This window comes from Solanum dulcamara, chromosome 12 (genome assembly GCF_947179165.1).
Source record: "Solanum dulcamara chromosome 12, daSolDulc1.2, whole genome shotgun sequence".
In the NCBI taxonomy this organism is placed as follows: Eukaryota; Viridiplantae; Streptophyta; class Magnoliopsida; order Solanales; family Solanaceae; genus Solanum; species Solanum dulcamara.
In genome coordinates this window covers 10,010,212-10,080,281 of record NC_077248.1, presented here as the reverse complement: position 1 = coordinate 10,080,281, position 70,070 = coordinate 10,010,212, and the positions used below count along the sequence as shown (strand labels likewise).

Sequence of the window (70,070 nt, the reverse complement as noted above, 5' to 3'; positions counted from 1 at the left end):
TGAGGGCATAGTGCTCACAAAATAGTCATTCCCCTAACTATACCATTCTCAATTGTAGAACCACTTCAAACATCGGGTAGGCCAAACAAGCCATCGTTCTCGATGCTTAACCATTATCCTGAAATATAAGACGTTCATATAATCCTCCAAACCATTGTTTCTCTTCCTATACCCTATCCTCAAAGTACCTTATTGAACCATAACCTTACTCACTCTTTTAAAATCACCGTGCATTACAAGTCTAACCATACACCTTTTCTATAAGTTTATTACTTCCACCTATAAATTAGATCTAGACCACGTGATGACATTTCAACTATATGAACGATACAAAGTGAAAGAACAAAAGGAAAATTTCCTAAAAGTCCTCATAACCTCTCAAAGATAAGTACAGACGTCTTCATACCGATCCTCAAGACTCTACTTAGACTCGGCTTGTATACATGTGAGATCTATGAACCTGGGGCTCTGATACCATTTTGTCACGGCCCAAATTCGGGTGTGATGACACTCATCTGAACTCACCGAGACAAGTCAGTCTCAAACTCAACAAAAATTAAATGCGGAAGTAATTGAGATAAAACAAGGTTTAACTTAGTCAAAAATAAATAAATAATCTCCAAAATCCCCCAAGACTGGTTGTCACGTATACAAGCCACTAATATATTACCGAAGTACGAAAGAAAATATAGTCACAATGTCTTTGTCTCTAGAGTAGGACTAAAACATAATAAAAGAGTAAGAGGTGTCCGCTAGATGGATGTAACAGCTACCTCAACACTCGAAATTGATAACCTCAGCTGTAGTGGAAAATAGTATAAGATCAAGCAGGTCCGAGCTCACAACCTACACAAGTGTGGAAGCAAGGGGTGAGTACCAAATAACACGGTACTCAGCAAGTGGATAGCTAAAACTAAGCAAAGCTTAATAGATACAAGTACTCCTGTCCTCACAACCAAACCTCCTTAACTACAACCTGCATAAAATCAACTCAACTCTACACTTGTATAATAACAACAGTAATACAGTCCACAAATACTCATCAATAGTCTCGTCAATGAATCATACCAAGTCAAGTTCAGCACACAAAGCAATATGGGGGTAAACACAAAGTCACAAATATCAAAAAGGTGCAATGCAGTGCAATGAAATGATGCATGTCTGTCCTATCGGTACACATCTGCTGAATCACAGTCCAGAACCCATAGAGAACATTTCTGTCCATGTAACCTGCCACGGAGCGTGTGGCCCGTCCCCTCAATACATATATCCTGCCACGAAGCGTGTGGCCCAACCCCTTTATTGCATAATACCTGCCACGGAGCGTGTGGCCTGACCCCTTTATTTCATAATACATGCCACGGAGCGTGTGACCCGACCCCTTTTGTTTCATATCATTTTTAATCTCAACACAATATGTCAGAACCAATGCAATCAATTCATGTTCATATAATTCACGATAATAATATGACAACTGTTGACACCCAATTTTTACCCTCAACAACGTAATTTTTACAAAAAAAAATAATAATAATAAATAATAATAATACAATAATAATAAAATATATATATAAAATTAAATAATAATAATAATAATAATAAAACAAAATATACATATATGGTATCATCATTTTAAATTAATTTCTCTCTCTCTCTCTCTATATATATATATATATATATATTATATTTTATAAAATAATTCTTGAATATAATATATTTTATTATTTATTCAAAAAAAAAATTGTTGTCTCAAAAGATTTTTATTTTTAAAATAAATAGCTCTGTTAATTAGTTTGATTTAATTAATAGACTCATATTTCAAGTTAATTTATTTAAACTGAAGTTAATTATTTACTTTGTCAAAAATGAGAGGTTTTTTAATTAATTAATGCATACTCATCTTATTTTAATTTTAGACTTCTTCAATTTTAATTAAATTAAAATAATTGGCTTTTATAAAACCATGCATATTTTCAAGTGTATTTTAAATAATTTGTCATCTTCATAACATATGCATTTTTTTGTTATATAGTCATTATCTCTTAGTAATATTTAAATTTGACTTATAAAAAGAAAAATATTATTTACCATAATTAATTATTTCGTAAATTAATAATTAGTTACAATGAGGTTAATCATTTTACTTTTGTTAAAATTAAGAAAATCGTAAATTAATTCGTCTAATTTGATAACCAATTTCACTAATTAATTTTACGTTTTTATTACTTCTCCTAAATAACAAATAATTAATATTGAATTAACAATTTTTTTATTTTTTATTCTTCCATTAATACTACAACACGCAAATAATATATATGTCATCTCCTCGTCAAAAAAAATAAAAATAAATAAATAAATAAATAAATAATAATAATAATAATAAATAAAGAAATTAAAAAATATATATATATTATTTATTCATCCGAAAATAAAAATAATTAAAAATAAAATAATAATATTCTGCACACCTTTTTGTCCCTCTTTTAAAATAATAATAAATAAATAAATAATTAAATAATTTAATCTTCCGTAAAATAAAAAATAAATAAAAGATAATAATAAATAATAATAATAAAAAATAATTTACTACCCACACTTTGTCCCCTCCCCGTTTCCCTATACTAATAAAAAACTAACGCGTGCCCCCGCCCATACCCCTTTGTCTCTAAACTATATATATATTTATATTCATCCGAAATAAATAAATAAACAAATAATTTTGCCTATCCAAATATATATATACCCTATATATATTTTATATTCATCCGAAATAAATAAAATAAACAAATAATTTTGCCTATCCAAATATATATATATATATATATATATATATATATTATATTCATCCGATTTTCATTATTTTTTTTTATTTTTTTATTTATTATTATTTTTTTTTTTATTTTATCTCTTTAATAAAAATTAAAAAAAAAATAATATTTATTTTAATCCACGCGTGCCCTACCCATACCTATATTAATACTATATTAATAATACCCATCATCCGTTGTCCCCTGTTTAAAAAAAAAAAAAAATAATAATAAATATTAAATAATATTAAAATATATAATTATTTTCTTTTCATCCGAATAATTTAAAAAAATGAATATAATAATATACATATATATATATATATATATATATATATATATATATATTCACCCGAATTCCTATTTAAAAAATAAAAAAATATGTATAAAAAAAATAAAAAATATGTATTCTTTCATCCGAATTTTTTTTTTAAAAAAATTATATATATAATAAAAATTCATCCGATTTTTTATATATATATTATTATTATATGTTTTGTCCCCCTTCCCATATCCCTATACCATTTTTAATTTCATGTTTGTCCCCTGCACATATACCCATATTAATATTATATCTCTTTTCCAAAATATATATATTCACATCCGATTTTATTTTTAAAATAAATAATTAATGAAAAAAAATAAATAATATTAATTTATACCACGGATCCCCATATATATTCTTCCAAAAATATATATATGTAATAAACAAATCCAAGCGTGCACCCCCTTCCCCATATATATTCTTCCGAAAAAATATATATATATATATATATTTTCGGAAGAAATATTAATTAAAAAAAAAAACTGACTGACACGCGTGCCCCCTCCACATACCCTATATTAATATTATATTAATTAACCCATAATCTTTTGTCCCCTCTTCAATATATATATATTAATCCGAATTTCTTTTTTTTTTAAAAAAAAAAATTAAAAAAAAATAATTTTATTCTTCATCCGAAAAATAAATAAATAATAAATATATTAATTTCCCATCAATATACACATATATATATAAATTTTTTTTCTCTTTCAGCTATTTTTTTTCTCTTCTATTCATCCCGCATTATTTTAATATTTTGCCCATTCCGCATTATTTTAATATTTTTCCACATTCCGCATTATTTTATTATTTTCCCGTCGTTCCGTATTATTTTAATAATCCGCCCATTCCGCATTATTTAAATATTCTGCCCATTTCGTATTAATTATTATTTTTCCGCCGTTCCGCATTATTTTATATTTTCGCCCACTCCGCATTATTTTAATCATCCGTTATTATTTTTATTTTTATTTAATTTCTATCTCCCTATAAATAGAGGGATTAGACAGAACAAGGGGGCGGACACGAATACAGAGAATAGGGAAGAATTTTTGAATTTTCTCTCAATTTGAACTCGATTTTACTTGAAAAACAAGGGTATATTCGTGACCAAAGCATTTCCGTTCACTGTCCAGCAACAGGTAATATTTATTCCGTTCTTCTTTTATTTCTCATTGTTATTATCATAAAAGGTTATCCTAAATTATTATCTTGCTAATTTCGTCATTATTTTCTTGTTTTGCATGAACACCCCTGGAGCAAAAATGGAGTCTTGATCTGAGACTCGATATAATCATCCTACCCTCACATGGAGTCGATATCCTAGATCTTTTAAAAATAGCAAACGAATAAGATCGCCATATTCAGTGTCAATCCAGGCTGTTTATATTTTTCAGCATTTATTATTATTGTTATTATTATTCTTATTATCAGTGTCTGTTTATTTGATGTCGTTATTATTGTTATTTTAATTATTATTGCTATTATTATTATTAGTATATTTTATTTTCTGTTATTACTATTATTATTATTATTTTCGCTGTCAATATTATTAATAGAAGTAGTAGTATGTTTATCTTTCCGTTAGTATTACTATTATTATTATTATTATTATTATCATTATTATTATTATTATTATTATTATTTTCGTTATTCATATTAATATTATTATTTTCATTATTAATATTATTAAGAGAAGCAGTAGAATGTTTATTTTTCTGTTAGTATTACTATTATTATTATTAATATTATTATTGTTATTATTATTTTCGTTATTATTATTATTATTATTAGTAGTATATATTTTATTATTACCGTTTTTATTATTATTATTAGTAGTAGTAGTATTTTATTTACTGTTAGCATTATTATTATTATTATTATTAGTTTATTAATATTTTCGTAATTATTATTATCATTATTATTAGTACATTTTGTTTACTGCTATTATTATTCATGTTACCATCATTATTATTATGTTATTATATGTATTATTATTTTCGTTATTAATATTATTAGTAGTACTATTATTATCATTTTCGTTATTATTATTATTATTATTATTATTATTATTTGCATTATTATTATTATCATTTTCGTCATTATTATTAATAGCTATTTTTTACTATTATTATTACTTCGTTAATATTACTATCATCATTTCATTACTATTATTATTATTATTATTATTTTCGTCATTATTATTATTAATAGTAGCAATTTTTTTTTTTATTCACTATTATTACTATCATTGTTAGTATTTTTGTTATTATTATTGTTATTACTATTATCATTACTAGTATAGTTATCATTATTAATATCATCATCATTATCATTATTATTATTATCATTATTTATTGTTATTATCATTATTATTATTATCATTATTATATTTATCGATATTTTATTTATTATTATTATTATTATTATTATTATTATTATTATTATTATACTATTATTGTTATTATTTTATTATTATTATATGTTATTGTTATTTGTTATTAACGTTATTATTTATTATGCTTATTGTTATTATTCTTATTCTTATTATTATTATTGCTATTGTTATTATTATCTATTTATTATTATTCGTATTATTGCTATTATGTTTACCATTATCATATTATTATTATTATTATTATTATTATTATTATTATTATTATTGCTATTATTATTATTGTTGTTGTTATCACTATTTATCATTATTATTATTATTTACTTATTATTATTATTATTATTATTATTATTATTTTTGTTATTATTATTTTTGTTATTATTATTATCATTATTATACTAGTATAGTTTATTTACTATTATTATTATTACTATTATTGTTGTTGTTGTTATGAGTTGTAGTTGTATTTTATTTTACTGTTAGTATTATTATTATTATTATTATTATTATCATTAGTATTAGTAGTATTTCTATCTACTATTATTATTATTATTATTATTATTATTTTCTTCATCATTATTATTATTATTAGTAGTACTAATAGTAGTAGTAGTATTTTCATTTATTGTTATTATTATTATTATTATCGTTACTATTATTATTCGTAGTATTTTATTTTACTATTATTATTATTAATATTATTATCGTTATCTTTATTAGTATTATTAGTATTAAATTCGTTATCATTATTATCATTAGTAGTTTTATTATTATTATTATTATTATTATCGTTATTAATATTATTTAGTGTTACTATCATTATTATTATTATTATTACCATTATTATTATTATTATTATTATTATTATTATTTACTGCCGTTATTAATATTATTATTTCTATTATTATTATTGTTATTATTATTTTGTTGTTATTATTATTATTATTATTATTATTATTATTATTATTATTATTTATCATATTATTATTATTATTATTATTGTCGTTGTGTTTTCATTAATGCAATAGCTAACATTATATGGATATTTAGATTTGTGAAACTTTAATTAAAATGGTTCATCATGATAAAAGAAATCAATATTTTTCTTTAAGGCTTAGTTATTAAAATATATATATATCGCATTTAAACACTCACTTAGTTACTAAGCTTTGTTTCCAAAACTTTTGAGCAACCTTTTTATAATTTTAATCATTTAACCTAAGTTTGGCCGGTAATCATTTTTAACGAATCTTGAAGGATGCCTAACCCCTTCCCTTTAGGATAACTAGAACCCTTATCTAGAATCTCATAAGCTAAGTAGACCACTAATCGGAGATCATTTTTTTTAGCATTGAATAAGTTAATTATTTAGGTATCCTAATTTACCTTAAAAATAATTAGGTGGCGACTCCTTAAAATTAAATAATTTAGGAATCATCAATATGTTGTACACCGTTTGACCTCGAGTTAAAATGGGGTATAACAGCTTGGCGACTCCGCTGGGGAACATAAAGGTTCTAAACCATAACAGACTTAGGTTAATAATTTAGATTTCTTTATATTTTTTTTTAGTTTTTCTTTTTTTTTTGATGATTTATGTTATGATTATTTATTTGCTATTGCTTGATATTAATGTATGTTTGCAATTATTTTGTTGCTTTATATATTTGAATATTTGTTACTGCTTTATATAAACTGTCATTCCGTTCATACTTCCTCCAATTCTGGAAAATTGACACTATCACACGTACACGTGAGGTGTGTTTTGCGCACCCACAAAGTTTTTTTCAAAAATCCCAAAATTTAGGAGAGTTGGCGTATGCGCGGGGTGTCCGGATCTTTTTCCGTGTGGCCGCGTAGCCTTCTCACTCGAGTTGTCCACTCGGGAACCTTTTGTCTAGTAAGCCAAATCTTAGAAAAAACATAAGATAGAGTTGTGCTTCCCTTCGAACTAAGTCATGCATGCATACGCCTTAGGTGGATTGACCCAAGGTGTCAATTCCACATTTAAGAAACCACCCATACGTCAACGGGTTTCATAACCCAACGACCAATAAGCATATTTTATGGAACGTGATAATGATAGACTGATCCAAGCCAATTTTGACATAATGAGTTTGGAAAATGTGTCCTCATTTTATTAATTTGTATTGTAGGATGGATTCAACTCCCCAAATACCCAAAATTAGAATGGTCGAGGGTGTCCCGTACAAATTGAAGAGATGGTGGGAAAATTTTAGCCCCATCGAGAAATCAGCAATTACGAAAAAATTGGGCTTCCTCCCTATGCTATTCAAGGTCTCCCCGGATAATCATGTAGTTAGCGCATTACTTCCATTTTGGGATCCAGATCGTGTTGTGTTTGCATTCAAAGACTTTGAGTTAACACCCACATTGGAGGAAATCTACTATTTCACTAGTTTGAAGTATCGAGGAAGAAGTCAAATTATCCCACACGGTCAATCAGGGAAGAAATTTCTTCGATACTTAGGATTGAAAAACACTAGGAAACTAGGGTGTTTCAAACACAATTGGGTTTCCTTGGATTACTTATATGGGCGGTATGGATGTTCGGACAGTTACAAGTTATTCAGAAAAGAATTCTCTTGCACCTCTACCCATTGGCAAGCTAACCGTCCTATTGCATTTGTTGTGGCTTTACTAGGAACCTTGGTATTTTCACAAGAACATGGGAAGATTAGCACTTGTATATGTTATGTGGCTAAAGCACTTTTCAAAGGAGTCGACGGAAAGGAAATCACTTTGGTTCCTATGATTTTGGCTGAAATACTTCGAGCCCTTGGAAAGTGTAAAAGAGGAGAAACAAGTTTCTTTGAAGGTTGCAATCTTCTTTTGCAAATGTGGGCGATGGAACATTTTTACCAACGTGATGACATGGTAGACATATGTTTTAGTAATACAAGTCATATTAACAGTTTTTATGATAGGATGAAAAAGTTTGTGTCTCCAGTTGGTACTAATGATTGGTACAAATTCTTGATTTCTCGCACTAGTGACCAAATTCAATGGAAATACCCACTACTCTCATGTCCTATTGCATTCATAAGGTGTAGAGGATTTTACTACATCGAGCTCATTGGATTGGAAGGTCTCCAACCATATGCCCCAATATGCGTGCTTCAACAGTTCGGTCAAGCACAAATGATTCCTCTACAAGCAAATATGAAATCTTCTGAAATTTCCTTCGAATCAGACTTTAAAGTCCCTAGAGTTGATAAGATTCTTCATGAATGGGATAATATCATCACGCTAGAGATAGGAGATGGACCAGCAAGAAGAACTCCAGAATATCAGGCATGGCTTCGAGAAGATCGCAATAGCATAAGCCCGGAAGGTGAACAGGGCTTTGAGGATATTAGGACGACGATTTGGATACGACACTGTCATCTTGGAACCAAAATAGTTACACCAGAAATGTGGGCTCAAATGGTGAATATAATACAGATTCTGGATAATGCGAGAGCAGGATCTAACAGTGTTGGAGCATCATCTTCGTCCACTTCACCATTTTGATTAAGAGCAAGAATTAGGCTAAGTCTTTGTTTCCATTTTTTGTCATCTTTCCATGTATTTTGTTGATTATTGTACCCTTCTATTGTTGTTTAATGAAAATTGGATTTTTTTTTTTGTCTTCCAAACTCAAATTATCTCAAGTTAATGGCTTGGATCAACCTATCATAAATCTCGATATTTGGCATTTAGGCCCACCTTTGGCATAAAAGAGGTCCCGTGCATATTAGGTCGCATTTGTACTATTAATTTCTCTTCTTACTATGTAATTTATTTTCTATGTGGTACATGTTCCCTTATTTGCCAACATTATTTGCCTAATTGATTATTCGATTTATACTAATATATTTCTTTTCTTTTTGTTTTACAGAGGTTTCTTTTTCCTTTCTAATTTATTTCCCCAAAGGTTGATTCGTGTTGACTGCGAACTGGCGGATCATCCATACTTCACTAGATCAAAAGGCCGATCACCCGCCGATATGACTGGTTCAAGTGCATCCGATCAAGATGGTTTAGGACTTGTCACTATCCCAAGAGATGAACCTGAGGCTTCAGAAGGAAGGGATCCTATTTCTTATAATGAACATATTGCTAACCTGATGCAACAAATGGCCAATATGCAAAGAGAGATCGATCGACTTCGAAACCTTACCAATTTGTCCATTAGCCTAAATACACCACTTCCCAAACATGGGGCAGATGCAACTATTCCACCTGTTGACTCTCTCTCGCCTCAAGATTTCCTTCCAAATCCTTCCCCTTTCAAAACCAATATGACTGCTCCTAAACAACCCGTCAACCAACCACAAGTCAATTTCACAAACATCAACTCACAACAAACCAATCCACTACCTTTCACTACCCCTTATGTTTCCCAAACTCCAGTCCTCCAAACTACACTTACCCAAGCTCCACTCACTGAAACCAACCCACTTACCCAAAAAGCCCCACTCACCCAAACCAACCCGCTCATCCAAAAATACCAAACGATCCAACATATACCTGTGACACATACTACAACTCCTAACATGCAATATATGCCACAAGTATACGTAACAGAAGCTCAACCTTTCATTACTCCAATACCAACCATGCCAGAAGTCGATCCATATGAGGAGATGGAGAGAAAGGCCAGATCAAAAATAGATGAAAGTGTAGCTAGGGAGATTCGTAATTTGAAAGAAGCGTTCAAAAGTATCCAACTTCACAAGGAGTGCAAAGGGTTTGAGTATGAGGATTTATGTGTTCATCCTGATGTCGAGTTGCCTGTAGGATATAAAGTACCAAAATTTGATGTGTTTGATGGGAAAGGAAATCCACGAGCTCATTTAAGATCGTATTGTGACAAACTAGTTGGAGTGGGGAAAGATGAGGCCATTAGAATGAAATTATTCATAAGGAGTTTGACAGGAGAAGCACTGGATTGGTATACAAGTCAAGATCCGAAGAAATGGTATAGTTGAAGTATCATGGCACAGGATTTCATGGATAGGTTCAAGTTCAACACTGAGGCCATACCAGATAGATTCTATTTGATGAAATTAGAAAAAAATTCGACGGAGTCTTTTAGAGAATATGCCATGAGAAGGAGAGCAGATGCTGCAAAGGTTCAACCTCCGATGACAGAAAGTGAGATGACCTCCCTTTTTATACAATCTCAAAAAGATGCAACGTATTATGAAAAGATGATAAGCGTGGTAGGACAAAAGTTCTTTGAAGTTGTAAGGATGGGAGAATTCATTGAAGAAGGTATTAAAACTGGGAGAATCACTAATTTGGCAGCCTTACAAGCAACAAGTAAAGCAATTCAGTCAGATTCAATTGGAGGAGCCTTTAAGAAGAAGAAGGACGGAGTGTCCGCTGTCATGACCATCCAGGAACGTAGGCCAAACCAAATGTTAACATACCAAAACCCTTTACCCCAACCTTCATACCATAGTCAGTATACCCAAGTCCCTCAACCATATTACCAGCCTTCTGTCGCCCCTTATCCAGTTTACACTACTCAGCCAATATATTATCCATCCAGAGCGCCCACTTATCCAAATCCCTCACAATACCGACCTACATACCCACCTCAATCCCATTATCAAACACAAATTCGCCCATCAAATCCACCAAGGCCCCGCCCAAACTTTGAAAGAAGACCACCCAAAACCTATACACCTTTAGCCGAACCTTTATCCCAACTATATGAAAGGTTGAGAACCGCAGGGATACTCCAACCAATCCAAGCACGAATTCCCAACCCCCTTCCTGGATGGTATGATGACACTAAGCATTGCGTCTATCACTCTGGAGCTGCTGGACATGACACCGAGAACTGTCTTACTCTCAAGGACAAGATTGAGGCATTAATCAAAAAAGGAGTTATTCAACTCAGAGGTGCTGCCCCCAATGTAAATAACAATCCTCTTCCAAATCATGAGAATGTGAACATGATCACCTTTGATGAAGAATGCAATTTGGAAGGGACTATTTTGCCAATCAAAGAAGAGAAGAATGTTATGGCATCTGCCTTTATTGCTCCCATTATCACAATCTAGGCGCGAGCGCCATTTGAAGTGGAAGTTTTGGTTCCTAAACCTAAAATTACGGTTTTGGTTGCTCAATCAACTCATTTTGATACTAAAGCAGTTCCCTAGAGTTACTCAACTGACACAAAGGACAAAGGGAAAGGAAAGGTAGTTGTAGAAGTTGCTGCTGCCGGAATGACAAGATCGGGGCGATGTTATGCCCCTGAAGGTGTTGCACGAATCGTACCGAATAAGGAAGTTAACCAAAAGAAAGTTGTGACAGAAGCTGAAATAGAGGATTTTTGGAGGAAAATGCCAACAAAAGAATATTCTGTTGTTGAACAGTTGAAGAAGACTCCCGCCTAAATTTCCTTGATGTCATTATTGATGAGTTCTGAAACTCACAGGAGCGCTTTGGTGAAAGTTCTAAGTGAAGCTTATGTTCCGGCCAATATCACAAGTGAGAATCTTTCAGCCATGGTAGGGCAGGTTTTAGAAGCAAACAAAGTCTGTTTTCATGAAGAGGAATTACCATCTGAAGGTTTGGGACATAACAAAGCATTGAACATCACTGTCAGGTGTAGGGATAAGTTTGTTTCTAGAGTTCTGATTGACAATGGTTCAGCTGTTAACATATGTCCTTTCAATACCCTTCGAGCTTTGGGAATTAATATCGGGAAAATTCGTGAAAGCCATGTGAGGGTTAGAGGTTTTGATGGAACACAAAGGGGAGTCATTGGCGAAATTGATTTGCCACTGCAAATTGGACCCGAGGAGTTCGTGGTAGAATTCCAAGTATTGGACATACCTGCTAGTTACAATTTATTGCTTGGGAGACCTTGGATCCATATGGCTGGTGCGGTCCCTTCTACCCTGCACCAAAATTTGAAATTTGTTTGGAACCACCACGAGATTATTGTTCATGGAGAAGGTAGTAATTCCATGTATCCTGAGAATTCAATCCCTGTTGTTGAAAGTATGGAAGAACTGGATGGGTCTGTGTTCTATACTAAAGAGATTATGTGTGTTCATCAAACCGAAAGGGTAAAGTTACCACGTGTGCTTGTGATGGTGGCTTGGGAAATGTTGAATAATGGTTTCATGCCTGGTAGAGGTCTTAGAGTGAACTTAGGTGGAATAGTGGAACCAATTCAATTGTCGGGCCAGAAATACACCTTTGGTTTGGGATACAAGCCTACTCCTGAAGAAGTCTCATTGGCCGATCTCAAAAGGAAAAGTGACATTTCATTGCCCCATCCTATTCCGCACTTGAATCAGTCATTTTCCAAGGCATATATTATAAAGGAATCAGAGGAAGACGCTGAAAACACCCTCGTGGAAGGACTCAAAAACTTATTTATAGAAGAAGTGGAATGCAACATGATCTTGGAGGATTGTACCGAGATTCCGACCATATGGGATGTGGAGCCTGGAGATGCTTTGAACAATTGGACTTATAACCCATCCCCGTTTCCTCAAAAATCTTGGTAGATGTTTGTACTAGAATTAATGAAATAACATGATTCAAAATTGAGGCCTGAATCATGTTTAAGAATCTTTAAATGTTTTGCCTCCACTTTTGAAATCTTAAATGCCACATCTAAGCCATATTTTCTGCTTTAAAATTCAAAATTTTGTACTTAATTATAAATTTTATTTATTTATTTTTTACTCCCTTTCAGCGAGCAAATTAATGAATCTGCCAATACCGAGAATGTGACATGTAATGAAATGAGCAAACAAATCTCAAATACCGAGCAATCTTTTGCGGAATATGAAAAAGAGGTGCAACCTGAAAAGTTGACTGAAGATTTTGAACATTTTGAGAATAAAATAAAGCCAAATTTGGATGAAACTGAGACGGTAAATTTGGGAGATTCAGAACTAATGAAAGAAACAAGAATTAGCATCCATTTGACTCCGTCTCAAAGAAAGGAACTTATTGATCTTTTGGGACAATATATGGATGTATTTGCATGGTCTTATGATGATATGCCGGGTCTAAGCACAAACATTGTTTCACATAAGTTGCCAACTGATCCATCTTGTCCCCCAGTCAAGCAAAAGCCAAGGAAGATCAAGCCTGATCTGAGTTTAAAAGTTAAGGAAGAAGTTTCTAAGCAAATCGACGCCAACGTCATTCGAGTCACAAAGTATCCTACATGGTTAGCTAATATAGTGCCAGTGCCAAAGAAAGATGGAAAAATCAGAGTATGTGTAGACTATCGAGACCTCAACAAGGCCAGTCCGAAAGATGATTTTCCACTTCCAAACATTCACATACTTATTGATAATTGTGCAAAGCATGAGTTGCAGTTGTTATGCCCTATTTTTAACCGAGGTTAGATAAAGCACAACATATTGACTCTAAAAGGATTGATTATTGTATAGAGTCGCCACCTAATTTATTAAGGAAAATAAGGAAAACCTATTTGATGCATGACCTGTATGATTCACGTTTCGATCTACGAAAAACCAGTTTAGATTCTAGGTAAGGGTTTACATTATTCCAAAGGGAAGGTGTTAGGCATCCTTTGAAATCCACAAAATGTAGTACCCGGCTAGACTTAATTTATCAATGAGGGAGGGATAATATTACTATTTTGCAAGTATAACACATATATATGTAAAAAATATTTATTAAAATTATATAAAACATATGTATAAAAAGAATATGAATCAAATAAATAATGTATGTTATTGTCAATTATATGTATAAAAATATGAGAAAATAATATAAATGTATAGAAAAAAACTCTTTTACCATATGAAAAGAAGAACACTATTGAATATTATTTTTTGTAAAATATCTCTGAATACAAACGCTTGACAAAATATTAGTAGAGAATAATTAAAATAATTTTTAAATATATGTATCTTTATATACACTATAAAAAATAGAATTCTATTATATGGTGGGTTCAGATGCGTAACTATAATAACTGTTACATCCCTATATTTTATTTTTTTGCAAATAAGGAGCAATGTCATGGTGATTCGTAAAAAAATCAATTCGATTGTTCAAAAATAGTTTAATTTAATGAGTCACCATAATTTTAGGATAATTAAAAAAACCAATTAATTATTTTAAAATGCCTGCAAAACCAATGGATTTATTCCGAAGAGAAGGTATTAGCATCCTTCAAAAATCCACAACTGTGAATCCCAACTGAACTCATTTTTTAAATTGAGGAGATAAAAAATATTGCACAAATATATAATGAAATATACATAAGAGTAAATTAAAGCAATAATATAAGGAACGGCCTAATATTTGTCTAACGTCAATAATATACACAATAATAAATTTAAAATATTATTCGAACTTAATTCGAATAGCTTCCTCGGAAAGCAGTTCTGAATACCTGTAAAATACTTGATAAAGTGTTAGTGAGGGATAAATATTAATAATGATGATGATTATGATAATAATAATAATAATAATAATAATAATAATAACTAAAAATAGCATTCGTCTTATAAACATGGAAGGCCTTGGAAATCGACGGTAATTTCTTCATCGACCGTTTTAACTTGTAAAAATCTAATACATAATGTAAACTTAAACTAAAATTTCCGTCTTTAAATGGGGAGGCCTCAAAAACCGACGGAGAGATCTTTTCATTGGCCATGGCACCCAAATAAAGTATGTATTGGAACATTAATTAAATTCTATAGATGTAGTTTCTATATGAGTCAATATGATAAAAATATTTGTAATTTTGTAAGCTTAAATTAACTCTTATAAAATACTAAAAATATTCATTAAGTACTAAAGACGTGATTTTATGTATATTTTTTACGGTGAAAATCTTGATTTTATATGCTTGCAATATTATTTAATTCTATAAACATAGTTTTATATGACATAATATTATAAAAATATTTATTAGCAAATATATAGGTATTGTATCTATTAAAGTAGCCTATTAAACTTATTAAATCTTAAACATGATTTCTATAAAAATTAACATGCTAAAGTCATGTAGGTATAGTTTCAATTAATATGCTGAAAATATTAAGCTTAAACCGTGACATATGATTTAATTAACATGTTGGAAATTATCTATCGAAAGCATATGTACATGATATGTAATAATAGAATGATTGATAGTTTGAATAAAATATACAAGAGTTGGGCATGTTGTTTAATATATATAAATATTATGAAAATATTAAAATTGATAAACTAATTAAAGTATAGGGTTTATCAATATTTATTTGTGTGGTAAACGTATTTCATTTAAAATTAAAATCTGAAAGTCAACAAAAATAATTAAAATAACCACATAAAATTTGTGTTAAAGTAAAAAAAAAAAATTGCAAGTAGCACGTAGATTTCCCCTACCCCTTTAGACAGTCCCCAAATGTATATTATTTATACAGAGTAGAGTTTACAAGATTATTACAAACTAAAATAAAAGGTAAGTGGATAAATAATACAAAAAAATATAAACGAAATAATGACATTTTAAACTTTCGCACTCCTCGTGTCTTGAACTTTGAAGTTCAAGCCCTGCTAAATCATAAAGAAAACACAACCAATATACAAATATATAGAGAGGTATATCATGATTATATAATTTTGCTACAACAAAGCAAGCAAATAGAACAAGAACACATTTCAAAAATAATAAACCAATATATCAAAGAAAATGGGAACTAACCTGGATACTTCATGTATTTATTTTGACAAGATATAATATGTAAGAACCTAAAGTAAAGACAGTACAATAAAATAGGAAAAGAAAGTACTAACCGGTTAATATGAGTTTTATGTCAATGAAAAGCGGTAACAATATTCGAGATCCAAACAAATTGAATTAGCAAAGAGGCAAAAGAAAGAGCTTAAAAGCAATTAAGTATTTTGTTAAAAGCTTCTCTAAGTTCTAGTGTTCTTTTCTTTTCTTTTTGTTTTTGTGTTCTTGTATTTTCTCTCTGTGTGTTCTTCCTTTTTTTCTTTGTGTTTTTCTTCCATTTTTTTTTTTGTCTTTCTCTGTTTTTGTCTCCCTCCTATACTTGTGTGTGTATGTCTCTTTATATTGATACACACGTGAATAAAAAATCATGAAATCAACAAAATCTACTGGCTAGATTTTGAATTTCAAACCTTTGACAAATAAGTCAGTGATGGTGTATTTCATTTCAAAAATATGACAATATTTTCAAAATTCTCTCCACAAAAATCAAAACCACATCTTCTTTTAGATTTGATCCAAACTTTATTCAAAAGATGTTTCATAAGTCAAAAAGGTCATGCCAATGGGACCCACCGATAATAATTGCAATGAAATTATTCAACCACATATTCAAATAAAAAAATAAAAAAATCCAACTTTCATCTAATCCAGATTTTCCAAGCAGATAAATTCAATTGTATGAATCCAAACAAAACATAAAATATTAAATGCAAAATTATTGAACTCAAGTTAAGGTAAAATTATCAATTTCATGATTCTCACATAACAAGCAGCATCATAAAGCTCATATTAAATCCATAGGCAAATTAAACTTCAACAAATAAAGTTTAAACCACTAATGGTTAGAACGATAATACCTGAGAGAATTTGTAAAGATCTATCTTAAATAGAACGATCTAAACTTTTGCATAATTAAAATGTAGTAACATGAACATGAACATGAATATGAACATGGACAAAAATAACATAAACATATTCTGTGATCTCAATCGATTAGGAATGAACAAAAATCTTTGAATCTTGAGTTTATCAAATTATTTGGAGCAAAAATAAATAACTAAAGTGATGTAGTAACATGTGAATAATATGGATCTTACAAGCAAGAGAATAAGAATAATAGATAAAGTAATCAATTAGCCCAATATTTGTTATGAAAAAATAAAAATCTGTAAATGGAGTTTAGTATGAGAAGATCAAAATATTCCAAGCAAGGAACTTATTAAGAACTTTTTCATTTAAAATCAAAAAATGAAATTTTTACACCATATAATATATAATCATCAATATATAACTCAATCAAAATTTCTGCAACTGTACTCTTATGAATCATATTTACTATACCCACATTTTTTCATATGAACATTTAACTATAACATCAATCATAATAATAATCACACATTCATCAATATTGAACAATTCAATAATAACATAAACTTACCTAACATATACACAATAATCATAAAGGAGTATGAAATTTTTAGATCTACTTATAAACAAACAATAATATGTAGTAAATAAGATCTAGATGAAACCTTACCAAGACGGATCTGTGGAGATCCGTCTTTGACCTCTCGTCTTGTTAATCTAATGAAGGCGCTGAAAATCGGAGCTGCTGTGCGTGATGGCTGCCGATGATGTTCGTCGAAGGTTGTTGCTGCTGGAGTTGCAGGCGCGGCTGCTGCGTGTTGTCTCTACTGCTGCGCGTCGTCGCCGGAGGTGCTGGACGTCGCTGTCGCTGCCGCTGCTTCTCCTGGTGGCTTCGCCGGCGGAGAGGTGACGGAGCATAGCCATGGCTGCTGCGTCGAGCAGCTGGCGGCGCAAAGGGGCTGCTGTCGGAGAGGGAGCTGCTCGTTGTTGTTTGTTGCAGCTGTCCATTATGGTTGCAGCGTGCTGCTGGACAGCAGCTCGCTGGGGATGGAGGAGGTGCGGCGGTGGCGACGTGAGGGAGAGAAGAAGAGAGTGGCGGAGGGAGAGAGTAGAAGAGGCGGCGGTTCTTTTTCTTCTCCTTTGGAGAAGATGACCCCAAAAATCTAAAACGAAAAGGAAAAAATTAGTTTAGGTTTAGGATTTGGGTAATAATAATAAAAAATGATAGAATTAATTATGGCCATGGATCAAAAATGTAATGTACGGTTGAGATTAAAATTGAGTATAAAAATAGACTATATTAACATTGATTAGGACATAATTATAAATAGTTGTAAAAAAATGTCATCTAATTAATTGTCAAATACATGTTGAATAAGTAAAATTTTAAATTTATCAAGTATTAATATTATATATATAAAATAAATATGCATGTACATACAATATAAATATATGCATATATATACATATATACATAAAACGCCCATATATAATACATACCAAAAATAGATGTGTAATATTTATATATATACATATATATATATATATATATATATATATATATATATATATAAACAAGTAGAAATATATGATAAACTTAAGTAATAACCCCTTTTATATACATATGCACATAAAATATATTAAAATAGATATGTAATACGTATATACCAATGTGAATAAGTAAAATTATAAAAAGGACTCGGTTAAGTGACATATATATATATACGTGATGCAACATATGTATATAATGCATACTAAAATAGATGTATGACATATATATTAATTAAAATACATAATAAACTTAGTTAAATAACAACTTTATATGGATGTGCATATAAGTCGTATTAAAATAGGTATGCAATATGCACAAATTAATATGAATAAGTAAATTGGTAAAATATACTTAGTTAAGTAATATATTACAAAGAAAACACACACGCGCGTATAATATATACTAAATAATGTGAAAAAATATTTGAATGTACAAAGCTTGTTATTTTCACAAACGATAAGAAATGATGTTAATAATATTAAAAAAATAAAAAAAAAATATTATAAGCTATGAAAATCCAAAATATATGATTTTTATTATTATTATTATTTTTTTGGTACAAACTAAAAAAAAATTAACTTTATAAATATATATATAATACAAGAACATAATTTTTAAAAATGCCTATCTATTAAGATAGTGATTCAAAAAATAATTATAGGTCGGTCAAAATTGGGTGTCAACAGCTTGCCCCTTCTTTGCTTGGGAATGAGGGATGAATTGACGAGCAAAGAAATTTGACGGAGTAGCCGATTTTGTCCGATCGATGGAATAACCTCGGAGGGACCCAATGAAATGAGAGGGAATTGTGAAGATATTGGACCAAAACTTCAGTTTCAAGTTGCCTACATATCTCTGGTTATACGAGAATCAGGCCGTGTGTAGTTCTGGATGGTACAATCACAACAAATTTTGATCGAATTCAAAATTTGCCCCAGTGTTGAGTAGTGATGAAACTGTTTTCTTTTGTGACAATGGTAGAAAACATTTAGGACTAATAGAGGAAAAATGTAATGTAAAGGGCATTCGACTGGCGGGGAAAGCATGTGACGTAAATGATCTTTGATTGGCAGGACAACAAAATGTAAACGCTAGAGTGTAGATACATGCATTAAAAGGTGGGTGCATGTAAAAAGTGTATTGAAAAACCCGTATTAGAAGGTGGGTGCATGTAAAATGTATTGAAATACCCGTATTAAAAGGTGGGCGCCTATAAAATGTAATGAATACCCGTATTAGAAGGTGGGCGCCTGTAAAATGTACTGAAATACCCGTATTAGAAGGTGGGCGCCTGTAAAATGTAATGCAATGCCCGTATTAGAAGGTGGGCGCCTGTAAAATATAATGCAATGCCCGTATTAGAAGGTGGGCGCCTGTAAAAATGTATTGAAATGCCCGCATTAGAAGGTGGGCGCCTGTAAAATGTAATGCAATGCCCGTATTAGAAGGTGGGCGCCTGTAAAATGTAATGTAATGCCCGTATTAGAAGGTGGGCGCCTGTAAAATGTATTGAAATGCCCGCATTAGAAGGTGGGCGCCTGTAAAATGTAATGCAATGCCCGTATTAGAAGGTGGGCGCCTGTAAAATGTAATGTAATGCCCGTATTAGAAGGTGGGCGCCTGTAAAATGTATTGAAATGCCCGCATTAGAAGGTGGGCGCCTGTAAAATGTAATGCAATGCCCGTATTAGAAGGTGGGCGCCTGTATTTGAATTTAAAATGCTTGTATCTTGAGGCAAAAATATGAGGTTTTTTTTTTTTTTTTTTTTTTTGTTGTTGTTGTTTTTTTTTTTTTTTTTTTTTTGTAAGAAATGTTGAAAAGTAAACAAGACAGAATCACATCTTGACTTCAGACCAACAATTAGTATTGTGCATAAGAATTTCATCGTCTTTTCTCAGCTAACCGAGATCAACATCAAAGTAATTCCTATAGTTTCAAGTAGTACCTCAAATATTACCTAAGTGTAAACACAATTTGTTCGTCTTGTTTCCAATCAAAATTTCGAACTATATCTGTCCCTCATGTTTCAAGTGCTCTTACCACAAAGAAAGTCCTAATTTTCACATATTTGAATATTATAATTTAGGACATTTTGGGAAGTACGCTCTCGCTCGAAATGATATTCATGCATGCAATTATGATACCATAGGCTTGGCCTTCATGTAAATCTCCACTAATGTGAGAATATTTGAAATAAAATCATGTAGGACTTGTTATTGGCTTGTAATGTAGGCTTAAGGACGGGTAGGATAGTCATTTGGGATAAAAGTGACTTAATTCCTTCTTGAGCATTGCACTGAATTTGTGTTTTCAACGTTTTGTCATGCTTTTACCGCTTAATCCTCATTATTGTACCTTTCCAGTTTGCTTTTGGACTTCTTTTGAAGATTAACTTTTCTGAGTTTTTTTTTTTTTTTTCATCTTTTGAAGTTTCTCCTATTTGTTTGGAGTATTTTTCTTCTTTTGTTGCAATTTTGCTTCTCTGGACTTTTTGAGAAATTTTCAACTTTCTTTTCTTTTGAAGTCATTCTTGCATTCTAAACTTTGAAGGACTTCTCAATTTATTTTTTATTTTTTTTTGACAACTGTGAACCTTGAATATTCCTTTGTAATTCACACAACTTCAGTGCGCTCAAAAAGGTTAGGCCAAGAGAGATAGTGCATATAAGCACTCAGAAAGGATATAGGCTAAATGTGGTTGTCCAAAGAAAATACTTAGGCTCAAAGTGGGGCATGCTAAGGATTAATATCATTTGGTAGGCTTTGAAAGGCACAAACGGGTCAAAGAAGGCCTACAATCATTTTTCAAATCAAACATTACTCATGATTTCGCCTCAATAAACAATTAGGCCAAGTTCTAGATCAACATTGCAATGCAATGAATTAATCTAAGGCTCACCACACAAATGCACATGAAACAATGAGGTAGATGTCGTTCTTGTTTTAGATGTATGCAAGAGAATTTTCTCAAATGTCACTAAGGTGCAATTAAGAGGTACCAAAAGAATCTATGGTTTACCATGAAGTTGATCTTCTCCATTATAACAAATATTTCTTCCTTATGCACACTCCTAACTATGTTGGTACCAATCAAGTTCAGACTTTGATTCATTTTGTATATTTTTTTTTTTTTGGAAACAAATAAAAAAATAAAAAATGAGACCGAACCCAAATGAGGGTTGCCTACGTATCTTGAAGAAAACAAGAATCAGGTCTGCGTAGTTCAAGCATACATGGTATAAGACATATGTTTTGAACAACAATATACATTTTGAATGAATAATAAATAAAAATGAAAATCCAATGAGTCATTAAAGGGCGGACTAGCCAAACTAAAATGAGTCACATTAAAGAGCAAACTACCCAAATTTTGAAAAATATCAAATAATTTTTTTTTAAAAAAAATGTAAGAAAAGAAAATCAAAGATATTTACAAAACATAACATTATATACAAAAGTTAATATGAAGAGATAGACAAACTCGGAGCGATGCCTTGCTAGTCAGGTGTCTGAGTGCAGCCTTAGTTGAAATTTTTGAGGATTTTCCTCCAAAATTTTGTCCCTGTTCCAGCTTCAACAAACTCTGGTATTCAATCTTGTGGAAAATGTCTTCTCGTGATTTTTTTTTTTAACTTTTCAAAAATTTTGCCCCAGTTTTCGTTGTAAAATATTAGAAAGCTCATGGGGAACATGACCGAGCTGTGGTGGCGCCTACGTATCCCGTTGAAGCAAGAATCAGGTCAAACGTAGTTCCAACATAAACATACCTATGTATATTTTTTATGGCTATTATGAATTAATGATTATATTTCAAAAAGGTGAGGCTATGAGTTAGAGCTCACCTCTGAACCAATGTATTTTTAGAATGTACAAGGCAATGCGAGAACATGCATTGTAATCTAAACACACTGTCTCTAAAATTAAAGAGTTTTGAAAAGATTACGAAGAAGCGCAAGACACTTCAATCGCATGCTCAGTGTGTGATAGTGTACAATTATGACTCGATAGAAATAAAATAACCAATAGAGTGTTAATAAATATACAACTACGGTCTATAAATAAATATTAAAGTAAAAGATTGATAATAATATGAAGAATTTATGTATGACATACACAATTCACAGGATGCGAAAAGAATCAAAGAGAGAAAAAAAAATATATTAACATGTGAAAAATATGAACAACAATACCTCCCTCAATTGAAAAATTGAGCCTATTATGGTTGAAACCTGGATTTTCCCCAGTGGAGTCGCCAAACTGTTATGCCCTATTTTTAACCGAGGTTAGATAAAGCACAACATATTGACTCTAAAAGGATTGATTATTGAATAGAGTCGCCACCTAATTTATTAAGGAAAATAAGGAAAACCTATTTGATGCATGACCTGTATGATTCACGTTTCGATCTACGAAAAACCAGTTTAGATTCTAGGTAAGGGTTTACATTATTCCAAAGGGAAGGTGTTAGGCATCCTTTGAAATCCACAAAATGTAGTACCCGGCTAGACTTAATTTATCAATGAGGGAGGGATAATATTACTATTTTGCAAGTATAACACATATATATGTAAAAAATATTTATTAAAATTATATAAAACATATGTATAAAAAGAATATGAATCAAATAAATAATGTATGTTATTGTCAATTATATGTATAAAAATATGAGAAAATAATATAAATGTATAGAAAAAAACTCTTTTACCATATGAAAAGAAGAACACTATTGAATATTATTTTTTGTAAAATATCTCTGAATACAAACGCTTGACAAAATATTAGTAGAGAATAATTAAAATAATTTTTAAATATATGTATCTTTATATACACTATAAAAAATAGAATTCTATTATATGGTGGGTTCAGATGCGTAACTATAATAACTGTTACATCCCTATATTTTATTTTTTTGCAAATAAGGAGCAATGTCATGGTGATTCGTAAAAAAATCAATTCGATTGTTCAAAAATAGTTTAATTTAATGAGTCAGCATAATTTTAGGATAATTAAAAAAACCAATTAATTATTTTAAAATGCCTGCAAAACCAATGGATTTATTCCGAAGAGAAGGTATTAGCATCCTTCAAAAATCCACAACTGTGAATCCCAACTGAACTCATTTTTTAAATTGAGGAGATAAAAAATATTGCACAAATATATAATGAAATATACATAAGAGTAAATTAAAGCAATAATATAAGGAACGGCCTAATATTTGTCTAACGTCAATAATATACACAATAATAAATTTAAAATATTATTCGAACTTAATTCGAATAGCTTCCTCGGAAAGCAGTTCTGAATACCTGTAAAAGACTTGATAAAGTGTTAGTGAGGGATAAATATTAATAATGATGATGATTATGATAATAATAATAATAATAATAATAATAATAACTAAAAATAGCATTCGTCTTATAAACATGGAAGGCCTTGGAAATCGACGGTAATTTCTTCATCGACCGTTTTAACTTGTAAAAATCTAATACATAATGTAAACTTAAACTAAAATTTCCGTCTTTAAATGGGGAGGCCTCAAAAACCGACGGAGAGATCTTTTCATTGGCCATGGCACCCAAATAAAGTATGTATTGGAACATTAATTAAATTCTATAGATGTAGTTTCTATATGAGTCAATATGATAAAAATATTTGTAATTTTGTAAGCTTAAATTAACTCTTATAAAATACTAAAAATATTCATTAAGTACTAAAGACGTGATTTTATGTATATTTTTTACGGTGAAAATCTTGATTTTATATGCTTGCAATATTATTTAATTCTATAAACATAGTTTTATATGACATAATATTATAAAAATATTTATTAGCAAATATATAGGTATTGTATCTATTAAAGTAGCCTATTAAACTTATTAAATCTTAAACATGATTTCTATAAAAATTAACATGCTAAAGTCATGTAGGTATAGTTTCAATTAATATGCTGAAAATATTAAGCTTAAACCGTGACATATGATTTAATTAACATGTTGGAAATTATCTATCGAAAGCATATGTACATGATATGTAATAATAGAATGATTGATAGTTTGAATAAAATATACAAGAGTTGGGCATGTTGTTTAATATATATAAATATTATGAAAATATTAAAATTGATAAACTAATTAAAGTATAGGGTTTATCAATATTTATTTGTGTGGTAAACGTATTTCATTTAAAATTAAAATCTGAAAGTCAACAAAAATAATTAAAATAACCACATAAAATTTGTGTTAAAGTAAAAAAAAAAAATTGCAAGTAGCACGTAGATTTCCCCTACCCCTTTAGACAGTCCCCAAATGTATATTATTTATACAGAGTAGAGTTTACAAGATTATTACAAACTAAAATAAAAGGTAAGTGGATAAATAATACAAAAAAATATAAACGAAATAATGACATTTTAAACTTTCGCACTCCTCGTGTCTTGAACTTTGAAGTTCAAGCCCTGCTAAATCATAAAGAAAACACAACCAATATACAAATATATAGAGAGGTATATCATGATTATATAATTTTGCTACAACAAAGCAAGCAAATAGAACAAGAACACATTTCAAAAATAATAAACCAATATATCAAAGAAAATGGGAACTAACCTGGATACTTCATGTATTTATTTTGACAAGATATAATATGTAAGAACCTAAAGTAAAGACAGTACAATAAAATAGGAAAAGAAAGTACTAACCGGTTAATATGAGTTTTATGTCAATGAAAAGCGGTAACAATATTCGAGATCCAAACAAATTGAATTAGCAAAGAGGCAAAAGAAAGAGCTTAAAAGCAATTAAGTATTTTGTTAAAAGCTTCTCTAAGTTCTAGTGTTCTTTTCTTTTCTTTTTGTTTTTGTGTTCTTGTATTTTCTCTCTGTGTGTTCTTCCTTTTTTTCTTTGTGTTTTTCTTCCATTTTTTTTTTTGTCTTTCTCTGTTTTTGTCTCCCTCCTATACTTGTGTGTGTATGTCTCTTTATATTGATACACACGTGAATAAAAAATCATGAAATCAACAAAATCTACTGGCTAGATTTTGAATTTCAAACCTTTGACAAATAAGTCAGTGATGGTGTATTTCATTTCAAAAATATGACAATATTTTCAAAATTCTCTCCACAAAAATCAAAACCACATCTTCTTTTAGATTTGATCCAAACTTTATTCAAAAGATGTTTCATAAGTCAAAAAGGTCATGCCAATGGGACCCACCGATAATAATTGCAATGAAATTATTCAACCACATATTCAAATAAAAAAATAAAAAAATCCAACTTTCATCTAATCCAGATTTTCCAAGCAGATAAATTCAATTGTATGAATCCAAACAAAACATAAAATATTAAATGCAAAATTATTGAACTCAAGTTAAGGTAAAATTATCAATTTCATGATTCTCACATAACAAGCAGCATCATAAAGCTCATATTAAATCCATAGGCAAATTAAACTTCAACAAATAAAGTTTAAACCACTAATGGTTAGAACGATAATACCTGAGAGAATTTGTAAAGATCTATCTTAAATAGAACGATCTAAACTTTTGCATAATTAAAATGTAGTAACATGAACATGAACATGAATATGAACATGGACAAAAATAACATAAACATATTCTGTGATCTCAATCGATTAGGAATGAACAAAAATCTTTGAATCTTGAGTTTATCAAATTATTTGGAGCAAAAATAAATAACTAAAGTGATGTAGTAACATGTGAATAATATGGATCTTACAAGCAAGAGAATAAGAATAATAGATAAAGTAATCAATTAGCCCAATATTTGTTATGAAAAAATAAAAATCTGTAAATGGAGTTTAGTATGAGAAGATCAAAATATTCCAAGCAAGGAACTTATTAAGAACTTTTTCATTTAAAATCAAAAAATGAAATTTTTACACCATATAATATATAATCATCAATATATAACTCAATCAAAATTTCTGCAACTGTACTCTTATGAATCATATTTACTATACCCACATTTTTTCATATGAACATTTAACTATAACATCAATCATAATAATAATCACACATTCATCAATATTGAACAATTCAATAATAACATAAACTTACCTAACATATACACAATAATCATAAAGGAGTATGAAATTTTTAGATCTACTTATAAACAAACAATAATATGTAGTAAATAAGATCTAGATGAAACCTTACCAAGACGGATCTGTGGAGATCCGTCTTTGACCTCTCGTCTTGTTAATCTAATGAAGGCGCTGAAAATCGGAGCTGCTGTGCGTGATGGCTGCCGATGATGTTCGTCGAAGGTTGTTGCTGCTGGAGTTGCAGGCGCGGCTGCTGCGTGTTGTCTCTACTGCTGCGCGTCGTCGCCGGAGGTGCTGGACGTCGCTGTCGCTGCCGCTGCTTCTCCTGGTGGCTTCGCCGGCGGAGAGGTGACGGAGCATAGCCATGGCTGCTGCGTCGAGCAGCTGGCGGCGCAAAGGGGCTGCTGTCGGAGAGGGAGCTGCTCGTTGTTGTTTGTTGCAGCTGTCCATTATGGTTGCAGCGTGCTGCTGGACAGCAGCTCGCTGGGGATGGAGGAGGTGCGGCGGTGGCGACGTGAGGGAGAGAAGAAGAGAGTGGCGGAGGGAGAGAGTAGAAGAGGCGGCGGTTCTTTTTCTTCTCCTTTGGAGAAGATGACCCCAAAAATCTAAAACGAAAAGGAAAAAATTAGTTTAGGTTTAGGATTTGGGTAATAATAATAAAAAATGATAGAATTAATTATGGCCATGGATCAAAAATGTAATGTACGGTTGAGATTAAAATTGAGTATAAAAATAGACTATATTAACATTGATTAGGACATAATTATAAATAGTTGTAAAAAAATGTCATCTAATTAATTGTCAAATACATGTTGAATAAGTAAAATTTTAAATTTATCAAGTATTAATATTATATATATAAAATAAATATGCATGTACATACAATATAAATATATGCATATATATACATATATACATAAAACGCCCATATATAATACATACCAAAAATAGATGTGTAATATTTATATATATACATATATATATATATATATATATATATATATATATATATATATAAACAAGTAGAAATATATGATAAACTTAAGTAATAACCCCTTTTATATACATATGCACATAAAATATATTAAAATAGATATGTAATACGTATATACCAATGTGAATAAGTAAAATTATAAAAAGGACTCGGTTAAGTGACATATATATATATACGTGATGCAACATATGTATATAATGCATACTAAAATAGATGTATGACATATATATTAATTAAAATACATAATAAACTTAGTTAAATAACAACTTTATATGGATGTGCATATAAGTCGTATTAAAATAGGTATGCAATATGCACAAATTAATATGAATAAGTAAATTGGTAAAATATACTTAGTTAAGTAATATATTACAAAGAAAACACACACGCGCGTATAATATATACTAAATAATGTGAAAAAATATTTGAATGTACAAAGCTTGTTATTTTCACAAACGATAAGAAATGATGTTAATAATATTAAAAAAATAAAAAAAAAATATTATAAGCTATGAAAATCCAAAATATATGATTTTTATTATTATTATTATTTTTTTGGTACAAACTAAAAAAAAATTAACTTTATAAATATATATATAATACAAGAACATAATTTTTAAAAATGCCTATCTATTAAGATAGTGATTCAAAAAATAATTATAGGTCGGTCAAAATTGGGTGTCAACAGCAGTCATTTGTTGATTGCTTTGCAGGCTACCATCAGATTCTAATGGATGAAGAAGACGCTGATAAAACGGCATTCATCACACCTTGGAGAGTGTATTATTATCGAGTAATGCCTTTCGGACTCAAGAATGCAGGAGCAACATACATGAGAGCTATGACTACCATTTTTTATGACATGATCCATAAGGAGATTGAAGTCTATGTAGATGATGTCATTATCAAGTCACAAAAGAGCTCCAATCACCTCACAGATTTGAAGAAGTTCTTTGATAGGTTGAGGCGGTATAATCTGAAATTAAATCCTGCAAAGTGTGCATTTGGTGTCCCTGCTGGAAAGTTGTTGGGTTTCATTGTGAGTAGGAAGGGCATAGAATTGGATCCTTCAAAAATAAAGGCTATTCAAGACTTGCCCCCTCCAAAGAGTCGAAAGGATGTAATGAGTTTTCTTGGTCGACTAAATTACATTAGTCAATTCATTGCACAGTCGACTATAATTTGTGAACCAATCTTCAAGTTGTTGAGGAAAGACGCTGCCATTAAATGGACTGAAGATTGTCAACAAGCTTTTGACAGAATCAAGGAGTACTTATCTAGTCCGCCCATCTTGGTGCCTCCAAAACCGGGGAGACCATTGCTACTATATATGTCAGTATCGGACAATCATTTGGATGTGTGTTAGGACAACATGATGAAACTGGGAGGAAAGAACAGGCTATATACTACTTGAGCAAGAAATTCATGCCTTATGAAGCCCGGTATACTTTATTGGAACGCACTTGTTGTGCCTTGACTTGGGTTGCACAAAAGTTAAGACATTACTTATGCGCGTATACCACTTTTCTCATCTCAAGGATGGATTCACTCAAATACATATTTCAGAAGCTTATGCCAACGGGGAAGTTGGCAAAATGGCAAATTTTACTAAGTGAATTCGATATTATTTATGTCACTCAGAAGGCCATCAAGGGACAGGCGCTTGCTGATCATCTTGCTGAAAACCCTGTGGATGAAGAGTACGAACCTCTTAAAACTTATTTCCCTGATGAAGAGGTGTTATTTATTGGAGAGGATATTTTAGAAGAATATCATGGGTGGAGGATGTTCTTTGATGGTGCTGCAAATTCTAAAGGAGTCGGTGCTGGGGCAGTGCTTGTCTCAGAATCAGGTCAACATTATCCAGTCTCAGCGAAATTCAAGTTTCTATGCACTAACAATATGGCGGAGTATGAAGCTTGTATTCTTGGACTTAGAATGGCTGTTGATATGAATATACAAGAATTGTTGGTTATAGGTGACTCAGACTTATTGATTCACCAGGTACAAGGCGAATGGAGCACCAAGAATATGAAGATACTCCCATATTTGCAATGTGTGAAGGAAATATGCAAGAAATTTATCAAGATAGAGTTCAGGCATATTTCTAGAGCTCAAAATGAATTCGCAGATGCCTTGGCAACCATGTCTTCTATGATTCAACATCCAGACAAGAATTATATAGATCCAATCAAAATCAATGTGCAGGATCAACCGGCCTATTATTTCCATGTGGATGAAGAAATAGATGGAGAACCATGGTACTATGATATTGTGAGGTATCTCAAAGAAGGAGATTATCCAGAAGGCATAAGCAATATTCAAAAGAGAACACTGCGGAGGCTTGCAAATCACTTTTTCTTAAGTGGAGAAATCCTTTATAGGAGGACTCCAGATTTAGGTTTATTAAGGTGTGTCGACTCCCAAGAGGCGAGCAAGTTGATTGAAGAAATACATGGGGGTACTTGCGGGCCACACATGAATGGTTTTACTTTGGCAAAGAAGATTGTGCGGGCCGGATATTTCTGGATGACTATGGAAACAGACTGCATTCGCTTTGTGAGGAAATGTCATCAATGTCAGATTCATGGTGATTTGATCCGAGTTCCACCGAATGAACTCAATGTGACGAGTTCTCCTTGGCCGTTCGTAGCCTGGGGCATGGATGTCATCGGTCCTATCGAACCAGCCGCATCAAATGGACACAGGTTCATTTTGGTAGCTATCGATTACTTCACAAAATGGGTAGAAGCATCCTCACATAAGTCTGTGACAAAAAAAGTGGTGACAGATTTTGTTCGCAATAACATAGTTTGTAGATTTGGCATCCCCCATTCGATTATAACAGATAATGGAGCTAACCTCAATAGCGGTTTGATGCATGAGATATGTGATAAGTTCAAAATCATTCACCGCAATTCTACTCCTTACCGACCACAGATGAATGGAGCAGTTGAGGCTGCCAACAAGAATATCAAAAGAATATTGCGGAAGATGATTGATAATTATAAGCATTGGCATGAAAATTTACCGTTTGCCCTCCTTGGCTATCGCACCACGATTAGGACTTCGACTGGGGCAACACCTTATCTTTTGGTTTATGGAACAGAAGCAGTATTACCAATGGAAGTTGAGATACCATCCCTGAGGATAATCCAAGAAGCTGAGTTGAGTGATGCCAAATGGATACAAAGCCGATATGAACAATTGATCCTCATTGATGAAAAAAGAATGAATGCAGTTTGTCACGGACAACTTTATCAACATAGGATGGCCAAAGCTTTCAATAAAAAGGTAAGACTGAGACAGTTCAGGCCTGGACAATTGGTGTTAAAACGGATATTCCCGCACCAAGAAGAAGCTAAGGGGAAGTTTGCGCCTAATTGGCATGGGCCTTATGTGGTTCACAGAGTGTTGACTGGAGGAGCGGTGATTCTAGCAGAAATGGACGGAAAGATATGGCCGAAAGCCATCAATTCAGATGCGATTAAAAAATACTATGTCTAGGAGCCTTTATATTGTTTTCATGTAATATTTCATGCAATATTGAAGAACTACGTTCCGACCTGATTCCCTTGGCGGGATACGTAGGAAACCCATATCGGGTCTGGTCACTTAGAAGAAATTATAAAGAAGATCCCATTGTTATGTACTATGAACTACGCCTGGCCTGATTCCCTTGGTGGGATACGTAGGCGGCCTGTATCGGCTTCGGTCACATTATGAGAAAATTTTCATTTCCCTCCTTCTTATTATTATTTCGTATATGATAATTACGTATAGTCTAGTTCATGTTGGATACCTAGGCAACCAGTAAAGGACTCGGCCCCTTTGTTTCAATTCTCAAGAAATGTATTCACGAATTACGTATGGTTCGGTCTTTTCGTTATCATGATGAAATATCATTATCTCTCTTTATCAAAACTGGGACAGTTTTGCGGGCAACATTAGAAGAAGACGTCAAGAAAATTGAAGAGTATGTGGGAAATAGAATAATCAGGTTGAAGAAAGAAAAGGACGTTTGCTTCGTTTCACGACATGTCGCAATCTAAAATTTTGCAGAAATTCTTTACTATTATATATATATATAATTTATCTTATTACTTTTAATATGGACCTTTACACCAAATATTTTCCTGTTATTTATTAGCCAAGATTTAGAATAGACGGGGATTGCAAGTCCAAACTAAGTTGAAGAAAGAAGGAGTATGAAGAACCAAGGCTTCAAAGTCAATGCGAATCAACCTCCCCCCAAAACTCATAATTTTTCTTTGAATGCAGGCTTGCCAGAATTATCGGCCAATAAAGAGGTCAACATATTTACAGCCTCGGAAGGATCATATGCTGAATGGTTTGAATTACTTATAAATTTATGTTTTAAATCAAGCTTCTCGAAAATTCCAAATATCTTGATTTCACAAATATTTTCAGTTGTACTACCTATGATATTAAATGCCCCGCATAAATATTCTCAAATGCACTCCACGAATACTTTCAAATAATTTTAAGTGCAATACGCTATACAAATGCTTTCAGATATCTTCGAACACATCGCACAGATGTCTTGAAATCTTTTCAAATGCACTGCATAAATGCTTTTAATTATTATCAAATGCACTGCACAAATGCTTTCAATTATTATCAAATGCACTGCACAAATACTTTCAATTATTATCAAATGCACTGCACAAATACTTTCAAATATTATCAAATGCATTGCACAAATACTTTCAAATATTATCAAATGCACTGCACAAATGCTTTCAGATATTATCAAATGCACTGCACAAATGCTTTCAATTATTATCAAAAGCACTACACAAATGCTTTCAAATATTATCAAATGCACTGCACAAATGCTTTCAAATATTATCAAATGCACTACACAAATGCTTTCAAACATTATCAAATGCACTGCACTAATGCTTTCCAGTATATTCAAATGCACTGCACAAATGCTTACAATTCATTCAAATGCACTGCACAAATGCTTTCGATATATTCAAATATTTTATTGCGCTCCACATGGCTTTCAATTGCTTTCTACTGCTTTGCACAAATGCTTTAAATACAATTGTATAAAACGCTTGCAAAGTTGCAATATTTGCAAAGACATTATTTTCATTAATCATTGACTTGAGGAGTTGCAATCTTTATTAAAGTCGCATTCTTCATAAATCATTTGGGTTAAAGCCTCATTTCATTAATCATTGCTGAAAGACACCACTATCATGAATCATCGGCTTTAAAACTCTATTTTTCATACGCTTTGATTTTATTTAATCATTACGGCTTGCAAGGCCGCATTTTCATATATACTCTCACCCTAAAGGTGTCATTCCCATAAGCTTATTGCACATTGCTCTATATTTAATATTTACTAATTGTCTTATCAAGTTTAAGTTTTGCAGAAATCGCAGCATAACGTGGAATTGTTTCTAAGCAGTGAATGGGGATGTTTATTGGAAAGTCAAACTCACCAACAATGTCATGAATCTACTCTCGAATTCTACTCAACCTACTTCCATAATTCAGGTTTAAAAATCCAGTCTCGCTATTATTCGTTATTGGGACGATTTCTTTGGAGTTAGGCTTTACTTCGTTCTTCCCAATATTCTCGCCCCTTGTCGAGTTCAGGTTTTTAATTCCACTTTATCTCTTTATATTGTCAATACGCTCTCTTTTGCTTCGCTTCATTTTTCATAAACTTCATTTTAACATTGATGGCCGGGACAAAATTGGCTATTATGTCAACTTCTTTGCCCAAAAACTCTTTCATCGTCTTCGGTCAAATAGGGACAGCTGTTGACACCTAATTTTTACCCTCAACAACGTAATTTTTACAAAAAAAAAATAATAATAATAAATAATAATAATACAATAATAATAAAATATATATATAAAATTAAATAATAATAATAATAATAATAAAACGAAATATACATATATGGTATCATCATTTTAAATTAATTTCTCTCTCTCTCTCTCTCTCTCTCTCTCTATATATATATATATATATATATATATATATATATATATATTTATATATATATATTTTATAAAATAATTCTTGAATATAATATATTTTATTATTTATTCAAAAAAAAAATTGTTGTCTCAAAAGATTTTTATTTTTAAAATAAATAGCTCTGTTAATTAGTTTGATTTAATTAATAGACTCATATTTCAAGTTAATTTATTTAAACTGAAGTTAATTATTTACTTTGTCAAAAATGAGAGGTTTGTTAATTAATTAATGCATACTCATCTTATTTTAATTTTAGACTTCTTCAATTTTAATTAAATTAAAATAATTGGCTTTTATAAAACCATGCATATTTTCAAGTGTATTTTAAATAATTTGTCATCTTCATAACATATGCATTTTTTTGTTATATAGTCATTATCTCTTAGTAATATTTAAATTTGACTTATAAAAAGAAAAATATTATTTACCATAATTAATTATTTCGTAAATTAATAATTAGTTACAATGAGGTTAATCATTTTACTTTTGTTAAAATTAAGAAAATCGTAAATTAATTCGTCTAATTTGATAACCAATTTCACTAATTAATTTTACGTTTTCATTACTCCTAAATAACAAATAATTAATATTGAATTAACAATTTTTTTTATTTTTTATTCTTCCATTAATACTACAACACGCAAATAATATATATGTCATCTCCTCGTCAAAAAAAATAAAAATAAATAAATAAATAAATAAATAAATAAATAATAATAATAATAAATAAAGAAATTAAAAAATATATATATATTATTTATTCATCCGAAAATAAAAATAATTAAAAATAAAATAATAATATTCTGCACACCTTTTTGTCCCTCTTTTAAAATAATAATAAATAAATAAATAATTAAATAATTTAATCTTCCGTAAAATAAAAAATAAATAAAAGATAATAATAAATAATAATAATAAAAAATAATTTACTACCCACACTTTGTCCCCTCCCCGTTTCCCTATACTAATAAAAAACTAACGCGTGCCCCCGCCCATACCCCTTTGTCTCTAAACTATATATATATTTATATTCATCCGAAATAAATAAAATAAACAAATAATTTTGCCTATCCAAATATATATATACCTATATATATATTTATATTCATCCGAAATAAATAAAATAATATATATATTATATTCATCCGATTTTCATTATTTTTTTTTATTTTTTTTTTTATTATTTTTTTATTTTTTTTAATTTTATCTCTTTAATAAAAATTAAAAAAAAATATATTTATTTTAATCCACACGTGCCCTACCCATACCTATATTAATACTATATTAATAATACCCATCATCCGTTGTCCCCTGTTTAAAAAAAATAATAAATAATAATAAATATTAAATAATATTAAAATATATAATTATTTTCTTTTCATCCGAATAATTTTAAAAAATAAATATAATAATATACATATATATATATATATTCACCCGAATTCCTATTTAAAAAATAAAAAAATATGTATAAAAAAAATAAAAAATATGTATTCTTTCATCCGAATTTTTTTAAATTTTTTTTTATATATATAATAAAAATTCATCCGATTTTTTATATATATATTATTATTATATGTTTTGTCCCCCTTCCCATATCCCTATACCATTTTTAATTTCATGTTTGTCCCCTGCACATATACCCATATTAATATTATATCTCTTTTCCAAAATATATATATTCACATCCGATTTTATTTTTAAAATAAATAATTAATGAAATAAAAATAAATAATATTAATTTATACCACGGGTCCCCATATATATTCTTCCGAAAATATATATATATATATATATGTAATAAACAAATCCAAGCGTGCACCCCCTTCCCCATATATATTCTTCCGAAAATATATATATATATATATATATATATATATATATATATATATATATATATATATATATATATATTCGGAAGAAATATTAATTAAAAAAAAAAAAAAAACTGACTGACACGCGTGCCCCCTCCCCATACCCTATATTAATATTATATTAATTAACCCATAATCTTTTGTCCCCTCTTCAATATATATATATTAATCCGAATTTCTTTTTTTTTTAAAAAAAAAATATAAAAAAATAATAATTTTATTCTTCATCCGAAAAATAAATAAATAATAAATATATTAATTTCCCATCAATATACACATATATATATATATATATTTTCTCTTTCAGCTATTTTTTTTTCTCTTCTATTCATCCCGCATTATTTTAATATTTTGCCATTCCGCATTATTTTAATATTTTTCCACATTTCGCATTATTTTATTATTTTCCCGCCGTTCGGTATTATTTTAATAATCCGCCCATTCCGCATTATTTAAATATTCCGCCCATTTCGTATTAATTATTATTTTTCCGCCGTTCCGCATTATTTTATATTTTTGCCCACTCCGCATTATTTTAATCATCCGTTATTATTTTTATTTTTATTTAATTTCTATCTCCCTATAAATAGAGGGATTAGACAGAACAAGGGGGCGGACACGAATACAGAGAATAGGGAAGAATTTTTGAATTTTCTCTCAATTTGAACTCGATTTTACTTGAAAAACAAGGGTATATTCGTGACCAAAGCATTTCCGTTCACTGCCTAGCAACAGGTAATATTTATTCCGTTCTTCTTTTATTTCTCATTGTTATTATCATAAAAAGTTATCCTAAATTATTATCTTGCTAATTTCGTCATTATTTTCTTGTTTTGCATGAACACCCCTGGAGCAAAAATGGAGTCTTGATCTGAGACTCGATATAATTATCCTACCCTCACATGGAGTCGATATCCTATATCTTTTAAAAATAGCAAACGAATAAGATCGCCATATTCAGTGTCAATCCGCCGGAAACATTGTTCATGCTCCGGAAACACTGTTCACTCGCCGGAAATACTGTTCACCACCAGAAACTACCGAGATACCTGTGCAAAAACTGCCCAAAAATCTACTGGTGGGGGATTTTCAATCGCAATCAAAGAGGAAAAAAGAAAAGAAAAAAACACAAAGAAGAAGGAAAGAAGAGATGAAGAGAGAGAATAGAGGGGGGAGAGATCTGGCCAGAAATAGTCTTCGCCGGTGGCCGCTTGGGGAGGTGGTGGCCTGGGTGCAGGTGGGGGGTCAGGGGGGTCGGGGTGGGGTGGGGGAGTCATTTACCGTTGTGGAATATGAGAGTGATTCTCTTTATTCAAATACATAAATCTTGTTATGAAGATATACAAACATTTATTTATTATTTAGGCCATCAGATTATATATTAAAAAAAAATCTTTTCTTTTCTTTTTTTTTTCCTTTTTCAAACTAATTATGTATTAAAATTTACAAACCCTACTAACCTATTTTAATAAATATAAGAAAAGTGGTATAAAATATTAAATAAATTAACACTTTAGCCCATCAATTAAATTAATTATTTAAAATCACCATCAATTAATTAAATGAAGTTATCGAATAGTCTAAAATTTACAATTTAATTGTACGGAATGAGTCTTTTATGAAGGGAAGAAGACTCGTTCTCAAAATGACCTAACGGGTCATTACAACTACTTCTTCAAATCATGCTGAAATAATAGCAATTCATGAAACAAGTAGAGAATTTGTGTGGTTGAGATCGATGACACAGTTCATCAAAGAAATATGCGGCCTGAAAAATAATGTCAAAGTATCCACGGTTATATTCGAAGACAATGTTGTTTGTATAGCCCAATTGATATGTGGCTTCATAAAAGGAGACAAAACAAAACATATTTCACCAAAATTATTCTTCATACATGATCTTCACAAAAATTGTGATATTAATGTACAACAAGTTCGTTTAAGTGATAATCTTGTAGATTTATTTACAAAGGCATTACCAACATCAACTTTTGAGAAACTAATATATAAGATTGGAATACGTCGTCTCCAAAATATCAAATAAAGTTTTCATTAGGGAAAGTAAAATACGTGTTGCACTCTTTTTTCCCTTAACCAAGGTTTTTTTCCACTTGGTTTTTCTGGTAAGATGTTTAATGAGGCAGCATTCAAGACGTATTATTAGATGTGTTATTCTTTTTTCTTCACTAAGCTTTTTCTCACTGAATTGTTTTCTAGTAAAATTTTAACGAGATTTAATATCTATGGGTGTTCAGAATAACTATATATATTTGTTCTTTTACTAGAATTTTTTTTGTAGACATTCAAAAGAGAGTATTATATTATTGAATGTCTCTTTTCAAGTGGGATCCACCCACTTGACAATTTGACAACTTGGGCCAATTGCCCTTTCTTCTTGTGTCTATATAATAGACAAAATTTTACGAAATGTAAGAAGAGACAGAGAACACACGCAATACTTTCATTTCCTCTCAATCTCTCTTTCTCTCACTATATATCTGTTTTTAATTAATTTACTGAGTTAGTTTATTTCATAACATCTTCTTCTTTTTTGGTTAGTTAATTTTTTTCCCTTTTTATATAATTTAGGCGTATAAGTTAGGGAAAGAAAAAAAATATTATTTCAAACTACTTTGCTGGCTTAAAGAGGGTAGAATCTATGATTTTTTTCATGTCACCATTTTGTATTTAATAGGAATGATTTTTGAACAAACAAAATGTTTAATAGGTATAAAATTACATTAAGGTGTGAGTGAAATATGCAGACAACTTTACAGGACTGTATATGACTTAAGCCTATTTTTAATAATTGTTTGGTTATAGTGTTGACAATTTTTCATCCTAACTTGACGTTGAGTTTTTCAAGTTAGAAAATTGGTTAAATTATGTTTACCTTACAAAACTTTTAACATTCTTTGACTAAAATGTACATAACATAACTTTATCTTTGACTTAAATTCAAATACTATTTTTTTTCTTCTAAATTACACAATTCATGTCCATATACCAACTTAATTGCTAATAGTATAAAAGAATAACATGTTTCAAAATTTACATGACAATTTTTTATATATCCGTTAAACATTTTATACCAAATTGATACAATGTAGTACTTACCATGGATAAGTAATGTAATTTAATAAAGTAAAAATATATGGTACTTAATCATGCAGTTAAAAAAAGTGATAATCATTTTGTAGTGACTCTGAAGGTCATTTTTGAAACTTTTGTAAAATGACAATTTTCCCCCTCCCTTTAGCTGCCCCGAGTTATTTTTTATTGGTACCGGGCATTGGTTTCTAGAAAATTCTATGAAAAGTTAAGTCTTTGGAAATTTTGGTTTTCATAAGTTTTAAGTGTTCAAAAGTGGTATTTGGGGCCAATTGGAGGTACGGGTCTCGTAACGAAATTTCATCGATTTTAGCAACTGCAGAATATCAAAATTGACCTAGGAGAGTTATGGAATCAATTTTAGAGTTGTAACCAAGATTTGAGGTCTTGAGTTGAGAAATTGAGAAATTTTAGGCCAAGGTTTGACTTTGATCAACTTTTGGAGTTTTGATACTTAGAATGAAATTTTGATGACTCCGTTGGATTCGAGGGATGGTCTTTGGTCTAGAAGAAGTATTGGTTGAATTTTTAGAGGTTCTGAGCCCATTTTGGTATTTTGAAGGCCTAAGTTGGTTTAGTTGCGACTTTTTGAGTTTCGGGTCAAGAAGACCTCGAATTTGAATTCTGATGGTTCCATCAACTTCAGAATGACTAAATTAGGCTAGTAGCATTGTTGGTATAACTATTGAGGCAATTGATACGAGTTTGGGGTCATTTGACGCTTTTGACTTCAAAAGTTAGCATATGGTTGACTTTAGTCAACATTCTTGAAAAATACGCTCGGATGGATTTTGACTGCGAGGTTGGTTTCAAAATATCGAGTTTGTTCTAGAAATACCCTTCGTTTGCTTTATGAAATTTTAGTCTAATTCCGAGGCTCGTTGTGGATTTGGCTTAAAATGACACTTGGATGTACGATCCACTTTTTATTAAAATAATCTCGTATGATAATTTTTAATGCTCCATTGAGTCCGGAATATCGAATTTAGTAGGGTATCATATTTGGTTTATTTCTATTGGGTTTCGAATGAATTAAGAGGGTCCGTTCGGAGATTTTAAATAGTACAAAAAAACAGAAAATTTGGTGCAAAAGTACATATTTTTCAGATTTTTCTCTCAACTTTGAACCCTCATTGCTTAAGCTTTTCAAGTCCAAATATAGTGATTCAAGAGTCTATCTTCAAGATTTTTTTTTGAGGAATACGTTGGTCAGCTCGGAATCTTGGCGAGAGAGTTTCGATTGAGGTAAAATCTTGATTCTAGTTGCTGCAATATCCATTTTCGAAATTAATTTTTGAAGAATTTTAAAAATTTATTTCTTGGTCTATATAAATTCTATTTTGATGATTCAAGGGTCTAAGTTTAAGAGAATTTTGTGGGAAATCCGCTGGTAAACTCAGAATCTTGTGGGGAGGTTTCGTGTGAGGTAAATTTATGAATCTACCTACTGTTTTAGCCATTTTCGGATTGAAATTGTGTGAAATTTTGGAAGATTGTATCTTGATCATTTGAACTCCATATTTAGTGATTTTTTAGGCTAGATTGTAGTATTTTTCGCAAGGAACTTCATGATATAATTTATTTTGATGGGAAGGGTCTAGTTTTTTCAGAATTCGCTGATCAAGAAGCTGCCATTTTCATCTTTTAGTTTGAATTTTGTGAATTTTGGATGCATGCTCGTCCCGCACAGTTTTCCACTTCGAATTGTGTTATAGCTGTTATGTAAGAAAAAGACGATTTAAAATTAATTTCAACTTTATAGAGAAAAAAACAATTTTAGAAAAGAAGAGTCGGCACTTAATTTTTTAAAGAAATTAAGAAAACTTAATTTAAAAGACTCTAATAGATTTAAGTGTTAAATATTCAGAGAAAAAAATATACAAGTTTCTTATTTCCACTTTGAGAAAGTGTTAAGCATTCAAAGTGGCCCCTAACGCACGGTTATTCGATTATTTGAAAAATTATTTGTTTAACTTTTTGAAAATATTAATTTAAGAGGACACGAAGACTTTAAAATTATTATTTTTTAGAAAAATGATCAAACTTAAACGTTTGAAAATAATATATATGTGTATATAAAAAAAGTAAAAAGTTTATGAAATGACTAAATAAAGGTAGAAAATCATTTAAAGAGTAAATTAAGATGAATTGATTTATATTTAGGGGAATCTAATTAAGTTAAAATAAATTAAAATTAATATCTAAGCAAGCATAAATATCATAAGTAAATAAATTATTACAATCCGAATCAATATAGATAAAAAATAAATAACACATAAAAATATTGTCTGACACTTAGTTTCTATACGCCTAGACTAAGTTGTTGGACCACCTGCGTTTTGAGCTTTTGGCCCAATCTTGTTGTATATCACAACTGCATATACACCATATATCAGCGTATACAACCACCAGTTTTCTTATATATCAGATATACATGGACTGTATATCAGTCGGTTTGTGCTCCAACAACTGTAAAGACACTTAGTAAACGTGTTAATAATGAATAAATAATAATAATAATAATAATAATAATAAATACAAAAATAAAACTCGTCTTATTAACATGGAGGCCTTGAAAATCGACGGTAATAACATATTAATGTGTTCTTTAACTTAATTTTTAAAGTAAAGTTGGGGGATGTAAATGATTTTTCCCCCTAAAAAAGATCTATATTCAAATATATAACATGCATATATTGATTTGATGTAAACTCCATCAGAGATTTCTCTATGAAAAATATGAATCGGAGTTTGAAGAAGGGGAGGGAGAAGGAACCCTTGACCCGCAGGAGAATTTATTCAATCACATAGTTTGGGCTCCTAGAATATGGCGCCCTTTGGGGCTTTCTATTTGATTGTATCGAAAGGCCCAATGAATTGGGATTTCCCTAAACTTTTCACCTAAGATGTTTATACTAACAAAAAAAAGATTATTTTATTTTAAACCATAATTTTCAATAATTTTCATTCTCTCTCTTTTTTTTAATTCGTAATCAATTAAACACTGCTACATAAACAAGACAAGTAGTAGATATCTATACATACACTGTTGAGTGTTCATGAAGATTTCATTTTCAATTTCAAGAACAAAATGAAGTAACTGTGATGTTACGCGGTAATATGGTATCTACAAAAGTCTAGGTTATAGGTAGGTAAGTTTCTTTTTTTTTTCCACGTTTTTTCCCATTAATTTGCATCTAAGAATAAAAGTGGTTCATGCATATTATAAATCAGTGAGAAAGCTCCAATATTCGAATATCATAAAAAGATTTGCTAGCTAGATGTCACATTAATCTATAGCATTTGTTCTCTTTCATTTTCACCTTGTGATTTATTTTAATTTAATTTTTACATGATTATGACAGTGGAAAATTATACCTACATTATCAATGTAGTTTATTTTTTGTGTGAATTGTATATGAAAACACATTTAAATTATTATCTTTTCGCGAGCTTCATATCTGAACTATCCATTGTTCTATTTAACTACTAAACTAGTACATTTTTGCGAGTTTCATAACTCAAATATTCATTGTTCTATTTACTTGCCTAAACTATTACTTTTTCGCGAGTTTCATACCTCAATTATTCATTATTCTACTCACTTGGCTACACTATTTCCTTTCCGCGAGTTTTATACCTCAACTATCACTCCCTTTGCATTAAAAAGGAATTAGATACTGAGTTGACCAAATATTTATTTCCAATCGACAACAGAACACGCACCTATTGTCAATTGGAAACAAACACATGTCTGTTGTCGATTAAGAACATATATTTGATCAACTCAGTATCGAGGTATAATTTAATATAAAGGGAGAAATAATAGTTGAGGTAGTAAAAAGAACAATGGATAGTTAATAAGATTTGAAATTTGCAAAAAAAAAAAGTGATAGTTTTGATATTTTTTTTACCATTAACTCTTACTATATAAAGTTACTGAAAAATGTTTATTATGTAGAGTTTAATTTATATGGATATAGTTTGAATATCGTCTGTCAAACAGTTTAATTTTACCCGTGAATTCAAGCATGAAATGGAAGGCAGTATTTTTTACATGGTCAATACATAGTCTGTATACTCCATCCTTTTAATAGCTTCTCAAATACACGTCAAAGCAGATTTGATTAAACTCTTCCCTATAAATACCACCCCACTCCACAACACTCTAATCAGCAAGCAACTCATTCTATAACATTTCATTTTTTTTCCCTAAAATATTTTCTTATTCCAAAACAAAGTGTACTGCAAAAATGTCTTTAATGCCTCTATTTAACGGTCGCAAAAACCATGCACGTCGTGTACAAAATTCTCCGCCAGCAACAACAAATACGCCTCGATCCCAAAAAAATCAGGATCATTCTGATTTTTATGATCCAACAACAACAAAAATGAATCAATTTAAAACAAATCGAGGTGAGCAAGATCTTTATAATTATCCACCACCAACAACAAATCAGGGTCGACAAAATCCTATTAATCAACTAGCAACAACAAGAATCACACATCAATCTAAAACAAGTCGAGGTCATCCTTACAATCCCTCTCATCAATTTTATCTCGAAACCCCTCGATCTCTCATAGCACCAGCACTATCATTTCCACATGAACTTTCAATTCCAGCTCTAATTGACTATAAAGTAACCCCAGAGGCACATATTTTTAGAGCAAATTTGCATGGATACAAGAAAGAAGAAGTGAAGGTACAAGTGGAAGATGATAGAGTCCTAAAGATTAGTGGGGAGAAAAAAATAATACAAAAAGAATATGACAATTGGCACCATTTTCAGAAAAAACTTGGGAAGTTTTCAACGGTTTTTAACTTGTCTGAGGATGCTAGGGTTGATAAAGTGAAATCGTCAATGGAGAATGGAGTGCTTATTGTTACTATTCCTAAGAAGGAAGCGCCCAAGAAATCATACGTTAGAACAGTTCGAATATTCTGATATATATATATATATATATATATATATATATATATATATATATATATATATATTATATTTCGTGTCAAAAAAAGTTACTGTTGAATCGTTGAATAGAGGGTACGTACATCAGCTATTATTAATATAGATAATGTGAAATAAGAAGGGAAAAAAATAAAGGGAAGTGCTATAAGGTCTTTTAGTTAATGGAGTCAATTAAGTAATTAAGTATATATGCTTGTGTAATATCAGTAGCTCTTCATAAATAAAGGGGTATTTTGACATAATTATTCCTCTTTGTTTTGTCTAAAATTTGTTTAGGAAAGTGCTTCACATTTGATATTATCGCCGCTCACTCCAAAGTCCAGGTGTTTAATATTAGGTTTTGAAAAATGATTTGATAAATAAGTAATTAATATTTAAAAAGTTATATTTTTCTTTTGATATGTTAAAAGTAATAAGTAAAAATAAAAATATATATTTAATAAAATGGATAAGTAAAAATGAATGGAGGGAAAAATAATTAACTTGAATAAGAGTATACTTAATCTTACCTTTTAATTATTTTTTAAAAACTCCCAACCCTTCTAAGCGCTTTACTGGCAGGGTTAGATATTAATTAGATTCTCATAATCTAAGCTAGATCTTTCATGATATTATTTAAAAAGACTTCTTCTACATTTTGCTTACTTGTAGAAATTCAAACACCAATTTATTTTTTCTCAACAGGAGCTCTTGACATCTTATTTAATACATTTTGGACTAATTAAGTTTCCTCACTATAATATTCTAACACTTGGTAAATTTAATATTTTTAGTCAATGTGGGTAGAACAAATTAAAGCTATGCCTGCCTGTTGTAAGAGGTTAGTTAGAAGGAGGGGTAGATTGGTCATTTACCAAGGAGCAGTTTAAGCTAGATAACTAACAAGCTGTTAGAATAACTAATTTTGTTTTAGAAGCTAAACATATATATATATATATATATATCATTGATATAGTGTAATGACAATCAGAAAAAATAAGAAAAGGAATATACAAAGTGGTAACACCACTACTGTTACCTTTACTCTCTCTTCTTCTTCTTCTTTCTTCTTCTTCTTCTGCTTCTTTCTTCTTCGTTTGTTCTTTTGTTCTGTCAAACTCACATATTTCACACTTACCTTCACGGTATCAGAGCAGATCGTCACAGTTATCACTATGAGAAGTTGATCCTTATTTTGAGTCAAAGAATCAAAACTAGATTCATAGATTCATCTATGTTTTAAGACAGATCTACAGATCAGAGCTTCATCAAAGCTAAAATCTGCCCTCAACAGTTAAATTCTGTGATTTTGTTTGAAGAAATGGCAGGTGACACACCAGCAGGAGATTCATCTCAAAATCTCAATCAAAATCATCAATGAGCTAGTATGCCTTTCACTTCGAGTAGCAATTTCACACAAGGGCAAGGTATTGACTATAATCATCCTTTATTCCTTAGCCCTGCGGATGTAAGTGGAATTAGCATTATCTCATTTCAGTTGAATGGTGTGGAAAACTACACCTTATGGAGTCGGTTAATCAAACTAGCTTTGTTAGGAAGGAACAAGTTAGGGTTGGTTGATGGAACATGCAGAAAGAAAATGTATAGTGAAGAACTGTGGTGTCAACGGGAAAGGGTGAATGCAATTGTCTTGTCGTGGTTAATGAATTCAGTTTCAAAGATCTTACTTAGTGGAATTGCATTTGCTTCAAGCACATTGCATCTGTGGACTGATCTACAAGAGAGGTTTGATAGAGTAGATGGATCAAGGACCTACAGTTTACACAAAGAGATTGCCACTTTACAGCAAGGTACTGCTTCTGTTTTTGTGTATTATACAAGGCTAAAAGCCTTGTAGGATGAGTTTGAAGTGTTAGTGCCTTCGCCCTGCTGTAACTGTGAGAAATCCAGGGGATTTGTAGCTCACATAAATAGACAAAAACTATATCAAATTTTAATGGGACTAAATGATTCATATCATCAAGCTAGGAGTCAGATCCTCATGATAGATCCACTCCCTATCAGGCATATGCTTTGATAGTAGGAGATGAGAGCCAAAAATCTGTTGTTACAGGGATCAGTAATTTGGGACTAAATTCCTCTATGTTAGAATTTGTTATTGTGTACTCTAAAGTTGGTAGCAGTTCAGGTGTTAATCAGAGGTTCAAGAAAAATACACTTTTAATCTATGAATTTTGTAAGTGTAGAGGTCATACCAAAGAGTTTTGTTACAAGATTGTTGGATAGCCACCTGACTTCAAGTCTAAGAGAAAGGTGCAAAGTGCAAACGCTGCCTATGTTGATACTACTGGGTTATCTGGTCAATCTCAGCAACCAGTTCAGGCTCATTTTTCTTATGGTTTGAACACCAATGCGATTGATAAATCAGTATGGGGAAGAAATATTACAGACCAGCACAACACTAATGAAACTCCAGGTGAAGTCCCTATATCCAATAAGACTCTAAGTCAAGTTGAGGAAGATGTCAAATAATTACTTAAGGGTTGTACCTTCACAAAAGATCAGTATGACCATATATTCTTAAAATGATGAGTCAAAAGGGAACTACTACATCTGATTGCAATAAGGCAAATGCTACAAGTAAAGCCTTATTTGTCATTAAAAATAGTGATGTATGAATTGTAGATACAGGTGAAACAAATCATATGGTCTCTAATTTAGATATGCTTAAAAGGACTCTGTATTAAAGCTTGATATTCCTAAGGATATATTCTTACCAAATGGTGGCACTACACAAGTGACTCATATTGGCTCATGTAGTCTGTCAACTAGAAGTGTCATCACTAATGTCTTTCATATACCAAATTTAAGTATAATCTACTGTCTGTCAGCAAAATAACAAAGGAATTAGGATGCTCAGTCTCCTTCTTCTCTGATTTTTGTGTTTTTCAGGAGCTTTACACTGAAAAGGTAAAGGAAGTTGGTAAAGAAGAAAGAGGACTATATCTACTATGGAGCCAACTAATTCAAAGCAATACTAAGGAGGTTGCATATGCTGCTGATACAGTCCAGCCAAAAGTTAAGGAACCAGACATGGAGTTATGGCATCAAAGACTTGGACATCCTTTTTTAGCAGTACTTGCTAAGATGTTTACTGTGAATAAAACCACTATGTGTACAGTGTCTAAGTGTTTAGTTTGCCCATTTGCAAAGTAAACTAGACCTGTTTTTCCTTCTAGCAATATTAAAAGCAGTAGATGCTTTGACTTGATATATGTTGATCTTTGAGGACCCTATAATACAACTACTTTTGATGGCAATAAGTACTTTCTTACAATAGTTGATAATTTTCAAGAATGACCTGGTTATTTTTACTTAAACAAAAGTCAGATGTTTGTGTACTCTTCAAATGTTCTTGCAATATGCAAAAAATCAGTTTGACAAAGTGATGAAGATTCTCAAATCTGATAATGGTACAAAATTTGTTAACTCTGTATGTTATAATATGTTCAAAGAATGGGACATCATTCATCAAATATCTTGTCCTTATACTCCTTAGCAAAATGGTGTTGCTGAGATGAAGCATAGACATCTGCTAGAAGTAACAAGAGCTTTGAGGTTTCAAGATAAAATATCTATAAAGTTTTGGGGTCACTGTGTCCTAGCTGCAACCTATTTTATTAACAGACTTCCTAGTAGTGTGATTGAGTTTCAAACTCTCTATGAAAGACTATATGGCATCAAACCAGGGTTATCTCATTTGAGGACCCTTGGATGTCTTTCCTTTGCAAAGAATCTCACTGAACATGACAAACTCATGCCCAGGTCAAGGTCAGCAGTTCACATGGGATATTCTGAGGTGCATAAAGGCTATATTTTATTTGACTTGCTCAATAAATCCTTTTTTGTCAGTAGAGATGTCATCTTTAGGGAAGATATCTTTCCATTTGCCAATAATGCTAGTTTTGATCCACAATAGCTGTTTGTAGACAATCTGCAAGGGTCAGGTATGGCTAGTCAAGATTTATCTCCGATGGCTCCTATAGTGTTAAACAATACTGATCAAACTGTCATATCAGAAGGAGAAGATCCAAGTTTTGATGCAGGTTGTGATCAAGTCAATGTGAAGCAACCTGAGGTACAGGTACCTGCTGATGGTAATGGCCCTGAGGTATCAAATATTACAGAAGGTCAAAATGTTCCTAGAAGATCTGCAAGATCTAAACAGTCTCCTCTATGACTGAAAGATCTTGTTTCTCTCAATATAACCAATGATATTCAATATCCCTTATCTAACTATGTGAGCTATTGTCATCTCTCTCCCACTTATCAGTGCTATATTACTGCTATTTCAACTATAACAAAACCTACTAGTTATGCAGAAGCCATTAAGGATCCAAGATGGATTAATGCTATGCAAGCAGAGATCGAAGCATTAGAGAGTAATCAGACCTGGGAGATCACTACCTTGCCTGCAGGGAAAAAGCCTATTGATTGCAGATGGATTTATAATGTTAAATACAAGTCCACAAGTGAAATAGAAAGGTTTAAGGCCAAATAGTTGTCAAAGGCTATAGTCAGCAAAAAGGTATTGATTACAAAAAAACCTTTTCTCCAGTTATGAAGCTGGTTATAGTGAGGTCTATCCTATCTCTTGCAGCCTCCAGATAGTGGCATATCCATCAAATGGATATTTTAATGCTTTCTCCATGGAGATCTTAATGATGAGATTTATATGCATCTTCCTCAGGGGTTTGTCAGTCAAGGGGAGAAGGTGTGTAGACTAACAAAGTCCCTATATGGACTTAAGCAAGCCCTAAGACAATGGAATCACAAACTTACTAAGGCACTTATTTCTCTTAAGTTTAAACAAAGTTAGTATGATTACTCACTATTCATCAACAAATCAGAAAAAGGAATTGTAATTATACTTGTGTATGTAGATGATATGTTGATTACTGGCAGCTGTTTGAAGTTGATAGAAGAAACAAAAGAGGCTTTACAAAAGGCCTTCAAGATGAAAAACTTAGGGGAGCTCAAATATTTTCTGGGAATTAAATTTATAAGGTCCACAGAAGGGATGCTAATGCATCAGAGGAAGTATGCTCTTGAACATATAACAAAAGTTGGAATGGGAGCAGCTTAACCAGCAGAAACACCTATAGATGTTAATATCAAACTAACATCAAGAGAGTATGATGAACATATGCACAAAAGGAAAGAAGAAGCTGATGATCCCTTGATAGATCAGGTAACATATCAAAAACTCATAGGAAAGCTCTTGTACCTCAATATGACAAGACCAGATATATCTTTTAGTATACAGAAATTAAGTCAGTTTCTGAGTCAACCAAAAAAGTCATGCATGGATGCTGCACTAAGAGTGGTTAGATATTTAAAGAAGTAACCTGGACAAGGAATACTACTGTCCAGCAACTCAGATCATAAGGTTACTGCATTTTGTGATGCTGATTGGGCTTCTTGTCCACTCACCAGAAAATCTATCACAGGGTACATGATTAAGATTGGAAAGTCCTTGATTTCATAGAAAGCCAAGAAGCAGACCACGGTATCAAAGAGTTTCGCTGAGGCTGAGTATAGAAGCATGGCCTCTACTGTGTCAGAGTTAGTGTGGCTGCTTGGAATGTTGAAAGAAGTGGAGGCTGAAGTTGAGTTGTCAATGCAAGTATACAGTGATAGCAAGTCTGCAATTCAAATTGTAGCAAATTCAGTCTATCACGAAAGAAAAAAACACATAAAAATAGATTGTCACTTCATTTGAGAAAGGTTACAACAAGGTTTAATCAAAGTGAACTATCTACCAACTCAAGAACAGCCTGCAGATATATTAACCAAAGGGTTGTCTAGAGTTCAGCATGAACATCTTCTATCCAAACTATGAGTTTTGAATATATTTGCACCTCCTAGCTTGAAAGGGAGTGTTGTGAGAGGTTAGTTAGAAGGAGGGGTAGATTGGTCATTTACCAAGGAGCAGTTTAAGCTAGATAACTAACAAGTTGTTAGAATAACTAATTCTGTTTTAGAAGCTAAACAATATATATCATTGATATAGTGTAATGACAATCAGAAAAAATAAGAAAAGGAATATACAAAGTGGTAACACCACTACTGTTACCTTTACTCTCTCTTCTTCTTCTTTCTTCTTCTGCTTTTTTCTTCTTCGTTTGTTCTTTTGTTCTGTCAAATTCACAGATCTCACGCTTACCTTCACTGCCAGCTACTTTTTCTTTGAAATGAGTTGGAACTTAATATATCGTCTATATTGATCTTAAAAAATAAAAACAATTATTTTTTAAAGAAATTAGAAAATCATTTTTATCATATAATATACTCCATCTGCTTCAATATTTATATGTCGCAACATTATTATTTGAGTCAAAGATTCTTTAATTCTTGAACCACACTTTCTTAATTATTTTTGAAAAAAAATTAACTACCTGTATTATATTATTCCATAACATATTTTTCAAATATGTAATTTTTATTTGCGAAAACATAAAGCATCTATCATATATTCATGCAGACGTACAATATTTTGGCAGATAGTGAGCTATGAAGAATAATATAGTACTGTATTGTTCCACTGCTTTTTCATCATCGAGTCTTTTAGTTGTTGTAGCTCTAATTTTTCTTTTTTCGGCCTTAGTTTCTTCTAATTATTGTACTCTATGATTTCCATTTTTGTATTATTAGTATAAGAGCACATCCTTAGCTCATAGGGGTGTCAAAATGAGCCCAAATATAGGTAACTTATTCAATTCGGTCAAAATTTTATAGATTGGGCTCAAGATAATTTGAATTAGATGATCAATCTCAACACATTTAACCCTCAATCCATTTTAAAAGAATTTGAGCTCAATTTAATCTCCAATTTCAACATGTTTGAAGACTCTTTAGTTGTATTGGTGTAATGTATGTTCCATATTGAAGGTATGAATTACTATCTGTTTTAAATCTTCTAAGATTTATCTATTAATTTGTAACTTCTTATTTTGTTTTAGTTGAAATTCAAATTGTGGTTATAAAAAGTAAATAATATGTTAAAATTATTGAGATTAAACGGGTCAAATTGGGTAGGTCATGACCCGACCCGATTTTTAGCCCATTGGAGCCCAACTCATTTGATTCCAAAGTAAATTTGATCGGGTCATGACCCAATTCAATTTCTATTTCAATCCATTTTAATATCTCCAATTTCAACCCAATTAGCCCATTTGATATTCGATAACCAAGAATTATGAATTTGTAGAATTGATAATTTAAAACTTTTTAATAGAATTTATATATACAAACACATACTCCAAACATATGCATATAGCATCGCCTTTCTTTTTTGTACTTCTTATTTATAGTGTGGTATATTTACAAATACAAAGCTCTTAAGTACACAACAAAATCTGATAGTAATATCATTATTTATATTGATAAGATGTTATTCAAATTAGTAAGATATTAGTCGTGTATTTATAATATATTATCTTGAATTTAGTTATAAAAAAACTTTATTTATTGATCTAAGAATTTAAATAGTTTAATTCAAAATTCAAAAATATTTATATAGTTAAAAAGTAGGCAATCTTTCATCCATACTTTTTTTGGTTATAGATTTTATACTTTTTTATTTGTTCTACCAATTTTAATAAGTACTTTTTCAGCAAAAATTAAATCATACAATGAACTATTAAGAATTTTTGGTTCCCCAAATTTGAGAGACTTAAGAAAAAGGCGTTATTGGCATCCTTTGAGATGACCTTAGTTTATTTAAAAACATAAAATTGCATATTATGTCCTTTTTAAATGAGTTTTTTATTATTTTTATCCTTTATATGGATCGAATTTTAATTTTTTCTCCCTTTAATTAGCCATCAAACTTATGCCATAAGTTCTTTACAAACAGAATATAATTTGTGGAATATTATAAAAAAAGTAATTTGTCATAAAAGGCAAAAATTAAATATCAGCACAAAACAATAAAAAAGGTGAAAATGACCCGTTTAAAAATAATAGTAGGTACTTGGTGATATAATTAATAACGGGACCAAACAAGGAAAGATAATAAACAGAACTAGTTATATGTGAAAACATAAAATACAACCTTCTTCAATGGCTGAATTATACTTTTGTAAAATTTATTTATATTTTCAGTTCCTATAAGTTAAATTCGAGTTAGAATAGTAGTGAGTTTGAAATAATTTGGAATTTTATAGAACAGAGAATAATTTTATACCTAAGTAGCTTATCTTTATTTCTCTGATTGTTTTGATCTCATTTGATAATATTCCTTGGACAAATAGAAGTGATTGACATGTTACACCGTACAACAACTTAGGTAGGTAGCATTAGTATTGTGGTATAATGATTGAGATCTCATATTTTTAATTTGAGATTTTGAATTCGAATTTTAAAAATTAAAAGAAAATATGTTGGAAGCAACGCTATACTCAAAAATTGATCCTATAATAAATATATTTGAATTAATTGAACTCCAATATAGATACGACTTAATTTTTTTAAAAAAAATAACTTAGATAGGTAGCCTTTTTTACATGTATTCTCCATTTGCATCTAAGAATAAAGGTAGTTCATGCATATAAAAATATAAATCAATGAGAAAGCTCCAAGTGTGCGAATGTCAGGAAAAGATTTGCTAGCTTGAAGTCACAATCCTAAGAATTTGTTCTCTTTCATTTGTACCCTTAATAGTGCAAAATTATTTTATATAGTCAGTATAACTTAACTTATTTATTATATTTATAAAATTATTAAGTAATGTTTATCATGTGAATATTTAATGTTAATAATCAAAATCAAATACAAACTATCTTTTTTCATGAGTTTTACACTTTAACTATCAATTATTATTTTTTCTATCTGAACTATAATCATCTATATGTATTAAAACACACATTGAACCTGATTAAGCCAACTATTTGTTGTTCCCTTTTTCTACATGATCAATCACACCATCTACTTAATTTGTTTTAATACATAAATGGTGATATTTCTGATAGAAAAAGAAAATACCTGATAGTTGAGCTATGAAACTCCGAAAAAAAATAATCTAAATATGTTTTTGACCATTATTATCTAAAAAAATTGTGCAATTATTTTGTAAATAACCTGATTAAATAAATACCTCTTACACTATTAAAGTATTAATATTGATGCAAAATCGAAATGTTCAATCATTTTAACATTCTCAAATACATGTCAATAGAAAATTCCAATTTTGAAACTCTCCCCTATAAATACATACCCCCACAACATAACATTCTGATCGATCAGCAACCAATTCTCCTTGTATCACATTTTATTTCTTCCTATAAAATTTACTTAATTTTTTTTAAAAAAAAAAAGAATAGTGCAAAAATGCCTTTAATAGCTCTATTTAACGGTCGCAAAAATCATACGCCAGTACAAACTCCACCACCACCAGCAACAATACTTACACATCAATTTCAAATAAATCAGAATCAACTCAATCCTCATGTTTCACCAACAACAAAAATTACGCATCAATCTCAACCAAATCGAGGTCGTCAGGATCCTTACGATCCCTCACGTGAATTTTACCTTCAAACCCCTAGATCTCTCATAGCACCAGCACTGTCATTCTCACGTGAACCTAAATCTATAGCTCAAATTGAGTATGAAGCAACTCCAGAGGCACATATTTTTAGAGCTAATTTGCATGGATACAAAAAAGAAGAAGTGAAGGTACAAGTGGAAGATAACAAAGTCCTAAAGATTAGTGGGGAGAAAAAAATAGTACAAAAAGAATATGATAATTGGCACCATTTTCAAAGAAAAAATGGGAATTATTTAACTGCTTTTAACTTGCCTGAGGATGCTAGGGTTGATAAAGTGAAATCATCAATGGAAAATGGAGTGCTTATTGTCACTATTCCTAAGAAGGGAGCGCCCAAGAAATCTAGAACATTTTTCTTCAAATAATGTGTTGAATTTCTTTTGATAGTATATTTTTATATTTCGTATCGAAAAAAATAATAAGTTCGATTGAATCGTTGAATAGAAGATATATCAGCATCAAATTAATGGATTAAGCACGCTTTTGTAATATAGTATTAGTAGCTACTAATAATAAAGGGTATTTTTTTTATAACGTTCTTCTATATATTCTTAATATTTTTAATTTAAATTATTTTTTAGCTTATATATATTTAGTATGATGATGCTATATATGAAATGAGAGTTCAAATAAAGTTGAGATTCATATTGGGCTATGGCCGATCCAACTTATTTGAGACCGAGGTTTAGTAGTTGTTGTGCTTATTGGTTCAAATTCTCTCGTACTAAAATTGTTTCGACTTTTAAAATTATCTCAACTCACTCAAAACTCATACAGCATGCAAGAGACTACCTTGTAAAATACCACTAATATTATTATCCTATAAAGAAAATAGATAATTTAATAAAAATATCTGAACGTAAAATTAAAATATTAAGGGAAATCTTACCATATAATTTTAAGGTGCAAATTAATAGTTTTATTCATCAATATTATCACAAAATGTGGTGCGAATTTTGCTTAAGACTCATGAGACGAATGATGTTCAACAATAATTTGAAATTTCTACATGGAAAATAAGTGTATGTTTGGCTTAAGCAGCTTATATTGAAAACAATTCATAAGCTACTTTAGATAAGTTAAGCCAACCAGATTCAATTATTTTTTTGGACTTATTTTAAGCACAAAATAACTTTAAGTTGCCCAATCAAATACTCAAAAAAACTGAAAACAACTTTAAAACAACTTATAGGTCAATACAAACGGACTCTAACAGTGTAAATATCTTGAGAAGAAAGAGAAGTAATCGATGTTGGGCAAATTTGATAAGTTGAGCGTTATAAACTTTGTAGTTTAGGAGGCAAAAAACAGATATTTATAATATCTTTAGGTATCCGTTACATAATTAATTATTTTTAAGCATAATACATAAATGTATCATTTAACTTACTTCAACATGTATCTATGTCCTCCAACTTTAAGTGTTCATAAGTAGGCGCTTAAACTTGTGTAAAGTTGAACAAGTAGACACACACTCTTACAAGACATCATATGTGTTCTACATGACATAATGTAAATCAGTTCGAGTGTATATCACACGAATTGCATTATAGAGCACATGTGTCTACTTATTCAACTTTATACAAATTTAAGTGTTCTATTTGAGCACACTCAAAATTAGAAAGCATAGATATCAATTGAAGTTAAGCTAAAAGTCACATTTATAAATAGTTCTTCAAATTCTAATAATATATTTATCAGTAAATATAAGGATGCAACTTCTGCTGGTTGAGTTTTAACCACATTTTAAGTTCTTTTATGGAAAAATTACGCTGATGTGGCAAATAATTAGACTGTATTTATGATACATAGGTATAGATTCAAAAATTTACAAAATAATGTAGCTACGTTTTAAGTTTTGTAGCAAATATACATACACACGGACGCACGCTAATACACTGAATTGATATCCACCATTTGAATACAACTCTTTCACTCAAGATAAAGTTGATACCCCCTAACTATACTTATGTTTCATAAATACATAAACTATAACTATATGTGATAATTACACTCTAAATTAATGTTATTTCTGATTTTTTGTCTCATTATTATTATTGACCCTGCCATAATGGCAATTCATCTATGTACCTTCACTCACCAAGAAACAAAAACATGGCCTTTAATCATTTAACAATGGGTTGCAAAGCTTCTAGTCTTACTCACAATATCAAACCAAGCCCACAAGTTAAAAGTGGGCCTAAGTCTTAGAATGAGAAAGAACTATCAGATATGGGCCATTCATACAAATGCTCCTATTTTGAAATGATCTTTAATCTTTGCCCTTTAAAATTGTTTGGTCTTTAATTTTTACTTTTTAGAACTTTAAGTAATAACTGAAAATGTTCCAGACAGCGAAACAATAAACTAAAAATAATAAGGCAAAAGAAAATTACCAAGGCATAATTAGTTCAGTTAAAGTTATGCTACATGCATAAGCTCAATATATAATACAAGTTATGCACAAGGCATAAGTTAAGTGGCATAAGCTATGTCAAAAAAAAAGTTATGTTATTGCTAATACGTTTAATAAAGTTATTGTTTTACCTTAGGCCTCAATAAGCCATCGTAAGGTCGACATGTCGTATGGGGTGGGATGCTTGTAAAAAGCTGCTTTGAATATGAGTAATTCCTAAAAAAAAAAAAGCAAAGTCTGATATTTGACGAAGATCTTTCATCTCCTCTGCAGCAAGCTCTGTTGGTCTCGCGCTCCAAACTGATGGCGTCTCGACGTTCTCCTGGCCAGCAAGTTCGTTCCTTGAAGTATTTTCCTCTTAGTTTAAAGGCTCTAAGGCATAAATGTAGTGGCACAAGTCAGTGGCAAAGCCACCTTGTGGTTAGGGGGTTCGTTCGAACCCTCTTAGATAGAAAATTATATTATTTATACATGGTTAAAATATTTTTTAATGTATATTTAGTAGATGTCAAACTCCCTTCGACTAGTTCGTCTATCTACTTGTTCATATTTTGAACCCACTTAGTCAAAATTCTGACTCCGCCACCACTGACACAAGTTATGCTTGAAGTTTGAACGTAACAAAAGATTAAATTAAAGTCATAAGTTATGCCTCAAGGCATAAGTTTACACGACACAAAATGCCCCACGACATAAGCGTTTGGTGATGAATGGGCGCAATCACACATTCAATTTTTGTTTTCTTTCTTTCTTCCTTCACCATTGACGATGCTTTTTGGATTTTATACCTACAATTAGTGATGGCAAATGAGCGGGTTGGATTAAATTTGGACGGGTTCAAAATGGGTTAAAATGAAATGGATAATAATTCAACCTGCCCATATTTTATATGGATAAAAATATATTGAGTAACAAATGAGTTAAGTTAAATATTAATTTGCCCATATTTTCATAAATAAATGATACTTTACTTTAAAATTCAATTTTAGAACTTTAAATATGGGTACTACTTTAGAATAGTACCCATATTTGCCACCACTAATTAGGGATGTACATGGACCGAATTGGTTCTAATTTTTACAAACCAAATCAAATTATTTGTGTTGGGTTATTAAATTTATAAACCAAACCAAGAAAAGTCGAGTTTTTCGATATCAATTTTTCTCAGGTTTTTTGATTTTTTTCGAGTTTCTCGAGTTTTTCATAGTATCTAATAAAAAGCACAGAGCGGTGCTTCTTAAAAAGAGTTCTAGTACAAAATATCAACATATAAGATGGAGGCAGAACACTATTTGAAGTTTTAACTTTATAATATAACTTTATAAGATGGGCTTTTTTTTATATTATTTAGATGTGCTTCTCATGTCCAAATCTAAATGTAAGAAAGAAAACAAAAATTATGAAAAATTTTAAAAATGTATTTATAAATTACATTTTAATAAATATTCTTATGTATAACATAATTTAAAAGTAGTATATCTATAATCGGGTCGGTTTGGGTTCGGTTTGACTATTTTTAGTTAAAACCAAACCAACCCTATAATGGTCGGAGTTTTTTTCCAAACACCAAATCAAGTCAAACCAAACCACTAATCGAATTTTTTTTCGGATTTGGTTTGATTTATCGATTTGATGCAGTTTATCGATTTGCCTTGTATAGCCCTACCACTAATGATGCAAATCAACCACATGACAAAGGTGGGGAAGAATTAGTACTAACGACCATTTTATGTGTAGCTGATAATGTACATTATTGTTACATTTAGCTAAGAAGTCCCACATATCAGTAACAAGAAAGTTATTAAAATAATCATTTGTAAAGTAAAGAAAAAAAATCTGTTAAATCATCTTTAAATCTCAAATTTAAATCTTGAAAATAAAATATGTTATTTGTTATAATAGATGAAAAGGACATGATGATGCAAAAATTGTTCATGTACATATTACTTAAACTCGTAAATTTATCAGCTTTTTTATAAAATCGGAAAGGGGTCAAAACTACCCTTCAATTATTCGAAATAGGTCAAATATATTCTTCAACTATTTTTGGGCTTAAAACTATCCCTCTCGTCTAACTATTGGATCACTTTTTAACATACTAATATGTGGGATTCGATATGTAAATAAAAATGTCACGTGGACGTCCATCTAAGCACATTAATCAGATTAGTGTGACTAATTAATTATGAACTTCAATAGGTAGACTTTGAAGGGTCCGAAAAAGCGGCAGAAAAGTAAAACAAATGTACAAATCATGAAAACCACATCATAGATAGTGAGTGTATAAGTCCATGGACGTGGTCAATCTTTTCCTGAACATGTCAACGGCATAGACGAAAATAAGATTACGAGTTAATGAATTTTAAATTTTAGAAAAAAAATATATATTGAATTTTGAATATATTAATATTACACATATATGTGAATTTTTATACATAAATAAATGATTAAAATTAAAGCTATTTGTTCTATTGAACGCGTAAGTCGAATGTTAGGTCCGCCCTTATAAACCATTATTGCCTGACAAAATAAAAGCAAGAAAGTATGCGCATTTGTGTAAATATAATGAGGTCAATGGTAAGTTCTGTACAATAGAAAATTATAGGGGTCCATTGTATTATCACGAAACCTTCCAATTGAAGAAATATGAGTAATGTTTATCATGGACCATACTAGCCTATATATATATTATTCTCAGATAGTAATTAATACACTACTGAATAGAGTACTCGAAAGAGATTTAGCTATAACAATCAACTCCCCTAATTGTGGCGAGGAATCATGACTAGCATAGCATTTTGTACCAATATCGATTTCTTGTCATAATTCAGTCGGTAAGGGAATTCAAATCAACAATTATGATGCTAGTTTTTTTTATTTTATATTATTTTTAACGATTTCAACAAATTATATGTATCATCGGGTGAACAAAATCAAATTGAAAATCGCATCAAACTGCAAATTTGAGTTAAATCGGAAAAAAATATTGACTAGTGATTTAGTTTGACTTGATTTGGTATTCAAGTAAAAAAAAAGGAAAAATTTCATGTATGAAAAACCTTTTAATAAGCATAATAACTTCATATGTATATAGTTTCTCTAATTACAAAAGTTGTAGCGAATTATACAAACGTTGTAGCAAATTATACAAACGTTATACCCACGAATTATTTGTATACCGAAATAACAAACACTGTGAATTGTATAGTGAATTATACAAACATTGTACACGAATTGTATAGCGAAATATACAAACGCTATACAAAAATTGTAAATTGTATACCGAATTATACAAATGCTATTTTATAGCGAATTATACAAATGCAGTACACGAATTATATAGCAAAAATATACAAACCAATTATAGTAAATTTTAGCAAAATATACCCACGAATGGTAATAAAATAAAACTATACCCATATGAAATAATAAACTAGTAATGTTTGTCATCTCGTGTAATTTAAATTTGACTATATTTGGTTGGTTTGGTTTTAACTTTAAAAAAGTTAACCAGAGGCCAAACCAACCCGACATCATATATATATAATTTTTAAAAATTATTTTACACATAAAAATATTTACTTTGATATAATTTATAACTATTTCTTATACTTTTTCATAGTTTTTTATGTTTTAACAATATTATTTCAAGTTTGATTTAAAATTTTGAATAGTCCAATAAAGGTTATATTTCATAGATATTAGTAACTCTAATAAAGTTCAAATCAAAATCAAATCAATATTATTGCTAAAAAAAAAATCAACTCAACACTAAGAATGACAATAATTAATGTTGAATATTTTTCTTTAATTATATATTGGTTTAGATAACTAAAATACATAACCTAATTTTAGTTTTCTTTAATGTTTAGTCATATAATTAATACTTATTAGACTTATTTTAGCATGATTAAGTACTTTAAAAATCATAATCATTTTCATTTTGATTTATCTATTTGCAATATTTGTTTTATGTGATTACATTATTATTTTTGTTGAATATTTTGGTGTCATCACTCATATCATATTTGTATTATTTTCTTAAGAAACACCTTAGATAATTGTATTTGGGTATGATTAAAGAAATATTTAAAACACAAGTTAATTATATGTTTGTATGAATGCTTTATCGGAAAAATCCAAAAAAAAATCTGAAAAGCCGAGAAATCAGAAAAAATTTAAGGTCTAAATATTTGAATTTTATTAAATTGATTTGATTTATAAATTTAAAAATACGACACAAATAATTTGATTTGATATTTAAAAATCGGGTCCATATACACCCCTATATATGCATATTACTTTTTGCAATATTATTTTTAAAACGCATATAAAATTTTACGAAACAACCTTAATAAGATGCCTTCGATGATCAAGATATCGTGTAAAAAATATAATTTGAATCTGAGTCAATCTCAAAGTCTAATTTAAAAGGTATGAATTGAAGAGGTCATCCCATTATTAAAGGGCGGGGTGGAATTTTTCACATGTTGAACTAAATAACATGAATCAAATTAGTCTTCCTAGGCATAATAAAAGTAAATCTTACAAGTATATGACGGTTCACCACCACACAAATCACAATAGGAACCATTCCATTTCCACCGCCATGCAAAATATCATACACGTCAAAAAATTTCCTTAGGTAGCGCCGGTCCATTTATATAACTTATGAATGTTCATCTCATGGGCGGATTTGTGTTGCTTGAAGGGGTGTCACACCATATCGCGATTTCAATATATATATAAAGTATAAATATTAAATGCGACATTCTTAAAAATAATGAATTTTATGGTGTCAGCGGTTAAATTTCAAATTTATCATTGTAGAGATGCAAGTTTGAGCCCTGCAATGGGGTGTATTTTTTTTATAACTTTTTTATCATGCAAGCCATACAAAATATCATACTCGTCAAAGTTTTCCCGTAGGTAGCGCCGGTCCATCTATATAACTTATGAATATTCATCTCAGGGGTGGATTTGTGTTGCTTGAAGGGGTGTCATGTCATCTCGTGGTCTCGATTGAAAATCTGTATACACATGTATATTTGTATATATATTTATAAAAAAAAGTATAAATATTAAATGTGATATTCTTAAAATAATGAATTTTGTGGTGTCAGTGGTTAAAGCTCAAATTTACCACTGTAGAGATGCAAGTTCAAACCCTACTATGAGGTGTATTTTCTTATAACTTTTTTATCATGCAAGCCATACAAAATATTATACACGTCAAAGTTTTCCCGTAGAGAGCGTCGGTCCATTTATATAACTTATGAATGTTCATCTCAAGGGCGGATCTGTGTTGCTTGAAGGGGTGTCACGCCATCTCGTGATCTCGATGGAAAATCTCTCTCTCTTTCTCTCTCTCTCTCTCTCTCTCTCTATCTATCTATATATATATATATAAACGTGACATCCTTAAAAATAATGAATTTTGTGGTGTCAGCGGTTAAATCTCAAATTTATCATTGTAGAGATGCAAGTTTGAGCCCTGCAATGGGGTGTATTTTTTTTATAACTTTTTTATCATGCAAGCCATACAAAATATCATACTCGTCAAAGTTTTCCCGTAGGTAGCGCCGGTCCATCTATATAACTTATGAATATTCATCTCAGGGGTGGATTTGTGTTGCTTGAAGGGGTGTCATGTCATCTCGTGGTCTCGATTGAAAATCTGTATACACATGTATATTTGTATATATATTTATAAAAAAAAAGTATAAATATTAAATGTGATATTCTTAAAATAATGAATTTTGTGGTGTCAGTGGTTAAAGCTCAAATTTACCACTGTAGAGATGCAAGTTCAAACCCTGCTATGAGGTGTATTTTCTTATAACTTTTTTATCATGCAAGCCATACAAAATATTATACACGTCAAAGTTTTCCCGTAGAGAGCGTCGGTCCATCTATATAACTTATGAATGTTCATCTCAAGGGCGGATCTGTGTTGCTTGAAGGGGTGTCACGCCATCTCGTGATCTCGATGGAAAATCTCTCTCTCTTTCTCTCTCTCTCTCTCTCTCTCTCTATCTATCTATATATATATATATATATAAACGTGACATCCTTAAAAATAATGAATTTTGTGGTGCCAGTGGTTAAAGCTCAAATTTACCATTATAGAGATGCACGTTCGAGCCCTGCTATGGGGTGTATTTTCTTATAACTTTTCTATCATGCATGCCGTATAAAATATCATACACGTCAAAGTTTTCACGTAGGTAGCGCTGGTCCATCTATATAACTTATGAATGTTCATCTCAAGGGCGGATCTGTGTTGCTTGAAAGGGTGTCAGTCCACCCTGTGGTCTCGATTGAAAATTTGTATATATATGTACATTTGTATATATATTTATAAGAAAAGTATAAATATTAAACGTCACATCCTTAATAAGTCTTGTGGTGCCAGTGGTTAAGCTCAGATTTACCACTGTAGGGATGCAAGTTCGAGCCTTGCATGGGGTGTATTTAAATAAAATCTTAACTAAACCAGTAGAACAAGTCTAAATTTTATATGCATATTTGCTAATAAAATATTATGTATTATTTTGCTCTACGCTGGAGTTTTTTGCCATATGTTACCGTTCAAAGGAGCGTGGCACCTAAAAATTTAAAATCTTGAATCCGCCTCTAATTCATCTCATGGCCCCGTTAATTTATTTCAATTTTTTAAAATATTTATTAAATAATTTTAAATCTGACAACACATTTAAATATTAAAATAATGTATTCAATTGAAATACACATACAAAGATAATTAAGATGATTGTAATTTTGATAACATTTAAACAGGGAAAAATAAAGAAGTTGACCTGCGAGCTTTCCTCAATTCAACCAGGTTGTTATGTGTAGGACTTTGGCAATAACATAATCGACAAATTCAAGATGCACTTCTCCAAGTAAAAGGAGTCGAATAGAGATTGATTGTGCCCGAAAGACTATGAATTAATTTACAATTTTATCGAATTAGATAAATATTCTTTTAACATAATTTAAATTAAAAAAACTCAAAAACACACCAAAATATAAAAATCGGAATCTTTCATAAAACAATGTTTATAATGGCATGAATAAGCTCACACTAACACATTTCGAGATGCCCTTTAAAAGGAACAGCCAAAAGAAAAGAAGAAATAAGAACAATGGGCTCAGAAAAAGTTTTAAGATGGAGGAGCATCCCTCTTCTCGAAAAAGAAGCCAGCGTTACGTTCCAGCACATATGTATGTTTATAAGACAAAAGACAACAACCAAGGAAGCATTGCACATTTCTCTAATACCCCTGTTTATTGATTGGCAACTTCCTAATCTTTAAAAATCCATTTAAATAGGAGTATTATACTTTAATGGTCAAACAAACACAAATATCATAAAGGAAGTTGTTCACGGGCAACAATTATCGTCAAAGTGCCAATGTGGCTTGCATGTGCTATGATAAGTGAACAAGATCTTTAGCACCTTAGTTCTCTTTTCATATACTTGCACTAACATCGTACTAATATCATGATTTGTTACGTATTAATTATGTATAATATAATAATATTATGATTTGTTATGTTTTAGTTATATCCTTAAATTTTATAGTACTATTCCCTTTATCTCCGTATCAAATTAAACGGTGCCGTATAAAATGGGATTGAAAGAATAATACATAGGGTGTCTCTAGCTAATATAAGCTGAAAATGCAATCAAGCAAAGAATTAAATAATAGGTCGAACCATAGGTGTCCTTCTAAAGTTGACATCAACTTTCACTTAGACACCTCAACAAAATTTTGTTCATTTTAGAGACCTCATATCATGTTCCACTGTGTCATTTTGACGCCTTTTTGCTAGCTAAAATTACAAAATATGTGTAATCCACTCGCCGGTGACGTAGCATGCTGATTAATAAAAGGATGAATGTCGGTTTGATTCACAAAAAAAAAATTATTTATAAGAAGAGGAAAGAAAAACTATTCAAACTTATTTTAAAAAAGAATATTTCAACAATAAAAGAAAAAAAAGTTCATTTTCTAGAAAATTCATTTCAATCAAAAGGAACTCCTCCTTACGGGAAAAAATGGAGTTTCGCCGGAAAAAATTATGGGATCAGATCTAATTTTTTTTCAATGGCTTTTTATATTTATTTTTAGAACTAATACTTTTAATTTTAGATAAAATGTGTTTTGGTGGAAGAGAGGAAGGAAGAGAGAAAGAGGGTGACGGCAATGGTGGATCTCCATCTTTTCCGGCGAGTTGTAGATTTGGTTTGGAGAAGTATTTATCGGTAGTAATTTTCCGGTGAAGTTTATTTGTGTTTTATTCTTTTACGTTCTTGTAAAGTTTTTTAAAATTAGTTTAATGATATTTTTTATTTTGTTCAAAATCAGTGCATTGCTATGGTTTTATAAGATTTTTTCAAATTAATGTGGTGGTAGTTTGATGAATGGTGGTGAAAGGTGGAAGGAGAAAGAGGGAAGAAGAAGAAAGGGAAAAATATTATTTTACACAAAAAGAATGATTTTCACGCGTTCAAAATCAGTGCAATACACGTACTTTACCAACTCAGAAAAAAATTGTCAAAATAACACAGAACATGATATGAGACGTCTAAAATAAACAAAGCCTAGTTAAGGTGTCTAAATGAAAGTTGATGCCAACTTTAGGTGGCAACCGATGAATTTAATCTAAATAATACCATAACTAATATATGTACTTCATCCATCCTATTTTACGTGGCACATCTAACTTGACGCAATATTTTAAAAAAAAATTAAAAATTTATAATCTAAAATAATCCTTAAATATTTGTATAGTTATAAGTCATTTTATTAGAAATAACAGGGTAATTTCAATGTTAAAATATTTCTAATTTATCGTAAAATGACATTCCTTAACTAAAAAAAATATATATCTAATATCACATGCATATAAGATGGAATATGACAGAAGAAAAGACACTTAAATATTTGTACAGGTATAATAGTAAATAATTAATGGTATAATTATTGATCAATTCCCCTGCCTGCCATACCAGGTCATGGAGGGTTTAAATATCATTTTTCTGCAACACACCCATAGACACTGGCAACAAAAGTGTAGAAAGTAAGTTGTAATCCCAAGCAAAACATGACCCAACCTAGTTTCTCCTTTTCACTACTTATTAAAACTAAAAAAGCTTTTATTCTTTTTTTTTTTAATTCCCAACATTCTTCATCATATATATCATTCTTAACTATCTAACCCCACTATCCATAACTAGTAACAAAATCTCCCCTGCTTCTAAAACTTCATCAACATTTATCGGTCAGTAAGTCCAATCCTGCGGAAGAAGTAGCTCTTGTGACATTGTTGCTGGTTGTGAGTAGGTATTTCCTGATCTCAAATTATGTCTCGGTTGAGCCACTGCCATATTATTCGGATATCGCGAACCACCGGAAGGAGTTGAGCCACTTCTGGCTTGAACAAGATTCTGTTGCCTAACATCCACAGCTTCTAAGTTCAAGTTCAGGGCCTGGACCACTCTGTCTGGTAATAAAACTGTTGAACACCCTGCTAATTTCCAAACAAAATATTTGCGTACACATCAGCATAACAGAACAAAGGAAACACAAATAGGTCATACCCATACATCAGAATCTAAACACAAGAAAGGAATATGAAATCTGAGTCAAATAGATTAGATGGTACTACTATTAATTTGAATTTTTCTTTGTTGTTCACACCCACCCAAAAAGGGGACAGACCAATTGGAAAGCATCCAAATGACTAGACGCTGACACTAAAGAACAGTCCAAAACTAGAGTCATCTTCCACTATCAACGCCAAGAGACCATCAACAAATATTAAATAAATAATTATAGACTAAATCTTCTCCATTAAGTAAAAGTTTAAAAAATTTCAAACCTACATCCATAGAGTCAACCAAGTGGTAATACACATAATTAACCACTTCACTAATCAATGAAGTAATTTAGTTGGTAATATCTATTGATGACACTATAACAGGGGATTTTCTAAACAGGTTACCTGGTTTCTTTCGAGTTTCAGTTTGTGTCCCAATTCTTCTGGGCAAGAAAACACCAGTTCCAGCACACTCCCTTTTAGGATCTGGATTTCCCAGAAAAACAGCACGCATGCCTGAGCTAGGCTGCTGGTGAAACTGAGACTGCTGCAACATGGGCCAACTAGAAATTGAAGAATTCATAGGCCTAGAAGCTCCATTTTGGCCTCTGCTTTGAGCCAATTGCTGGTGGTTCTGGTTCACCGGATACTGAACAAATACTCCTTGGCCTTGTTTCATTATCTGTTGCTGTTTCAATCGCTGAAACTACATTTCATAGACAAAACAAATATATAAGTTTAATATGAAAAAGGAAAAAGTGGGAGTTTAGCAATATCAAAGCTTACTTGAGCTATTTGCAACTGTTGGTAAGAGAGCGAGGGCTGATTTAAGTATTTTGGGGCTACAGGGACTCTACTGTTTTTCTCGGCAATACCCCATAATCCAGTTTTACTATGATAAAGTCCGGTAACTTCCTCCATCATCCTAATCCTCGCAACTTCTCCGGCAGTCGCATAAAATTGATCAAAAGCCCTATCGCTTTGGTTCACCGGCGGCGGGGAAGAAACCTGTGAAGGACAGTTTGGTCTTCCATGGCTTGATCCCTGCTTGCACCGGTATAAAGTCGACTGAGGCGAACCTGATAAACTCCAACCCTAGAAAAAGCAAAAAAAATCCCAAATATTCATCAACCAAAAACACACCTTAATATTACGCAAAAATAAAAAAGACCCAAAATCAAAAGTTACCTTTGTGTTTCCATAGCCGAACCCAGATTCATGAAGTGCAGAGTGAGCCATTTTCTGAGTTAACCCAGTAATATAGTCTTCTTCATCACTCTCTGTATCTACTGACCCGATCACAGACTCCACCGGCGAACTCAGATCCGACTGAGTTCCAAACGGGTTAAACCCGGATCCAAAATCATCCGTAAGAAACTGTGAAGGAAGCCAAAACTCACCATCATCCAACTTCTTCTCCATCTCAACAATAAAAGAGTAAAGAAGTTAGATGTGTTTATTGAAGAGCTTTAACTGATCCAAACGTTGCTGCTTCTTAAAGATACAAGTAATAATTACAGCCACAACAACCCCCTTTGTGCTTTTCTGTTCTTCCACTGTGTGAAAAAAGTGGCAGTGACAACTCCAAATAGAGTAAGAGGAAAACAGGGGATTTGAAAAAGAATCTAAAGAAGAGAGACTAATAAAATAAAGTGTAAGAGAAAAAGAGAGAATGGGATATAGTGGGGCTTGCAACAAAGGTGTTTGAAGAGCCATTTTTATATCCACTTGCTGTGTCAGTAAGTGCCAACTAGCAAATCCTTAACTATTAAATGCGCCCCATTGCAAATTTTGTGATAATATGGTTGTATTGAATGGGTACTAAATTGACATTATTATCTATTTGATTATTTTTTTTCCGTTTCACATTCCAGCCCAGATTTAAAATTTATAAATTTTAATAATAATTTATGCAGAATTAAGTAATTTTTTTTAAAACACAATTAAAATTTTAATTAAAGTTATTGAGTTCAGCTTGATTATTGTAGTGCTTGTTTTTGATATCTCGCATCATTGATTGTTTACAGTATTTTGATTATCGCACTATTTTCTTGTTCATCGTGTTAGTTGTTGTGAAAACTGTTTTCTTCTTCTTTTTTTGTATTTGATTTTGTTTCACTCGAATTCAGGGTCTTTCAAAAACAGTTTCTCCACATCCACAAAATAGAGGTAAGTTTTGTATACACTTTATCCTTCAAATATCCTTGCAAAATTTCATTGAATATATTGAGTTTATCTTAACAGTTGATTCCACCCTTGACATTCGGCACCTACTTTAGAGTCTTACTAATATATATTCGTGCATGATTTAAGTTTAAGAAGATTCTATGAGAATTAGTAAAGATTACTACTCATATTGGTCTTATTAAAGGTGGAAGTAAGTAAATATATATTCGTGCATGTTTTAAGTTTAAGAAGATTGTATGAGAATTACTAAAGATTACTATTCATATTGATCTTATTAAAGGTGAAAGTAAGTAAATCAAGGTTTCTACGTATTTTCTATGATGCATACTTTCGCTCATAAAAAGTTCATTGTCATAATATATAGCTTTATTCTTAGAGTTTGAATTCGAAATCTTAATTAAAAAAGAAGAGTCTATCATAATCTTTGGTGGTTATATTACAATTTGATTTAGTTAGGAGTTTTTTAAAAAAGAATTACAATATTTATAAAGTTTATTTGATAAAAGAATGTTATTTCAACCTTAAAAAGTATAAATAATTAAATGAATTAAATATTATCTGATGATATAATATATTTGTGTATAACGAGTATTATAGTACATGAACAATATAAGATATTATTTTAAATACATTGTATACAAAGAGCATCGCGTTAATTACTTGTAGTATAAAAATCAATGATCCATCCGTTAGTGGTAGGTGTTACATATTTACGTACTACATTTTTCATATATGAACTTCCGCTCTCAATGTGTATAAAAATGGGAAAAAATATCAAACATATATGTATCGTTTATTTTAGTTCACACCTATTATTGGTTAGATTGTCCATATTAGTCGAGAAAATTAATTATTTCTCTCTTATATAATTCAGGACAAATTTTATTTCGTGAGATAGTACTCTTTTTTCTCATATTTTATTTTTTAAAAATTAAATTATGTGAATTTTAATTAATATTTTAAAATATATTTTTTCATCAAATTAGTATGAGAAAAATTATAATTTGTAGTATTTATGATATAGTTTTTAATATCTAAATTTTAAATAAAAAATACTAATTTGATCTTATTCAATTTAGCTTCAAAATATATTAAATTAATTTTTTTTCCAAAATATGACAATTATTTTGAAATAAAATGAGTACAATTATTACTCCTACGAATTTAGAACCAGGACAAGTACGCATCAAATGCTAGAGATCGTAGACGGAGAGATGTAGAAAAGGACTATTAACTTGCGTTTGTATATTTATTTTCTGCCCATATTGATCTAATCCTTTAGTGCAAAAGAAAAAAGAAAAAAACATAATCCTTCATCTCTGTGTAATAATAGACTACGCTGACCATCTAAGAATGTGGTGTAGTAGATGTGGTTGTTTCTTCGTTCTCTTAATTAGAGATTTTGAATTTTAAATATTAAAATTTTTTTGATAAGGAGCGTTTTCTTTAATCGGGTTTTAATGTAAATATTCACAGAAAAATTATTAAAAAAAAAAAGGCTATGCTGAAGCATTGACTAGTTTGTACTTTTGTTAAACCAATAAAACGCATGGGAATTCACTGTTTCAACTGTGGTCATATGGCCAAACACTATGCTGCCATTTCTTCTTTTTTCTGTCTAAATTGTGTCTTATAGTTGATGCACAACACAAAGCTACTTCACATCTCAAATCTTTTAGCCATAACAAATAATGCAGCTTAATAGTGATCGCATAACATGTTATAGAAATTTTTGCTATTGTTTCATTTAACGATAGTTATTTGCTAAATAATCTCTTTATATTTCTTTCGCAACTTATCATGAACTTTTAATAGTAAGCGGGTGAAAAACTTATTTTTCTCAACAAACTTAAAATCTTATGAGAAGGTATAGTCCAATTATAAACATCTTGTGTCCAATAATAGCCCACACAGGAAGTATGACGATTAATTTTAATTTAAAACAAAAATCAATTCTTCTTATTGTTATTGGTAGGGGGTGAGCATTCCGCAAATTTCAATAGTGTGTAATTATTAATTGAAAATAGATATCAAATATTGAACTTTACGGCAATTCAGTAATTATGTACTGAAGAGAAAGAGATTTTGACAAGATAAGTTCATAATTGATCCAACATGATTTTATAGAGAAATAACGTAAAGGTTAGATCTCCTTTTTCAAATCGTAACATTATGAATTTATCGGCATAGATTGTCAATTTAATAACTAACTACTGAAGAAGACGAAATAACGGAGAGGAAGAAATAAAGATCTTTCATTGATTTTTTTGAATGAATCCAATACACTCTACATGATCCTTTATATAGAGAAACACAAACTTGCTTCACAAGAACACTAATCAATTAACTTTCTAACTGGCTAGTTTGTTATTCCTTCTAACTAACCGAACTGGCTCAGCTAACTAACTATGACTAAACATTACTCAACACAACCTGTCAAGCTGGTATGTGAAAAGCATTGAACATACCAAGCTTGGAGATCAATAGCTTGTGTTGAGCAGTCCCCAAACTTTTAGTCAATACACCTGCTAACTGAGAAGCTGTAGGAATGAACTGTGGTTGAACCAGATCACT

The 70,070-nt window shown here is 30.7% G+C and overlaps 3 protein-coding genes across 3 annotated transcripts; 2 read left to right on the top strand and 1 right to left on the bottom strand.

The window, feature by feature from the left end:
- The first annotated feature begins 42,920 nt into the window (after positions 1 to 42,920).
- Positions 42,921 to 43,972, top strand: LOC129876316 (18.1 kDa class I heat shock protein-like). The gene has a single exon (XM_055951726.1). The coding sequence runs from the start codon at positions 43,018 to 43,020 to the stop codon at positions 43,708 to 43,710; it is 693 nt and encodes a 230-aa protein (XP_055807701.1). The 5' UTR covers positions 42,921 to 43,017; the 3' UTR covers positions 43,711 to 43,972.
- A 9,000-nt stretch (positions 43,973 to 52,972) lies between these two features.
- On the top strand, positions 52,973 to 53,929 carry LOC129876487 (18.1 kDa class I heat shock protein-like). Its single transcript, XM_055951936.1, has one exon. It carries the CDS (start codon positions 53,065 to 53,067, stop codon positions 53,647 to 53,649), a length of 585 nt encoding a protein of 194 aa, XP_055807911.1. The 5' UTR covers positions 52,973 to 53,064; the 3' UTR covers positions 53,650 to 53,929.
- Positions 53,930 to 64,665: 10,736 nt separating this feature from the next.
- On the bottom strand, positions 64,666 to 67,005 carry LOC129877560 (uncharacterized). The gene is made up of 4 exons (XM_055953077.1): positions 66,498 to 67,005; positions 66,096 to 66,404; positions 65,715 to 66,015; positions 64,666 to 65,237 (listed from the first exon to the last, which is right to left on the bottom strand). Exons 1-4 carry the CDS (start codon positions 66,729 to 66,731, stop codon positions 64,993 to 64,995), a joined length of 1,089 nt encoding a protein of 362 aa, XP_055809052.1. The 5' UTR covers positions 66,732 to 67,005; the 3' UTR covers positions 64,666 to 64,992.
- Positions 67,006 to 70,070: the final 3,065 nt, after the last annotated feature.

What these genes read in the sequence shown, in the direction of transcription:
- LOC129876487 (XM_055951936.1), top strand. Translation starts at nt 53,065, where the DNA reads ATGCCTTTAATAGCTCTATTTAACGGTCGCAAAAATCATACGCCAGTA.
- LOC129877560 (XM_055953077.1), bottom strand. Translation starts at nt 66,731, where the DNA reads ATGGAGAAGAAGTTGGATGATGGTGAGTTTTGGCTTCCTTCACAGTTT. An exon ending in TCGGCTATGGAAACACAAAG is followed by an intron (nt 66,405 to 66,497) that starts GTAACTTTTGAT and finishes TGCTTTTTCTAG; the next exon opens with GGTTGGAGTTTATCAGGTTC. An exon ending in AACAGTTGCAAATAGCTCAA is followed by an intron (nt 66,016 to 66,095) that starts GTAAGCTTTGAT and finishes TATGAAATGTAG; the next exon opens with TTTCAGCGATTGAAACAGCA.
- LOC129876316 (XM_055951726.1), top strand. Translation starts at nt 43,018, where the DNA reads ATGTCTTTAATGCCTCTATTTAACGGTCGCAAAAACCATGCACGTCGT.